This window comes from Ictidomys tridecemlineatus, chromosome 11, assembly GCF_052094955.1.
Source record: "Ictidomys tridecemlineatus isolate mIctTri1 chromosome 11, mIctTri1.hap1, whole genome shotgun sequence".
Lineage (NCBI taxonomy): Eukaryota > Metazoa > Chordata > Mammalia > Rodentia > Sciuridae > Ictidomys > Ictidomys tridecemlineatus.
Window position 1 is genome coordinate 131,466,687 of NC_135487.1, and position 66,746 is coordinate 131,533,432.

General features: G+C 43.9%; 5 protein-coding genes and 1 long non-coding RNA gene across 10 annotated transcripts; 2 read left to right on the top strand and 4 right to left on the bottom strand.

The window, feature by feature from the left end:
• Positions 1-4,611: 4,611 nt before the first annotated feature.
• Positions 4,612-21,655, bottom strand: Mrps21 (mitochondrial ribosomal protein S21). 2 transcript variants are annotated; one of them, XM_005331155.5, is made up of 3 exons: positions 21,511-21,655; positions 20,979-21,093; positions 4,612-5,443 (listed from the first exon to the last, which is right to left on the bottom strand). In XM_005331155.5, the coding sequence occupies exons 2-3, from the start codon at positions 21,059-21,061 to the stop codon at positions 5,263-5,265; spliced, it is 264 nt and encodes an 87-aa protein (XP_005331212.1). In that variant the 5' UTR covers positions 21,062-21,093; positions 21,511-21,655; the 3' UTR covers positions 4,612-5,262. The 2 variants fall into 2 exon arrangements, with proteins under 2 accessions (XP_005331212.1, XP_005331213.1); XM_005331156.5 differs by lacking the exon at positions 21,511-21,655 and adding an exon at positions 21,299-21,504.
• LOC144368533 (uncharacterized) lies at positions 12,589-16,145 on the top strand. 3 transcript variants are annotated; one of them, XR_013428295.1, is made up of 4 exons: positions 12,589-13,060; positions 13,149-13,243; positions 14,413-14,482; positions 15,804-16,145. It is a non-coding gene; the product is annotated as an uncharacterized LOC144368533 (long non-coding RNA). The 3 variants fall into 3 exon arrangements; XR_013428296.1 differs by lacking the exon at positions 14,413-14,482 and having other exon boundaries at positions 12,605-13,060; XR_013428294.1 differs by lacking the exon at positions 13,149-13,243 and having other exon boundaries at positions 12,609-13,060.
• Positions 21,656-26,106: 4,451 nt separating the features above from the next.
• On the bottom strand, positions 26,107-30,548 carry Ciart (circadian associated repressor of transcription). Its single transcript, XM_005331154.5, has 6 exons — positions 30,441-30,548; positions 29,454-29,879; positions 29,227-29,302; positions 28,922-29,000; positions 28,704-28,815; positions 26,107-26,761 (listed from the first exon to the last, which is right to left on the bottom strand). Exons 2-6 carry the CDS (start codon positions 29,817-29,819, stop codon positions 26,243-26,245), a joined length of 1,152 nt encoding a protein of 383 aa, XP_005331211.1. The 5' UTR covers positions 29,820-29,879; positions 30,441-30,548; the 3' UTR covers positions 26,107-26,242.
• Positions 30,549-33,254: 2,706 nt separating this feature from the next.
• C11H1orf54 (chromosome 11 C1orf54 homolog) lies at positions 33,255-41,302 on the bottom strand. Its single transcript, XM_078027650.1, has 7 exons — positions 40,980-41,302; positions 39,126-39,190; positions 37,641-37,721; positions 37,178-37,236; positions 36,469-36,582; positions 34,184-34,284; positions 33,255-33,329 (listed from the first exon to the last, which is right to left on the bottom strand). The coding sequence occupies exons 1-6, from the start codon at positions 41,003-41,005 to the stop codon at positions 34,186-34,188; spliced, it is 444 nt and encodes a 147-aa protein (XP_077883776.1). The 5' UTR covers positions 41,006-41,302; the 3' UTR covers positions 33,255-33,329; positions 34,184-34,185.
• A 27-nt stretch (positions 41,303-41,329) lies between these two features.
• On the top strand, positions 41,330-44,845 carry Aph1a (aph-1A gamma-secretase subunit). The gene is made up of 7 exons (XM_005331150.3): positions 41,330-41,637; positions 42,147-42,317; positions 42,482-42,555; positions 42,791-42,913; positions 43,065-43,192; positions 43,599-43,722; positions 44,054-44,845. Exons 1-7 carry the CDS (start codon positions 41,525-41,527, stop codon positions 44,116-44,118), a joined length of 798 nt encoding a protein of 265 aa, XP_005331207.1. The 5' UTR covers positions 41,330-41,524; the 3' UTR covers positions 44,119-44,845.
• Positions 44,846-45,140: 295 nt separating this feature from the next.
• Positions 45,141-52,002, bottom strand: Ca14 (carbonic anhydrase 14). Of its 2 annotated transcripts, none has more exons than XM_005331148.4 (12): positions 51,896-52,002; positions 51,105-51,218; positions 49,076-49,096; positions 47,970-48,149; positions 47,521-47,663; positions 47,199-47,294; positions 46,949-47,015; positions 46,390-46,547; positions 46,186-46,306; positions 45,932-45,952; positions 45,740-45,824; positions 45,141-45,620 (listed from the first exon to the last, which is right to left on the bottom strand). In XM_005331148.4, exons 2-12 carry the CDS (start codon positions 51,157-51,159, stop codon positions 45,554-45,556), a joined length of 1,014 nt encoding a protein of 337 aa, XP_005331205.2. In that variant the 5' UTR covers positions 51,160-51,218; positions 51,896-52,002; the 3' UTR covers positions 45,141-45,553. The 2 variants fall into 2 exon arrangements, with proteins under 2 accessions (XP_005331205.2, XP_021586088.2); XM_021730413.3 differs by lacking the exon at positions 51,896-52,002 and adding an exon at positions 51,323-51,875.
• Positions 52,003-66,746: the final 14,744 nt, after the last annotated feature.

A 66,746-nucleotide genomic window follows, 5' to 3' on the forward strand; every position in this document is an offset into this window, starting at 1 on the left:
ACCTTTATTTATTTTTATGTGGTGCTGAGGAGCAAACCCAGTGCCTCACACATGATAGGCAAGAGCTCTATGACCGAGCTTCAACCCCTGCCTTGGTCAGCTAATTTTTAACAAGGATGCCAAGACTATTCAATGGGAAGAGGACAACCTGTTCAACCCAAGTTTAAGAACTGCACTAAATCTGAAGAGCAAACATAAATTTTTAGAAGAAACTATAGGGGAAAATCTTTGTGGTATTAGATTTGGCAATAATTTCTTGGATGTAATACCAAAAACAAAGAAAAATACTGGCTTCATCAAAATTTAAAATGTGGAGTGGATGAGGGTATAGCTCAGTGGTAAAAGTACTTGCCTAGTACTTGCCACATAAAAATAAAGATACAGTGTATTCATCTACAACTAAATAAATATTAAAAAAAAAAGAGGGCTGGGGTTGTGGCTCAGCAGTAGAGCATGTGCCTAGCATGTGCAAGGCCCTGGGTTCAATCCTCAGCACCACATAAAAATAAATAAAATAAAGGCATTGTATTCATGTACAATTAAGGGGGAAAAAAGGGAGGGGGGATCAGGGAAGGCATAACAGAAAACATCCCAACAAAGGGTTGATATACAGGGCAGGAGAGGAGAAAAGAGCACATGCTGTGATCCAAAGTGTATTTGAGGGGACGAATGGAAGCAGGGTCAGTCATAAAGAGCCTTTTATACTATGCTAAGGGGTTTCAATTTTGTCATGAAGCTAATGGAAACCAGTTACCAGTTTGAGCAGGAAAGTTAAGACAAGGTTGCATTTTAGAAAATAATGGATTGGAGCCAGGACACACATCAAATGGCTATTGTAGCAATATGGAAGAGTTATGATGGTATCTGGGACTAGGATTTTGGCATTTAGTCACAGACATAGCCAAAAACGATTAAATTGGTTCCTGGTCATAGTTGAGTGAAGAGTAATCAAGGATCAGGTTTCAGGGCTGAGACAGGAGTTCCATGTGTCAGATACTGTGCTAAATACTTTTTTTTTTTTTTATAGTTCATGACCCTTTTTGAGTCTTGACCCTTTGTGGCTCACAAGGGCTTTGACCTCATCAGTGGATTTTTTTTTAGAGAGAGAGAATTTTATTAAAATATTTATTTATTTATTTTTTTAAGTTTTCGGCGGACACAACATCCTTTTTTGTATGTGGTGCTGAGGATCGAACCCGGGCCTCACGCATGCCAGGCGAGCATGCTACTGCTTGAGCCACATCCCCAGCCCCTGTGCTAAATACTTGACACACATTATCTCCTTTAATCTGTACCACAAACCTGTGGATAACATTACCCTTACTTTACAGGAGAAAACAAGGAAAGGTTAAGTCATTCATCAAAAGTATGACTAAATCCAATTTTTTTTTTGTATTTTATTTAGAGGTAGGGTCTCACTGAGTTGCTTAGCCCCTCACTTTTTGCTGAGGCTGGCTTTGAACTCAAGATCCTCCTGCCTCAGCCTCCTGAGCCACTGGGATTACACGTGTGCTAAATCCAAATTTTTGATAAATTATTTACATAAGGGCTGGGATTGTGGCTCAGTGGTAGAGCACTTGCCTAGTGCAAGTGCAACCTGGGTTCGATTCTCAGCAGCACATAAAAAAAAAAATAAAGGCATTGTATTGTGTCCATCTACAAAAATGATTCTCTCTTTTTAAAAAAGTTATATACATAAACTTGTATGGAAAAGAAACTAAAACATTTGTTTTCCTTTCAATTGCCTATATTAACACATCACTCTTATTCCTTTACCTTGTTAGTATAGTGTTATTCCTTAGAATAACACATGTGATGGCACAGGCCTTTAATCCCAACTCAGGAAGCTGAGACAGGAGGATTGCAAATTCAAGGCTAGCTTCAGCAATTTAGCAATGCTCTAAGCAACTCAATGATACCCTGTCTCAATATTAAAAATAAAAAGGGCTCTGGATGTGGCTCAGTGGTAGAGCACCCCTGGGTTCAATCCCCAGTACCCCCTCCCCCCAAAAAAGGGGGGGTTGTAAACACTGGTCAGTGCCTAGGAAGTCCTGTCCTGATAAGGACTCTCAAGAATTTGGGAATGTGGGTAAGGAAAAGGGAAACGGACCACTTCCCTTCTCTCCCAATCTTTTAAGTGGGGGTCAAAGCAGAGCAACCTTGGTTGTAAAGGAATGTACTCACAAAATATCTGAAGAAATTCATTTGTGCAGTAAGCACACAACATATTCTGTATTTTCCCCTCTACTTATAGGGTTAGTGCAGCCCACCATGTTGTCCTGGCCTGGTCAAAACTCTCTCTGTTGGTCCTCCAAGTTGTTATAAATATTTTTAGTTGTAGATGGACACAATACCTCTTTTTTTTTTTTTACTTTTATTTAATTTTTAGTTGTAAATGGACCATTATTATTTATTTATATGTTGTGCTGAGAATGGAACCCAGTGCCTCACACATTCTAGGCAAGTATTCCACCACTGAGCCACAACCCCAGCCCCCCCATCCAAGTAAGATCAATAAACAGTATGTTGGGGCTTTTGCAGCCCTGGGGTTAAACACAATATTTTCAGTGAACATATAGGCAAATTCTTATTTCAAACTTTGTTTTTTTTTTTTTTTTTTGGCACTGGGGTTTGAACCCAAGGCCACTTAACCACTAAGAAACATTCTTAGCCCTTATTTATATTTCATTTAGAGACAGGATTTCATTAAGTAGCCAAACTTTGAACTCATGATTTTCCTGACTTAGCCTCCAGAGCCACTGGGATTACCGGCATGTGCCACTGCACCCGGCCTTATTTCATACTTCTGAAAACTTGAAACTACCAAGTTATTCAGGAATCTAGATTTTAAAGAGACATGTGCTTCCAGAACAGTACACTGTAAGATCATTAAGTTAAAATAGGAGCCTGGCATGGTGAAGCATGCCTGTAATCCCAGTGGCTCAGGAGGCTGAGGCAGGAGGATCTCAAGTTCAAAGCCAGCCTTAGCAAAAAGTGAGGGGCTAAGCAACTCATTGAGACCCTATCTCTAAATAAAATACAAAATAGGGCTGGAGATATGTGGTCAAGTGGTCAAGTTCAATCCCTGGTATCCAAATATAAATATATAATAGGAGACCTGTCAGAGCCATTTCAGTGACTTGCTGGATTTCACAGGTGCCCAGGATAAGGGTAAGCAGTTTTTATCTATCATCTTGTAATTGAATAAGAACCAAAGCACTCCTCCTCTAAACCCAGTACAGGGATAAAAGGATTAAAACAACCCCTACTCATTAAACCACCATGCAGTCACCTGCTAGCTTCTCAGAGCAGGAAATGGACAGTTTTTCTCCAGGATATCACAGCACAAGTAGACTGAAACTTGTCAGTCCCACCCAATACCCATTTATGAAGCACCCTACCTATCTGCTAAGACCCACCACTGTTCACCAGTCTGGAGAGCATGGACAATTGTCAAGATTAAAGATTAGGACAAGCAGGAGACAGTTTCCAGGGGCTAAGTCAATTTCAGTTCTCAGTTACCCCTTTAATATTTTTGAAGGAGCTCAGAAACAACCTTAACCGGAGGGAACACTGCCATGTAATAGGTCTGGTTCTGCTAATGCAAACATGCTACTATGGCAAGAGGTCATTGCTTCAAAATAACTGAAAAGTGATTTGAGACCAAATTCACTGACTGAAAGATGATTTGAAGTATCTATGTCTAATTCGCTAATTTGTTAGTTAGTATAAATATAACAAATTTGAGGACCATATGTCTATAGATTCTCCTCCAAACATAATATTTCCCAAGGTCAAGATCTTATTTCTAAGCAATTTCTAAGGAGGTTTTACTGGGCCTGACTACTGACGAATGGAATTAAGATGATGAAGTCCTGAGAAGCAAGGACCACTGTGATTCCAGGATATCTTCTTGCAATCCCTGCTTAATCAATCAACAAGTATGCTAAATGTGAAAAGAAAAATTTAAAAGAATTAAGGCCAAAATCTGAAGTCACTGTATCATACCACAAGGGGGCAATGTTTGAACACTAGCAACACGAAGTATTTGGCAGATGCTTTGTTTATTTCCCTTTTTAACACCAAGCTGAGATGACTGCAGCTGCTGAGAGGTGGGCTGGTCTCTGCCTTCTCTCTAGGGAGTTGGCACTAACTCTTAATACTGGCAACACAGCTTTCAAGGGACCAAGAGAGGAAGCTGACAGCAGGAGGAAAAGTGGAGCAGCTGATCTCATCCAGGTCTGATAAACATACCCAGTAGCGCCTAGAGGTTGAGGTGGTAGTGGTATAACAGTGGTTCTCAAACTATAGCAGGTATCAGAATCATCTGCAGCCCTGTTAAACAGATTGCAGGACTTCAACCCCAATTTCCAATTCAAAAGACCTAAGACCTAAAGTAGGGTCCCATAATTTGCACTGCAAACAAGTTCTCCCAGGTGATGCTGATGATGCTAAGGACACATTGAGAATCACTGCTATAGAGTATTTCTGGCTCTGCGCCCTTCCTTCAACAGTTCCCTATTCTGTCTTCCGTATCATCTACTACTTTCTTTTCTACCATCCCTCTTTAGCCTCCTTTAGGAAAACTAAAGGACAGACAGAAAACAGGAATTAACACTGATGTTAAACTTGTCTTTTATTGCTCTGGGCAAGGATTCCATCACTCCAGCCTACTGTTAAGGTATTTTGGAAGCAGATTTATTCCAAATACATAAATAATTCCTCTCATCTTTGTTCAATGGTTGCACAGGGATGCGGGGAGTAGCTCAGTAAAAAGTAACTGATGCTTTTCCAATAAGATTTTACTTTAGGGTTCATAAAGGGGGTGGAATATGGTAGGTATATGTCCCACCAGAGTTTGTAAATTTTCTTTACATACCCTAGAATTAAACATATTGTAAATACTTTTACAAAAATTACCATTTTAAAACTATTAAAGTGTGTAATTCAGTGGCATTAAGTACATTCACATTTTTTTTGGCAATCATCACCATCTATCTTCAGAATGCTTTCAGATTTGCAAACTGACACTCGAAGCCCATTAAACAATTGCTGATAGCCCCCTTCCCTATCCTTTAACCACCACCATTCTACTCCTAGACTACTTTTGGACTGTTTCTCTTTCACTTAATAAGAAAGACAGTCTACTGCTGACCAGTGGGGTTGCTTCTCTACATGCAAGTTTTCTTGCATATAGTTGATTTGAGTTCATTATAGAGAAACAGGTGGAGACAAACTGGATGTGGGCCTTCTATCCGCGTCTCAGCAGCCCTGCCATGGATCTGCCCGATTCTTTCGCATCAAAAAGTTGATCTTTCGAGCCATTTCCATGTTGTAGATCCGCCTGCAGGTTTCATAGCTTTCCCGCTGTCGCTTTCGGCAAGGTTTCTCATAGTATCTTCGTCGTTTAATGTCCTCAATGAGCCCATCCATGCTGAGGATTCTGTATGAAGGCAGGTAATCAGATTAGAACTTGGGCTCATTGCTGCTTACAAACTCCAATTGGGAGGAATCACTTGTAATTTAAAGAAATATAAATCTTTTTTTAGTTGTGGATGGACACAATAATCTTTATTTTTATTTATTTATTTTTATGAGGTTCTGAGGATCGAATCCAGGGCCTCACATATGTGAGGCAAGGGGCTGGGGATGTGGCTCAAGCGGTAGCGCGCTCGCCTGACATGCGTGCGGCCCGGGTTCAATCCTCAGCACCACATACCAACAAAGATGTTGTGTCCGCCGAGAACTAAACAATAAAACATTAAAAATTCTCTCTCTCCTCTCTCACTCTCTTTAAAAAAAAAAAAAAAAAACATGTGTGAGGCAAGCACTCTACCACTGAGCCACACCCCCAGCCCAGAAATATAAATCTCTAGGGGTGATTCCTACTTGGTCCTTAGTGGAGAATACAGTTCCATTCTGTTTTTTTGGGGGGTGCTGGGGATTGCACTCAGGGGCATTCAACCACTGAGCCATATCCCCAGCCCTATTTTGTATTTTATTTAGAGACAGGGTCTCACTCACTGAGTTATTTAGCACCTCACTTTTGCTGATGCTGGCCTGGAACTTGGGATTCTCCTGCTTCAGCCTCCCAAACCACTGAGATTACAGTTGTGTGCCACAGCGCCTGGCTTGGTTGCATTTTTATTAAGAATTGATGGTTAGGGCTGGGTTGAGGCTCATTGGTATAGCACTTGCCTAACATGCATGAGGCAATGGGTTTATCCTAAGCACCACATAAAAATAAACAAATAAAATAAGGGCATCTGTCCATCTATAACGACAAAAAAAAAAAAAAGAATTGATGGTTAGCCCAGCAGTAATTCCAGCTACTCCAGAGATTGAGGCAAGAGGACTGAAAAAAGTTCAAGGTGAACCTGCACAACTTAGTGAGGCCTTAAGAAACTTAGCAAGACCCAGTCTCAAAAGTTAAAAAAAAAAAAAAAAAAGGAGCTGGGAATATAATTCAGTGGTAGAGTGCTTGCATAGCATGTGAAAGGCCCTGGGTTCAATCCCTAGTATTGGCCTAGTATTGGGGATGGAGGAGGGCGAATTGATTCAGCTGAAGTCTGAGAAATATTGGGGCCTACATAAATGCAGGAAATAGGCAGCCCATACCACACCAGTGAAACTTCAATCCCACTCCATTTTCTTAAAGAAAATAAATTTTATTGTACATCAGTTTAGTGATTATTTCATTCTGCCATTTATACAAAAGTCTCCCTCATTAAATTGAAAATCCCTGAAGGCAGAAACCATATTTTATTAATATTAATCTCATATAAATGTCAGTTAAATTGATACTTTATTTCTTGGTCACCTGCCCAATTCCTTACAATGCAATTTTTTCCCACTGGACTAATAACTCCCTGAACAAATTCACTTCTTAGTTCCAAGCCAAGAAGACACTAGGGCTTTATTTATTTAACCAACCTAATCCTTAGGCTCCCAATGTATAATTTGTCTTTCCCTTTCAACTCCTTATTGATTGGTCATGAAAGAGTCAGTGGCACCTTCCTACTGCTGCCCTCTATTCCTGCTTATCTTGTCCTTTCATTATATGTAAAAAGTCACAAACAACTGGAAATTAGAGGTTGACACATGGCTATTATAATTTGAAGAAGGGACAAAGAAAATAAAAACAAGAAAACTACTAGCTAGTTTTCTGCCCAGTGGAAAGCTCCATTTATTGTTGCTACATTGGACTACAAAGTCTGAGATAAATAGCTCAGCTTGAAAATAGCTTTAGGTAAATTACAAATGTGAACAGAGGTGGGAACCACTGTCCTATAAGCTCTTTTCCCAGGATCCTGCTGTTTATGAGGGGCTGGGGTGCAGTACAGTGGTAGAGAACTTACCAAGCATGTATGAGGTCCTGTGTTCAGTATGGTGGGGGTCCCCTTCCCTGCTGGCTTTTGGGTCCCTCATACAAAGGTTCCTGACAGGCCTCTCCACTGACCCTCTACAGAAGACCATATATTCTAATCCCCAGGTACAGAATAATTTGTAGGCTACTAGAGTGTCTTATCTGTGTGGATCAGCTGGTTCACATTTTAGTGGCCAGGAGATGGGAACCAAGAGAATAGCTGCACACTCCCAAAAAGAGATGATCTAGGCAGGTTCTGTTGGAAACAGTCATGCTTGGAAGTCATGCAAATATAACACTAAAGTCCTACAACAGAGAAATGAGGTACTAGAGATCAAAAGACTCCATACCCTGGCCCAAAAAGGATAGGCTTTTTTTCTCAATTTACCCATAAATGTTATTCCTTCAAATTCTGACTATAAACCTCCTTGATTCTGATTATATACGATTCTCCTAACCTTTGCCAGAGGGCCTCAACCTTGATACACTCTTCATTTCCTGAAGAATTTTTTAGGAGGTACTGATGCCTAGCTCTCACTCTTCTAAGACTGACTTAATTGGTTTAGAGTAAGGCCATGCACTGGGAATCTTTCCCAGGTGACTCTAATGCCATATTATGATTGAGAAAAAAAAAAAAAATGACCCAGACACTGTTGACTCCTAAATTTTTATCTCTAGGAGAAATCTTATGTTAGAGGTAGACGAATATTTCCAACTGCCTCAAACCCTACAAAACTGTATTTGTCTCCTTTCCAAATTTATTCCACAAGAATTACATTAGAGCTGGGCAAGGTGGCACATACCTGTAATCTCAGTGACCTAGGAGGCTGGAACAGGAGGATTAAGAGTTCAACACCAGCCTCAGCAATTTAGGAAGGCCCTAACTAAATCAAGTGAACCCCTGTCTCAACACATAAATCAGATCATCTAGTAAAGTGAGTCCCAGACTTACACTTAGTCCCAGCCACATCCCCAGCCCCATTTTGTATTTTATTTAGAGACAGGGTCTCATTGAGTTGCTTAGTGCTTTGCCATTGCTGAGGCTAGTTTTGAACTCACAATTCTCCTGTCTCAGGCTCCCAAGCTGCTGGGATTACAGGCAGTTGCCACCATACCCAACTTCATTCTTTTTCTTTTTCTACCTAATAAAATCCTATTTGTAACTGTGGTGTGTGTGTGTGTGTTTGTATACACACACAACGGAATATTACTCAGCAATAAAAGAGAATAAAATTATGGCATTTTTCAGGTAAATAGATGGAGCTGGAGAATATCATGCTAAGCAAAATAAGACAATCACTAAAACCAAAGGCCCAATGTTTTCTCTGATAAATGGATGCTAATCTAAAATGGGAGGGGGGGCATGAGAATGAGTGGAAGAACTACTTTGGATTAGGCAAAGCGGGAGGGAGAGGGGGCATGAGGATAGGAAAGACGATGGAATGAGATGGACATCATTACCCTAGGTACATGTAGACTACATGAATGGTGTGTCCTTACTTTGTGTACAACCAAAGAAGTGAAAAATCATGCTCTAATTGTGTACAATGACTCGAAGAGCATTCTGCTGAAGTATATAACTGATTAGAATAAATAAATTTTTAAAAATATCCTATTTGTTCCTCAAAGGCCCAAATCAATTATTATATCTGGATGCTGAAGCAGGAGGATCTCAAGTTCAAGGCCAGCCTCATCTGAGAGATAAGTAGGTTGCCCTATTTCCATTCTTTTTGAGACCCCCATCAAAAAGGGGGGGGGGGAGCTAGAAATATAGCTCAGTGGTAAAGTGCCCCAACTCATCCAGGTGAAACCAATTACTCGCACCCTCCCTTCCTAAAGCACTATTTGTTAGGTCGGTGGTGGCGACTTGGTGGCAACAAAGCAGCCCAAGCCGAAAAAGAACATCAATCAGATGTCAATCAGCAGGACCCCCTGGCCAATCCTGGAGTTCAGCCAACTCCCCTGACCAACTCCAAGGGGGCAAGGGACCCTAGAAACACCTTTTCCTGTCCCAAGACCTTCCCTTCCTGCTGTAAGCCCCATAAAAGTCCAGTCCAGTGTAGCTTCCATGCGGTTTCTCCTCAGACCCTTCCCCTGTCCCCTCTGGGTCTGATGGAGTTCCGCCCGGGAGTGATACCTCAATAAAGCCTGTTCAACGGTCCTTTTAAATCTGCCTCCTTTGGCTATTGCCTGCCCCGACACTATTCTCAAACTTTAGCATGCGGTATTCAACTAAAAAACCTATTAAAACATGACTATTGGGCTGGGGATGTGGCTCAAGCGGTGACAAGCTCGCCTGGCATGCTTGCGGCCCAGGTTCGATCCTCAGCACCACATACAAAGATGTTGTGTCCACCAAAAACTAAAAAATAAATATTAAAAAAAAATTAAACAAAACAAGACTATTGTGCCACCTCCAGTCTCTTCTTCTGTAGGAAGTCTAGAGTGAAACTCAAGAATTTACATTTCTTTCTTTCTTTTTTTAATATTTTTTAGTTGTCAATGGACCTTTATTTTATTTATTTATATGTGGTGCTGGGAATTGAACCCAGGGCCTCACACTTGTTGAGCAAGCACTCTACCATTGAGCCACAACCCCAGCCCAAGAATTTACATTTCTTTTCACAGTGCTGGGGATTGAACCCGGGGTATCAAATATGCTACTACCCAGCCACACCCTACCCCCACGTGCATTTCTAATAAGTTCCTAAGATATGCAGCTGCTCATGGTCCAGGAAGAACCAAGGCACACTGTCCATGCCTCTTTCAGCACAGATCAGGTAGTATTATATTTAACTATATTAAAAAAAAAAATTCCCTTATTGGTTGTGTTCTTTCTAAGATTAAAGACCAATTCTTTTTTTTTTTTTAGTATTTCATTAGTTGTTGATGGACCTTTATTTATTTACATGTGGTGCTGAGAATCGAACTCAGTGCCTCCCACATGCTAGGCAAGCACTCTACCACTGAGCCACAACCTCAGCCCCAAAGACCAATTCTTTATTCATTTTTGCATATGTCATAATGCTTGGCAACGAGAAAATTATCAGCAAATGGTTTATATATGAGATGCCCCTCAAAAGCTCATGTGTGAGACAATGCAAGAATTTTCAGAGGTGGAATGGCTAACTATATGATTAGGTTATATGAGGTATAACCTAATCAGTGGATTGATCCATTGATAAGAATTAGCAGGGCAGTAACAATAGGCAGGCAAGGTGTGGATGGAGAAGTAGGCCACTCAGGGTGAGACTCTGGGGTTTATATTTTGCCTTGGTAAGCAGAACTCTACTTCCTGGTTGTCATATCTTGTGCTTCCTGATGCCACACCCTTCCACTGCAATGTTCTGCCTCACCTTAGGCCCAGAGCTATGGAGTTGGCCTACCCTGGAATAAAGCTCTTAAGCTCTGAAACCATGAGCCTAAAAACTAAAAATTTTCCTCCTCGGGGGCTGGGGATGTGGCTCAAGCGGTAGCGCGCTCGCCTGGCATGCGTGCGGCCCAGGTTCGATCCTCAGCACCACATACCAACAAAGATGTTGTGTCTGCCGAGAACTAAAAAATAAATATTAAAAAAAAAAAAATTCTCTCTCTCTCTCTCTTTAAAAAAAAAAAAAATTTTCCTCCTCTAACTTATTCTTGTTAAGTATTTTAGCAACAGCAATGAAAAGCTGATTAAAACATGTATGGTAAAAGTGAACCTTCTCAATGATGGAGAAACATCTATTGCACTAGAATTAAGAACAGTTAATCCTTGTGCAGTGGACATTTTTTTGCAGTACAGTACAGTTCTGGCAGTTATTAGCTCAGAAACCCTCTATATTACCTTTACTAAAATAAAACATTAGCATTTAAATAGTAATTTTTAAAACCATGATCCTGGGGCTGGGGATGTGGCTCAAGCGGTAGCGCGCTCGCCTGGCATGCGTGCGGCCCGGGTTCAATCCTCAGAACCACATACCAACAAAGATGTTGTGTCCGCTGAGAACTAAAAAATAAATATTAAAATTTCTTTCTCTCTCTCTCCCTCTCCTCTCTCACTGTTTAAAAAAATAAAAATAAAAAAATAAAACCATGATCCTAATTACAATCCTATGAAACTGATTAGGAAGATAATGTCAAATTTTTACAAATTAAGAAACTAAAATTCAGAGGCCGACTTGCCAAAGATCACAAAATGGAGCTATAGGAATCCAGGTTTGTAGTGCAGTGCTCTGCAATAATATCATTTCTCAAATGGAAATCTCTTCAAATACAGAAGACAAATTATTATGAAGCCTACAGGCAAAGAAGACAATGAGAGAGAGGAAGAACTGGGCGAGAGAGGAAGAACTAGAGCAAAGAGGAAAATGGGAGCCAAGATATGGCAACACTGAAGAAAAGAAATGATCTAAACACCTAAGTATTGATTTCTGTCCAGACCTGTGTTTACTACTGTTTAGTCAAGGTCTCTTTTTGAACTAGAGACTAGTATATTGGGGAAATACAGAAAAAGCTTCTGAAAGAAAGATTGGATATATAATGTAAAAAGGAAAAAGTCTGGATTTGAGGGAGTATAAAAAGGACAGAGAATCTGAACATAGCATCACCTAGGAAGAGGACTCTATTGGAATAACAAAGACAGTTTAAAAGTAGGGTGAAAGGAACTGCAAGAAGAGAGAATTCAAACACATTCTGGGGTACTCTTGGTATTTCAAAAGAGTTTTGAAACAGAGATGATCATCTTACTAAGTAAATGCCTGAAACAAAAAGGTAAAACAAGAAAAATAATTTAAAAAAACCATAGGGTGGAGGTGGGGAAAGGATAGAAAGAACATATGGTTGAGAAATGGTATTCCCTGGGCAGTTCTAATTAACTTCCAAAACACTAAGCAAATAAAAATTATGAGATGCCAGCTGAGGATTCCCTCTTACCCGGTACCTTCTAGTCATCCTGAAAAAGCAGATTAACTTCAAATGCTCCAGTCCCTACAGCAGAGGCATCTATTTAACTATCTCTCATAGATAGATAAAGAGAGAGTGAGAGAGAGAGAGAGAATTTTTTTAATATTTATTTTTTAGTCTTTGGCGGACACAACATCTTTGTTTGTACGTGGTACTGAGGATCGAACCCGGGCCGCACGCATGCCAGGCGAGTGCACTACCGATTGAGCCACATCCCCAGCCCGGGAGGAAGAGCTTTGAACTAAATAGGAAGGGTGTTACTAATAATGCTTCTGCTTCCAAAGGTAGTTCAAGGACTAGGAGACCAAGAGCTTTAGTGTAAACATATCAGCCTGCAGTTTGGGTGCCTGGCAACCTAATATGAAGGAGAAACCAGCTGCCAGTTTTAGTGAAATTCAGCTGATTATGTAAAAGGAGCAGAGCTGCCTAGAGGGAGGAGCTGGGGGTGGCAAACTCACATGTCAGTGTAGCTAGCTTACGTCAAGACCAACGTGTAGGCAGTAGGACTCAATGGACCCAGAAGCTGGCCCACTAGGAGTAAAAGGGGTCAACTGAGCATACTTCCGGTATGTTTCCCTCTCCTTGTCTGGGGGCCAGCCAATCACACAGAGCTTCCTAGCAACCCCCACTCTCCATCTCCTCATCCTAGGATGAGGGCCTCTGCTTATGTAACAGGCATTTTGTGGCGGTCTCACTGGGCAGACACATAGGTTGTTTCCTTTGCAAGACTTCCTCTGTACTCCAAACATGGTAAGTTTTTACCACCTCCTCTCCTCTCATTTGCTCTCCTATCTATAATAATCAGAGAACAGATCAAGCAATCTTGTTTTTTTTGCAGGAGGTGGGGGGGTGGGAAGGATTGAACCCAAGAGCACTTTATCACTGCAACTTGTGATCCTTTTTCCTCTGCCTCCTGCGTTGCTGGGATTACAGGTATGCATCACCATCCCTGACAGCCAACTTATTTTTAAACTATCAGAAAGCTGAAAGAGGTTAATGAGAAACCTGGAATAAGAAACGTGTACAGAAAAGGTGGTCAGAGGGGACATTAGAGAAAAGCAGAGAAAAAGAAGTAAAATGCAATAGTCAGAAAATACTGTATTTAGTAGGCAGGAAGACAGAAGACTAGGCCACTCCAGAATTGACCCACTTAACATTTGCAAGCTTGAAAAAGTCCTTGCCTAGAAAATTATTCTAAAAGCAAAATATTTGTTCACTTTTCCCCCTGAAACTGAAGTAATAATTTATGGAACACATTTTTAATAATCCAAGATAAAAAAGAAACAGAAATACACCTTTCTAAAGAGAGAAAATAAAATGACAAGTATCCTTCCTAAGGATTATAAAAATCATAGCTGGGCTCTGTGGTACACACCTGTAATCCCAGTAATTCTGGAAGCAAGATGATCAAAAGTTCAAGGTCAGTCTCAGCAATTTAGCAAGGCCCTCAGCAGCTTAGAACCCTGTCTCAAACTAAAAAATAAAAAAGGCTACGGATATAACTTAAGTAAAGCACCCCCGGGGTCAATCCCCTATATCAGAAAAAAAAAATTATATATCTGTATATCTATACCTATATGTCATTTCCATAATACTTTCCCAAACTATTTCTTTGTAACCAATGCCCCCCAACCCTTGGATTGAACCCAGGAGTGCTTAATCACTGAGCCACATCCCCAGACAGGGCCTCATTAAGTTGTTGAGGCTGGCTTTCAACTTGCAATCCTCCTGCCTCAGCCTCCCAAACTACTGGGATTATAGGTGTTAGCCACCTTGATTGGTGCCAATGCACTTCTTGTACTGGCTTTCCAGACAATCCTAGCCACAATGTTTTAATTTTCCAAACTCATAAAGAAGCCTAAAGATTAAACTTTAGATTCTGAGTCTTTGGGGCCCAAATTTCTTTTCTTTTTTCCTCCTGTGGCAATGGGGATCATACCCATGGCATCATGCATACTATACAAGTACACGGACCTATAGCCCTCAAACCTTTTTTTTTTTTCATGCCAGAGATTGAACCCAGAGTGCTTAACCACTGAAGCACCTCCCCACCCCTTTTTATTTTTATTTATTTATTTAATATTATAATATTTATTTTTTAGTTATCAGCGGACACAACATCTTTGTTTGTATGTGGTGCTGAGGATCGAACCTGGGCCGTTTGCATGCCAGGTGAGCGCGCTACTGCTTGAGCCACATCCCCAGCACCCCCTTTTTATTTTTTAGACAGGATCTTGTTAAATTGCTTAGGGCCTTGCTAAATTAGTTGCTGAGGCTGGCTTTGAACTTGCAATCCTTCTGTCTCAGCCTCCCAAGCCCCTGGGAGAGCATTTTTTAAATTTTGAGATGCCTCGGCCTCCGGAATTGCTGGTATTACAGGCATGCTCCCCCTAGACCTGGCTAAATACTGTTTTCCAATTAAGGTACTTAACAAGGGTTTTTGGATGAATTTGATATATCTTACTTGAGTACCTACTTTCTCTCCCTTTTGATCTGTTTTAATATCATTTATTTATTTTTATGTGGTGCTAAGGTTCGAAACCAAGACCTCACACATGCTAGGCAAGCGCTCTACCACTGAGCCACAACCCCAGCCCTTGATTTTTTTATTAAATATTTTTTTAGTTATCAATGGACCTTTATTTTATTTATTCATACACAGTACTGAGAATCGAACCCAGGGCCTCAACATGCTGGGGAAGGAATGCAGGACCTTGTACATGCTAGGCAAATACTCTACCACTGAGCTATATCCCCATTTCTGGAACACCAATTTTAACTGTAGTGAGCTGGGGATATGGCTCAGTAGCAAAGCTTTTGCTTGGCATGTGTGAGGTTCTGAGTTCAATCCCTAACACTGTAAAAAGAAAAATTAAGTGAAGTGAGGGCAAGTAAGGGCAGGAGTGCTGGCCCTAAAACAGATACAATGGCAATGAATACAAAGTTTAGCTAAAATTTTAATTAAAAACAAAAGAGAAACTTCAGAAAAATTCTGTGTTTGCTTATAATGACAGAACCTCTGTAGTTCCTTCGCTTTTCTCTGCTGTTAAGGATACTTCAGTGGAAAAGTTTGACAAACACTTAAAGGGGCTGACAAAAGACAAAGAACATTTATGTTCATTAGACATTTAACAAGCACTTCCTATGTGCAAGACCCTTCAGTAAATGTGAGGCATATACAAATAAAAAAGTACACATAAGTCTCTGCCTTAAGGAGTCTAAAGTCTATTAAAATGATTTTCAATTCTTATGAAATATTAAAATCTCATGGGGCATTTTGAAAATGCTGCTCGTCAGGCATCATGCCACAGATATTCTCATTTAGCCTCAGGTTGGGCCCTGGCACTAAGAGGTTTTTTGTTTAGTTTTTTCAGTGCTGGGGATCAAACCCAGGGCCTCACACATTAGGTAGGCAATCTACCAGAGCTATACTTCTGCCCCCAAATGTTTGTTGTTTTTTTTTTTTTAATTTTTTTTAATATTTATTTTTTAGTTCTCAGCGGACACAACATCTTTGTTGGTATGTGGTGCTAAGGATCGAACCCGGGCCACACGCATGCCAGGCGAGCACGCTACCACTTGAGCCACATCCCCAGCCCCCAAATGATTGTTTAAGCTGGATGTGGTAGCACCTTCAGGACGCTGAGATGGGAGGATTGCTTGAGCCTAGCAGTTAAGAGGTGAGCCTGGGCTCCCCAGATAGTTGTAAAAAAGTGGCCAGGATTGAAAACTATAGGATGTCACACTAATTGCTTCTGATTAAAATTAACACTTCCACTCAGGAAAAATGTATGTGTAAACTGCCAATCACTAATAAAAAGGGAATCTTAACAGAGTTATGAGACTGCTATTTCTAAAAAGATAGAAATTTAGAGAGAGTTGAAAACCAATTCCCTAGAATATGTGAAACAGTACCAGGCCGGGGGGGAAGAAGGTATCCACACATACATCTACTTTCTACCATTCATTTATTTTCCCCTTACCTACCACCAGCTTATACCTAGGAGAATGAAGGGTTTAGGTCAAAATGAAAAACAGTAAAAGCAAAAACAGTAGTGATTAAATAAAAAAGATCCTGGCTGAATAAGGATTTTGGAGAAGGACACAAAGAAGTATGATTGTAGGTTATTAACTAGAACAAGAGGCTCCTCTCAGAAGAGATGATCAACCCAATCACAGATAGGAGATTATAATTATATATATAATTTTTTGTTTTTGGGTACTGGGGATTGAACCTAGGGGCACTTTACCACTGAACCCCAACCCTTTTAATTAATTTTTTTTTTTGGTTTTAGAGATTTAACCCAGAGGCGCTTTACTACTGAGCTATATCCCTATCCCTTTGTTTTTTATTTTGAGATTAAGATCTCACTTAGTTGCTTAGGACCTTGCTAAATTGCTGAGGCTGGCTTTTTTTTTTTAATCTTACTTATTTATTTTTTTTGTCTTTTTTGGAACTGGGGGGTCGAACCCAGGGCTTTGCGATTGCACCCAGGGCTTTGCCACTGAGCTACATCCCAGCCCTGAGGCTGGCTTTTAATGTTTTGTTTGTTGTTGTTGTTTTCCTGGCACCTGCGATTGAACCCAGGAGTGCTTAACCACTGAGCCACATTCCCAACCCTTTTTATATTTTATTTAGAAACAGATCTTGCTAAATTGCTTAGGGCCTTGCCAAGTTGCTAAGACTGGCTTTCAACTTGTGATCCTCCTGCCTTAACCTCCCAAGCCACTGAGATTACAGGCATGCACCACCATGCCTGGCATAAAGATATTTTTATTTCTCAGATTTTTTGTTTAAAATTTTTGAAAGTGGAAACGCAGGATACATTTTATATATACAAGAATGAATACAAACAGAATAAATACTGTTATTTAAATAGAGATTAGCAATAGGCTAAACAGAAGAGGACTTGGTGGGAAAGCATTACAGTCTTTAAGAAAATTCATTTACTACTGATAAACTAATCCTCATGTCAAAATAAAGTTAAATAATTATTTTCACTTTTTTCTCATCTCTGGGCCACCTTAAGCATAACCTTATTCAAGGAAGACAGAAGACAACTAAAAGTAAATTCTCAGTCTCTCAAGAAAAAACAAATCACCCACAGAGCAGAGCCAACTTACAATGAGTTCCACTGTAGAAGCAAGGTTTCATTAAGGAAGCAAAACTTCCTTACAATGAGTTCCAAATTGGGATAATACCTAACACATAATGCCTACTATTATAGTTTGGATCTGGAATGTTCCCCAAAGGCTCATGTGTTGGAGGCTTAGTGCCCAGTGTAGCTATGTTCAGAGGTGGGGCTTTCAGGAAATGACTGCATCTTGAGGGATCTAACCTCATTAGTGGGTTAATCCATTGATGTGACTCTGGGAGGTGGTGGATATATAAGAGGTGGGACACAGTTGAAGAGAGTAGGGAAGGGAAGGGGATTGTATCCCTGGCTCCCTGTACCATGCCCTCTCCACCATGATATTCTGCCTCACCACAGTCCCATCATAAGGAAACAAGTTGACCACAGATTAAAACCTCTGAAATTGAAAACCAAAATAACCCTTTCCTCCTTTAGGATGATTTTCTCAAGTATTGTGCCACAGCAAAGGAAAGCTGACTAACACTCTTCTGAGCACTTTACACGTATCAACTAACAAGCCTCAGGTCAACGCTATGAGACGGATATCATTAATAAGCTCCACTTGACATATAAGGAAACTAAGGCAGAGACATTAAGTAACTTATCAGACATCATGAAGTTATTAAGTGGCAGAGCTTGGATCTGAACCAGGCAGTTTGCATTTTGTATGTGTGTGGGGGGCACTCAGGGCACTCAACCACTGAGCCACAACCCCAGCCCTATTTTTTATTTTATTCAGAGACAGGGTCTCACTGAGTTGCATAGTGCCTTGCTCTTGTTGAGGCTGGCTTTGAACTCGAGATCCTCCTGCTTCAGCCTCCTGGCTCGCTAGGATTATAGGCATGCACCACCATGCCCAGCATTCTGCACCTTGAATCACTGAGTTATAGTGCCTTATTAACATGAACAGACTATTTTCAAGCTGTAGCTTGGTCAAAAGCATTAAAATGGTAGTAAGGCACAGTGGTGCACACCTGTAACCATAGAAACCTGGGAGGCTGAGGCAAGAGGATAGCAAATTTGAGATCAGTCCGGGAAACTTATTAGATTCTGTCTCAAAATAATTAAAATTTTCAAAAAAGGCTGGGGAGGTAGCTCAGTGATAGACTGTTCCCCTAGCAAGTGCCAGGCTCTGGGATTAATCCTAGTCCCACACACTCACACAAAAATACTGCCATGTTTTTGGTTCTTTGTTAAAGTAGCTAATTATCTAAACACAAAATCCTTCCTTTTGTGCTACCTGTGCTTTAGAAACAGGGGTTAAGTTAAGGGGACCAAAAACTGAGCCTTTTGGAATTTGTTTTATCATCAAGTAATTGCTGCTCTTCAATATCCCTCAATAATATGAACACCTCAAGGTGGAGATATAAGTGGTGATAGAGTGCTTGCCTAGAATGTAAAAACAAAACAAAAACATCTCTCAACCACTCTGACCCATTTAAATCCACTAAAATAAATCATAAATAAAATAAAACACACAGAAAAAGATTTATAGGAAAAGGTCAGGAGAAGAAAGGGGTAGTTATATGTGAGATATTCCTTTGCCCAAATTCAGTATTTCACTTCACTAGTTAATTCACTATTGAGTCTATATGTCACCTGTGAAAACATTTTGTGCTTCCAATATAAGGACAGAGAAAGGTCATCAGACACTTCATCCCTCTCAGACATGACACCAGATGGTCTGAAATAAGAGAGAGGGGAGGGGGGAGGGAAAGGGAGGGAAGGGGAGAGGGGGAGAGGGAGAGAGGGAGAGAGGGAGAGGGGGAGAGGGGGAGAGGGAGGGGAAAGGAGGGGGGAGGGAGGGGAAAGGAGGGGGGAGGGAGGGGAGAGGAGGGGGAGGGAGGGGGAGGAGGGGGGAGGGAGGGGGAGGAGGGGGGAGGGAGGGGGAGGAGGGGGGAGGGAGGGGGAGGTGGGGGGAGGGAGGGGGAGGAAGGAAGGGAGGAAAGAGAGGGAAGAGAAGGACTGAGTAGCAGGCAACAGAGGAAAAAAAGAAATAGGGTATGCTAATGGATCTTAATGACAATGCACAGGGAATACCTTCTGCCTGAGGTTTGCATAAACACAGAATGAGGTGATGGGGCTGACCCAAGACCAAATCTTGAGTTTATTTATTTGCAGGTGCTGGGGATTAAACCCAGGGCCCCACACATGCTAGGCAACCTCCTGGCTACATTGCCAGCCTCCAAAACCAGATGCTTTTAAAAGAATAAAAAAATCCTGATTCTGAAACTGCTCATTTAGTTTCTGACAGCATCCCACTTATTGCATTCTTCTGCCATGTGGCCCTGCTCACCCAGAACTTGGCTTTCCTAAAAATTAAGATTCTCTTTTACTTGCACTCTCAGTCCCCCAAATCCAACCAATATTTAAACCTAATCAAATAAGGTTTCTTAACTGGAAAATGACTACCACAAGTCCTCTCCATTTCAAGAAAAGCTACTAACCTTTTAATATAGACAAAGAACACTAAAAAAGTGTGCTTTATGCTTCTCTACACCATTCAATAATTGCATGACCCAAGAAATATAATCTTTATGAACTTTCCTTACTTGTGAAAAGAAACCATATCAAAGGACTTAAGACAGAGGGATAGCTCATGTAATCTCTTAAAATCTCCTTCCTGCCAGGTATGGTGGTGCCTATAATCCCAGCTACTCAGGAGGTTGAGGCAGGAGAAATACAAGTTCAAGGGCAGCCTGGGAAACTTTAGTGAGACATAGTCTCAAAATAAAAAAATAAAAAAGGGCTGTAGGTATAGCTTAGTAGTAGAACATCCCTGTATTCAATCTCCAGTATCGTGCAAAAAAAAAAAAAAAACACCCCAAAACAAAAATACTCCTACAATTCCTTGGTAATTCAACTCAACACATATTTGTTTCTCCAAACCATGGTTCTCACTGAAGAGAGAAAACAATGAATTAGGAATTCCAGAAAGTCAAAAATCTTACAAGTGGTGACAAGGGAACTTTCTGACCGAGAAATTTGAGTGGTAAGGCATTATTAGGGTTATCCTTTATCTCACAGCCTAGCATTCAAAAACCTTTCGGTACAGCTCCTCCACTTCTAATTTATTCACATCTATGTATTTTTGTTTATCTGTAACCCTCTTGTAAACCTTTAATGACATCCCATCTCTTGCTTGTTTCTCCAAGATCCCAATCTAAATTAATCTCTTCCATTGGCCTTGTCCTACACCAAACCCTCCTTTAGCTATTTACCAATGTTACTGCTTCCTAGTAACTTCACATCTCGATTTTCCCTTTGGTTTCTTTTGTAAGTCGTGGATAAAACTCAGGTTCATTATCAAAGGGATGAGTATTGCTTGATGAATAAGCTTCACAGTTAGGTTTTAGGAAGAATTTCATTTTTAAGAAAATAAACTGTGGGGCTGAGAAGTTTCCAAAGACTAGACCCCCACCTGGGTTGGCACTGGTTTGAGAACAATCCGTGATGGGTGTGTATGGGTGGGTAACGACCTCACTTCCCAGAGAGTCCATCCAGTCCTGTTTCTGATCCCTTTACGGAGTTACCTGTTCAGGGTTCTGTATGCACCTTCCACGTTCCCTTCGTGTACCATCACAGTCCTGGCAATGAACTTCAGGTGCTTTGCCATGACTTTGGATTTAGGTCTTCACTCTTCAGGACCTACAGGAGGGCGGAGAAAAGGCAAGGAAAGCACAGAGACCTAGTAAGGGAAAGAACCACAAAATGCACGTCACCGCGCGCTTTATTCAATGTCTGAAAAGGAAACGTGCTCAGGGTCACGCGAGACGGGGCACGCGGAGGGTATCTGTATCGTAGAGCATGAGAATCGGTAGAAGACTCCCTTGTTCTCTTTGCTAGTACAAACCCGAGAAAACGGGGAAAACCAAGGGTAGCCAGGCTTCGCCACCGAGGCCGCGTCGCCGGGCGCGGGGGGACGGCCGGGGCAGGGGCGCGCCGCAGGTCCAACGACCGCTCAGGGGACAAGGAGTCTGCCGGGCGTGGGGGAGGGGGCCGCCGTGCAGACCCGGCCCTCCCCAGGCCCTCGGAGGCTTCCCGACCGCGGAGGGAGTCCCTCACCCGGCAACCTCAGAAGGCGCCCGACCCCCGGCGCTCGCGACCGGAAGCGGAAACTACGGAATCCCCAGCGCCGCGCGCGAAGCCGGGGGCGTAGGGAGGAATCGAGCACCGGAAACCATGGCAGCGCGCTTTCAGGCTGAGGTGGACGTCCTCTCCTTGCCCCGAGCCTGGACTCCACACCTGACCGAGCGAAAGGCTGGACTCAGATTTCGCCGGAACACGTTCCCAGCCCTCTACCGAGTCCGTTCCCCTTGATCCTACTGAACCCATAATATTCAAGCCATTCACATTCCTGGATGGAGAATGAGAAATAGGCAACGCTTCCTGAGCATGCTTCCCGGTTGTTGTTGTGGGTTTTTTTATTTGTTTGTTTGTTTTTTTGGGGGCAAGAACATAGATCTGCCCTCCGTCCCCGAAGAAAAACAACCTCATACCCTTCGTCTGCCTCGAAACTAAGGGAAAGTGGGCGAGAAAAAGTGAACATACTCTGAATCTACTATAACATCATCTTTCTAACCATTTCACTAAATTAAGAGAAATCACTAAATAAAGACATGGGAAATGCCTGCAGGATTTAGAATAAAAAATGTTGTATGTCGGTTTTGCCATTTGACTCCTAGTAAGACCTGCTAGAAATATTTTCTTCCACATTGTGGAATTATTTATTTGTATATTATTTCTACATATCTGTTTATGGTTATTCATGTAAGTTCAGATCTAAAGATTACAGGGAAAACATAACTCATCTAGAATTCATAGAGAGAGACACCTCATCAACTATACTAACAGGAACTCATACAAAAACATAAGCCTATTCAGGTGTGGGGAAACACACCTGAATTCCAGTGGGTCCCAAGACTGAGGCAAGAGAATGGCAAGTTCAAGGCCTCAGCAACTTGTGAAACTCTGTGTCAAAATAAAGGGCTGAGAATGTAGCTCAGTGGTGGAGGACCTCTGGACTCAAGTCTCCAGTACTACCAAAAAAAAAAAAAAATCCCTTAAACCTACTTCAGAGTAATCCAGGTCCAAAGTACCAAAATATAGCTAGACTGGGTTATCATTATGATTATCACAAACTTTTTATTGAATGCTTACTCTGTTCCCAGTACTGTTGGTATCATTCCAGTGCTTCTTGCATCACTAAAAGACAGTATGTGGACATAAAAGATAAATAGTGAAACAAGGTAACATAACATATGCAAAATAAATTACATAGACAACAGCATAATATGATGGAAAGATACTGGATTAGAAGATACTCATCAGGGCTGGGGATGTGGCTCAAGCGGTAGTGCGCTCTCCTGGCATGCGTGCGGCCAGGGTTCGATCCTCAGCACCACATACCAATAAAGATGTTATGTCTGCCGAGAACTAAAAAATAAATATTAAAAAAAAAAAAAAAAGAAGATACTCATCATACATTAGGCTTTGAACAAGTCACTTAAATCAGGGGTTTGGCTGGGTATGGTATCACACTTCTGTAATTCCAGCAATTTAGAACGCATGCGCAGGAGGGTCGAAAGTTTGAGACCAACCTGGGTAAGTTAGCAAGAGCTTAGCAACTTAGTAAGACCCTGTCTCAAAAATAAAAATGGTCTGGGTTGAAGCTCAGTTGTAAAGCATCCCTGGATTCAGTCCTCAGCGCAGGCGAGCACACACAAGACAAATCAACCAACCAATCAATCAAGTCTGTAAACTACTGCAGGCCAAACCAGCCCGTCTCTTTTTGTAAATAAAAGTATTGGAAGTATATGCTCATTGCGTATTTATTAAGTATAGTTACTTTGGGTTACAATGACAGACTTGGGTAGGGGAACCAGGTATATATGGCCTAAACCTAAAATATTTACTATTTGGCTTCTGCCAGATTTGAACTCAGTCTAGGGCTTAGGATGTGGCTAAGTGGTAGTGCACTTATCTAGCAAGCACAAGGCCCTGGGTTTGATTCTCACCATCACACACACAAAAAAGTGAACTCAGTCTATTTTCTCATCTATAAAACAGCATTAGAATCTGCACTATCAATCTATCAAAATTTCTCATAGGAGTCAAAAGGGTCAAATGTAAAAAGATACAGTGTATTTACTGTGTATAGCATATTTAACAGGAAGAATGATGCTGGAGGCTGTGGCCCACACTTGCAATTCCAGCTACTAGAGAGCCTAAGGCAAAAGAATTACAAGTTCAAGGCCAGCATCAGCAGTTTAGCAAGACCTCATCTCAGGGTGGCTCAATGACAAAGTGCCTTGAGTTCAATTCCCAGTATAAATAAATAAATAAGTAAACAAGCAAGTGAATATAAATAATGGGAGAGGGACTTGAATTAGTCACTGAATGAAGAGTAGGGCTTGGATAACAGAAACAGAAAAGGTGGGCAAAGTGAACCACATGAACAAGCGTTTAGAAGCAAGAAGGGTGTACAATATAGATTCTGGAGCAGAAGGATTGTGCAGGGGAGCAGAGGAAAAAAATACAGATTTTGACTAAATATTTTGTACATTCTTCTCATGACATTGGGAGAAATTGAAGGACTTGATGATAAAGGAAGGACAGGCAAAGCATGGTTCTAGGAAAATTAATCTGTTTATCACTGAAAAGGTATTAGAGGTAAGAGAGACTTTTGCTATAGGGAAAATAGAGTGATGGCAATGGAATGGATAGGAAGAAATGGAAGAAATATTTCAAATAAAGAACAAAAAGGACCTGGTGACCAAATGGTACCAAGTTTTAAGCCTAGTTAACTAGAAAAATGTTACTACCCTAGATAGCACTAACTGGAGAGGAGATTATAAAAATGGGAAGTAATTTTATTGGCCATCACTGGAAAAAGCATGAGACTGGAAACTAAGAATTCTGTACCACACATTGTTGGCTTAGACACATCTGTTTTCTTATCTATAAAATAAGGGCATTAAGTTGAATTAGATACAAAAATTGCATCTTATATCTAGAATGCTGATGTGTTCAATAATTTTGTGCCAGCAATATATAAAACTGTCCAACAGAAATTTATATATTCAAATGCCTTCTTATGGGAAAGGTTGGGAATGAAAATGGAGATTTAGCACTCATTAAAATTGAGGCAATAATTAAACCCATGAAAGAAAATGAAACTTTTATGTGAAAGAATATAGTCAGAGAAAAAGGCTATGGTCTGAACCTAGGAGAAACCACACACTTTGTATTAGGTGCAAGTGGAGCCATTAAGAAACTCAGAACTTGCTGCCAGTTAGGTAAGAGGAGAATTAGGATAGTGTGCTGTCATGGGATCCAAGGGAGGAGAGTTTCAGTAGGCAGAATCGAGTGTCAAATGATACAGAGAACATGAAGTACATACCCTTGGTAAAGGACCCTGGACTAAGCTGTTGATTAGGTGGAAGCTGCATTATAATACTGGTTCTGTGAGATCATTGGTGACTCTGGAAGGTGCAACAAACTAAATGTAGTGGAGCCAGGAATGATGGGACACACCTGTAATCCCAACAAGCCAGAAGGCTGAGGCAGGAGGATCATTAGTTGGAGGCCAGCCTTGGAAACTTTGCAAGACTCTGTCTCAAAATAAAATAAAAAGGGTTGGGGATGGAGCTCAATGATGGAGTACTTGCTAGCACATGTAAGGACCTGGGTTCAATCCCCAGTACCAGGAAGGGGGAAGGATTATGGACTTGGGAAAATTATGGAGAAAGGAAGAGAAAGAAGACAATCAGACTGAAGATGTCTTCCTTCCTTCCTTCCTTCTTTTTGAAGGAATTAAACCCAGGGGCACTCTACCACTGAGCCATATACCCAGGCCTTTTTTGGGGAGCGGGGCAGAGTCTTGCTAAATCACCAGCTGGTTTCGTGATCTTCCTGCCTTGGCCTCCCAAGTTGCTAGGAGTTGTTGGAGTACACTACCATGCAGGGCTCAACAAATGTTTTCAAAGTGGAGAGACCTGATTTTACTTATTGGGAAATAATCATGGAAAGGAAATAGTTTTCGTGGAAATTGGGAAAGATCAGAAATAGAGTAATATTGAGAAAAGGGTAGAAACATATATATTCATGGACTTAATTTTTGCCTCCTGAAGATAATGGGTAGCCTTCCTTAGTCTAGTTACACCTAGCAGGTGCAGTGTTTTGAATAAAGATGAGGCCCAGTGGTTTTTTGTTTGTTTGTTCTTTGAGGCCCAGTGTTTGAAGGGACTTTGAGCTACTCCAGCAATAGTTGTTTTGGCTCTTGGGCCCCCCTCTGGCAGCACAAGGTTATGCATTTATCCATAAGCACCAACATCTCCCATCAAAGCAAAGAGATATCCCAGAGCAGAAGAACCTGCTAAAAGATTACACAGGGGAGAGACACAAAGGGAAAGGTAGTAATCTCTGAACCTGAAAAAAAAATAAAAGGAAACCCAACTTTGAATCCTGTAACTGTCCTAAGGCTGTTCCCTCAGAAAACAGCAGCAGGAGTCTCTTTACTTCTCCCCCAGATTTCTATCATCCCATCCAGACTCTAACTTGGTGGAGCTCATACTCACAAACATTCCCATCTCGTCTTTTCTGCAACTCGGAGGATAAAGATCGGTATGTGAGGCAGAAAGTTTTCAATGTACCCCAAAGTGTTTAGGTAAATAATTTATTTAATCAGAAAGGATTTATCTCCTCTAAACACAAACACACACATTAAAAGTAAAAAATCTATATGTACATATATTTACACAAATTGGGGATCACAGAGGACAACTGCATGGGTGGGTTAGGGGCTGAGGAGACAGGCATCAGAAACAACTGGAGGGCAGCTTTTCAGCTGCTCCTCTAGGTGTCCTTTGTGCATCTCACTGGCCATAGTGGGTAGACCAGCAGAGGACACAGTGCAGTCCCAGTCTGTCGGCAGGGTTACTGGCAAACTGTGACAACGAGGTCCCTCTCCAGACAGTCTCTTCGGATCACCAGTAGATGCTGTAGTGGATGGAACTGGAGTGGCAGGAGCAGAGTGGGTGAAGGACTGCACTCCATGCTGGACGAAAAGGATGACACCAATGCTGGTCCCAGTGCCTACAGGATCATGGCTAAAAGATACGGTACCCGGGGAACTTAGAGGGGGGTTGCAAATAGGGGTGGTGTGGATCCAGGTGAGGTTCATAGCTGGCCATTCTGTGAGGTGCCAAGGCTGCTTTGGTTTAAAAACTAAATGTCCCAGCTGTGTCGGGCCCATCTTTTCCAGAGGAGGAGCAGAAGAGGAAGTAGTTTCATTACTGTGGTGGTTTGGAAAATGCTAGGGAAGGAGTGAAATAAGAAAAAAACTGTGAAGAAAGTTTTCAGACTGATTCCAACATTATTGTTTAAAACTTTGCTTTCTTTGGTAACTCGGTTTGCAGTGCAAACATACCTTGTTTGTGCAACAGATAATGTGTTCTTACCTGGCAAGAACATACTAAGCAAAATTTTTAGTAATCAAGTTATACTTTCATTTATTCAGCAAATAGTTGAGAGCCTACTATGTGCCACATACTATATAAGACACTGGATATTCAACAAATAGTCCTACAGATTCTCACTATTTATAAAACAATTCCTTTCAGATGTATGTATGTATGTATGTGTGTGTGTCTATGTGTATGTATATATATATATATATATATATATATATATATATGTGTGTATGTATATATATATATATGATTTTTTTTATATAGGGTCTCATTAAGTTGCTGAGAGCCTTGCTAAATTGCTAAGGCTAGCCTTAAACTTGAGATCTTCCTGCCTCAGCCTCCCCAGTAGCTGGGATTATAGACATGTTCCACCACACCCAATGTAGAATTTATTTAAAGAAAAGTTGTTTTGTTTTTGCTAAGGCTGGCCTCAAACTTGTGATCCTCCTGCCCCTGCTTTCTGAGTAGCTAGGATTACAGGCATGTAGTATTGTGCCTAACTATTTTTAAAAAAAGTGGATTTTTAATTGAAAACATCATTCCACAATTTCTATATTTTATTTTTATTGTTAATTTTTTTTTTAGTTATAGGTGGACACAATATATTTTATTTTCTATGTGGTGCTAGGATCAAATCCAGTATCTCATGTCTACTAGGTGAGTGCTCTACCTCTGAGCCACAGCCCCAGCCCTCTATTTTAAATTCTAATTTTTTATGTTGAATGTTTTATGAAGTATAAATTAATATTCAGGCAAGATCCCTCTACTTATTTATTTCTGTTCAGTACCAGGGATTAAACCCACTTAACTGCGCCACATCACCAGTCCTTTTTAATGTTTTATTTAGAGACAGGGTCTCACTAAGTTGCCTAGGGCATCAATAAGTTGCTGAGGTTGGCTTTAAACTTGAAATCCTCCTGCCTCAGCCTCCTGAGCTGCTGAGATTACAGGCCTTAGCCACTGCAGCCAGCTTGTTTTTTAAATTTTTTTTTTGTAGTTGTAGATGGGACAGAATGCCTTTATTTCATTTGTTTTATTTTTATGTAGTGCTGAGGATTGAACCCAGTGCCTCACGCATGCTAGGCTAGTGCTCTGCCACTAAGCTATAACCCCAAATAATTCTACTCATTTTTTAATCAAGTTATTTTCACAGCATTAGTAACTGCTATTGATTGAACACAAGGATAGGTCATTATCAAGGACACCCCCCCCCCATTACTTGAATGCCCTCTAAATATCCTGTTATTTGAATGCACAAAAAAAAGGTCACTTCCACACCAGGTCCAAGAATCTATTCAACACTCTTCTCATGGATGCCCCATAGGTGCCCTTTCCCGGATTCCCAGTGATATACCTCTTATGACCAGTCCGTGAAACCCAGTGTAGACTTACAGGCCTCCAGAGGATTTGATACAAGGATACTTGTACTGGAGTCAAAAGAGGGAGAGGGCGAGAGTTTTAGGGGCAGCAAGGAAGAAAGAGTTTACAGAAAGAAGCTGAGGCATCTTCCTGCATGAATAATTTGTCCAGGTAAAAAAAAACGCCTTCTGTATCTGTACAGAAAGCAGATTCACTGCCACATGAGGGACAGGATTAAACTTTGTGGAGTTCTGCCTAGTGATCCAAACAAAATAGAACAAAAATCATCTAGGAATTAAGACAATGCAGGAAGTTTAGGCATTCCTTTCCTAAGAGAAACTTGAGGAAAAGATCCAGAAGAAAATGCATGAATATTCCCTTTCCTCCATTATTCTCCTGCTTCTTTGTTAGGGTTTAAGTTCTTACCTTGGCCATCTGGTGCCTGCTACCACTCAGTGATGACTTCTGGGCAGCTATATGAGGAAACCAAGTCTTCAACATCCCTTCTACTTGTAGCAGGGTTCCTAGATAACGCTCCCTATGAAAAGGACATTAAAACAAAACAAGTATTAAAAAAGAAACAAGAAAGGATTGGAGAGATCTCCTTTTTATATGGTACTGGGGAAAGAATCAGGTGGACTTACCCCATCTGAGGCTTCTGCAAAACACCTACAATGCGCTGGATCCTGTCCATTGCCACACTCTGTTGGAAACTGCTCAATCCTGGAGTCAGACAGAAAGATTAAGGACCAAGATTCAATACTGTAGTAAGATAAAGGAAGGCAGAAGGGGTTAAAATGATTTGCCTAAAGGAATTAAATAAATCACAAATGCAAAAAAAGGAACAATTCAGGCTCTGAATAAAGACTTTAGAGATATACACATTCAAGAGAGACAGATACTAAGGTGGGAACCTAGTCCAAAATAATGCAAATAATCAGGCAATTACCTCTCTCAAAACGACCCATCTTCAGCCCATTCAGTAGATCCGTGAGGGGGCGAATGAATCCTTGGAGCTCTTTACACTGTAGGAAAATAGGACAGAGGCTATGAGAAGACCAAGAATTGTCCATGTGAGTAGCCATATTTCCTCTACTTCCAAATTTGGGAGTCAGTACTATCCTCTTAAGGTCCTAACCAGTTGAGTGTTTAGCATTATCATTTCCTTTCTCCTACCTTCTGAGCAAAGAGCAGGTCTCCCTCCGTGGTACAACCCTGGATGTTTACAACGGTTTCCAATTCACCATCTCTTGATCTTTTGATCCCAGATTCTGCCATAGGAGAAGTCAAGCCTCGCTGTTCCAGATGAGATGCTGTATGTTGGTTACTGGAAACCTTGCAACGATGCCTACAGCGGATAGGACCCGGGCTAGGTCGGAAACATCCCCTCTGCCCAACAGTGTCTGGCCTGGGCCCTTGGGACCCCTTGTTCTCCCTCTCACTATCGGAGGGGAAGCCAAAATCACCGTTCACTGGGGAGGTGGAAAAAGAGGGAGAAAGAGAGGAGGAGGAATAAGAAGAAACACTAGATGGAGAATCCATAGGTCCAGAAGCAGGGGCTGGAGAGCAGGTCCTGGAGTACCCAAAGATCCGAACCTGCAACTGAAGAGCAAAGCGAGGGAGTTGGAAACCAGAGTCTAAGGATCAGGAAACGGACGGGGAGACGGAGGTGTACTGCACGGGATAACACCTCTATTTCCCCTGCCCAATAGAGACAATAGAAAAAGTCACCTCCCCTACCCCCACCCATGAAAAAACTGGGGCTGCCTCTCTGGCCTCTGCCGATCAGCTCTGGGCCTGAAACATCCTCTGTTCTTTTCCCTCGGTTCGGACACCTTCCCCTCCTCTGCTGTTCTCCTGGTTTGTTCCCCAGCTCGACCTCGCCGTTGGCGTCTGAGGCCAGCCACCGGCGAGTGTAAATCTGCACACCTGAACCTACCTAACCTACCTAGCGTCCCTGTGGAAATCGCCCCCACAGGGACCGACCTCCTAACCTTCCCCAATCTGTCTTGATCAATATCCCTGATCAAGGGATCTACAGTCGCGCCGGCCAGGTGATGCAATCCCTACCAATACCCACATCTGCGCGCATTCACCCAAACCCACTCCCCCCCGGCCCCAGCCTTCTCCACGGCTCCCTCACAGCCCTCTGAGTCTCCTTACCTGGGTCGATCGGCTCGTTCTCGGCTCCGGCTCCGGCTCCGGCTGCTTCTCAGTCTCTCTGGGTCTGGGCTACCCACCTCCGCCCCACTCTCTGTGGGTCCCGCCCCTTCCCCCCTCCCGGACACGTGCGGCTCGGCACGTGCCTCCCCCTGCGTACACCGATTTCGCATCCTCATTGGTTGGCTAGCCGGTAACACGTGACTCCCGTTAGTGAAGTTCACAGCCCATTGGCTACAGCTCACAGGGGCTCGGCCAATAAAGAAGCAGTCAGGTGCCGATTGGCTGGAAGGGAAGCATTCCGTGCTCCGCCCCTACATGCGGCTCCCGGAGAGGACCCGGTGAGGAGAAAAGGAGGAGGATGGAAAAAAGAGTGAAAAAGTAGGAAGGGGAGAAAAAGGGCGGAGCCCTGGGCCTTAAATAGGATAATGATGCGCAGGAGACTCGCAGCTGGATGTTCGGCGGATGGATGTCAGACGGGAAGCGCGTGCCTCGGGGCGTGGGACCCAGGGTTCTGCCTCCCCGGCTGACACGTATGCCCCCTCGGTGAGCGCCTCCGCTCACGAGCACAGCACGTGGAACCCGTCAGTTACTTGTGCAGCAACGTGTGTGAGCGAACGGCTGTGTGACACCGTGTAACCGCTCCCAGTCTCCGCGTCTCAGCCCTCGTGACTCCCTGCTCTGTTTCACCTCCCCGTTCTCACTCCTCCGAGTTGGGTGCCTCCTGCCCTGCTGGGTGAGGAGGGTGGGGACGGCGGCCGAGAACACGGCGTGCTCTCCCGGGCTCCCGCTGGGGCGGCTCCTGCAGCCCTTTCCTTACATAACCTGCCACGCACGTTACCAGCTCTGATGCCAGCCCGCCAAGACTGCAGAGGTCAAAGCCGAACTCGGTGCTGCCTGACTTTTCTGCCTCGGTTCTTCAGGCCTGTGCCCTGAATTATCGGATTTTGAGCAAAGGGAACTGAGTGTGAAAACCCCTGAGCTCCAAGGCCGTGCTTCTTCGGCTTCAGTTTATTTGTCCATTGGAGAGGATTCGAAAGACTTTGAAGGAGGGAGGGAGACAGGTCCAGAATTTAAAGAGTCTCAAAAGTAACAGACATCACTATTTGTTGCCCCCTGCAATATTTAAAGAGAACAATGGAAAGGGAGTAAGAGGAAGTAAGACCCGGGGACTGTGGGCTGCTTGAAGCTCTGACACCGGAGAGACCGCAAGAGGGCAGCCCAGTTCTTCTTCTTCTTCTTCTTTTTTTTTTTTTAAATACTGTGAACTTATTCATATATTTTTTTAAGTTATACATAACAATAGAATTCATTTTCACATAATTAGAAAAGCACAGAATATAATTTGTTCTAATTCAGGCCCCAGTATTTCCCATTTTCCTCCCATCCTCCCACTCTGTTCCCTTTCCTCTACTGATTTAATATATGTGTGTGTGTGTGTGTGTGTGTGTGTGTGTGTGTGTGTGTGTGTATATATATATATATATTGGACACAATAGTTTTATTTTGTTTATTTTTATGTGGTGCAGAGGATTGAACCCAGAGCCTCAAACGTGCTAAGAGCTCTACCGCTGAGCCACAACCCCAGCCCTAAAAGTATTTTTTTTTTATTCCCATCCTTCCTCTCCTTTTACTGATCTTTGTACTATTTACTTATAGCTTTTCTTTCTTTTTTTAATTGTGTCTGTGGATGTCCATGATGATGACATTCACTGTGATATATTCATATATATATATATATATATAGGAATGTTAGATTCACTGTTTCCTATCTAGCTCATCCCTCCTCCCTTCCCTTCATTCTCTTTTGTCTACTCCACTGATCTTTATTCCCTCTTATTTTTGATTAGCTTCTGATTATCAGAGAAAGCATTTAACCTTTGATTTTTTGGGGATTGACTTACTTCACTTAGCAGGATGGTCTGCAGTTCCAACTATCAGCACATGCCATAAAGTCACTCTTCATTATGACTGAGTAATACTCCACTGTGTACATAGGCCACATTTTATTTATCCATTCATGTTGAAGGGTGCCCCAGTTGGCTCCATACCTTGGCTATTGTGAATTATGCTGCTGTAAACATTGATGTGTTTAGGGTTCTGATTAGGGTCCTAGGATAGCCACTTAAGGTGTGACTATTTCAAATCTGTTCTTTGTGTGTGTGTTTGTGTGTGGGGGGGTGCTAGAGATTGAACCCATGGTCTTGTGCATGTGAGGCAAGCACTCTACCAACTGAGCTATATCCCCAGCCCCTCAAATCTGATCTAATAATTAATATTTTACTTATTTTTAATAATATGCTTATTTTATTATTTTTTTTAAAGAGAGAGTGAGAGAGGGGAGAGAGAGAGAGAGAGAGAGAGAGAGAGAGAGAGAGAGAGAGAGAGTTTTTAATATTTTTTAGTTCTCGGCAGACACAACATCTTTGTTGGTATGTGGTGCTGAGGATCGAACCCGGGCTGCACGCATGCCAGGCGAGCGCGCTACCGCTTGAGCCACATCCCCAGCCCAATATGCTTATTTTATAAAAAGAAAAAAAGTTTTCTAAATAAACCATAACCCTATTTCCCAAGTATAGTGTCTCAATACCACATAAAACAATAGAATCACAGGGAATTATGGACTCTGGATAAACCTGTCATCTGTGGGTGTTCATTTTAGCCCAAATTCCAGGTATATTTACAATTCCTAATTCCTTCAAATCTATTGTCACCTAATTCTTTTTCTAATCTACTCTTCCTGTCCCCCAATTCTGATACTCTCTTTAGTGTGTGACTTTAGAATAGATTCCCATGAAGTAGACAGTGACCAGATGATTTCATTTATTTTTTTATTTTCCAATTTCTTCGAGTCAAACTCCCATCCAAGGAGTCACAGCAGCCTTCTCTCACCTAAAAAAGCAAAGAGAAGAAAACAGGGTCAGGGAACCCAACTCCTCCAATTTATATTCTGAGCTGGGATTCCCCTGTTGTATCTCTTGGGGGAAATATGTTCCTTCCCCTCGTCACTCCTTCCTCCTCCTCTGAATCTCTTTATGCTCCATAGTTATTTAGAACCCCAACTTAACATTCCTTCTTATAACAGCTGTCTCTTCCCTGCTCCTTTGCCCATGATCACCCCAGTCCATTAGGGAACCACCACCCTTCTGACTTGGAACTTTGCCTCTGAACTCCACCAGGTTGTAGGACCCACCCATTTTGCCCTTTGAACCAGGGCCAGAATGAAACCAGCTCTGATTCCTCAAGACATATTGGAAGCCTAGAGAGGTTTCTTCTCTATTCCACCTGCCTCTGCTCTAGGGGGTCATGAAGTCCTCCCAGTTTAGAAAATTTAATGACTCATAATCTTTGCCTCAACATCTCACAAACTTCTTTAAAATTAGATAATGAGGATTTTTTTTTTTCCTAAATGTGATCCTTCTGTCTTTTGTTTTGGTACTGGGGACTGAAACCACAGCACTTAATCACTGAGCCACATCCCCAGCCCTTTTAAAAACTTTTTTATTATGAGACAGGGTCTTGCCAAGTTGCGTAGGGCCTCACTAAATTGCAGAGGCTGGCTTTGAACTTGAAATCCTCCTGCCTCAGCCTCTGGAGTCACTGGGATTAAAGGCATGTGCCATCATGCCCAGCTCCTTCTTTTATATTTAAGCAGCTGAGAATTGATGAGGCTGGCAACACTAGACAAGGAAAACTAGTAAGAATTACTTCATAGACTCCCCCAAGGCCAGTGGCTGCACTCTCACCTTTACATGAAATACATCCCCCCTTGAAGGAGGACCCATGACAGGAGAAGAGAAACAGGACTCTGCAGACTGGACACAGCATCATTCAGATCTGGACTCTGCTAAAATACAGATGCCCCCACATCAGGCCAGTGTCATCCTATTACTTCCCACTTCTCAGGAGGATAGGCATATCTTTACACCAACCTCTTTCTTACCGTTGGCCTCAAGGGAAGTTCTGACTCTCCTCTCCACTACTATAAGACGTTCTTTCTTCCATCCCTGACCATACCGAGGAGACCCCACTCAATTCAGTGACACTATTTTTATCTATTATGTGCATGACACTGCTCTTGGTGCTATGGGGGGATATAAATACAAATAAAATGTGGTTCCTGTTCTCAAGAGAGTTACAATCCAAAGTGAACAAACTGTATACTTTAAAAACATGTGTTTGTGCCTATTGTCAATCTTTTGTTTTCCATTCCTACCAGCGCCTCCCACTTATGGTCAGCTCTATCTAGGTTGCTCTTTTGACCCTGTTGCCCTTTCCAGCTGTCGCCATTTTTTTTTCCATTACCAGGATTTTTCAGGTGGTTAGTCTATATCTGCTTCTATTTCCTCATAATTTACCTTCTCTTAACTTAATTAAAACTACTTTCTTAGGGATTACCAAAGTTCTCCTTCTCCTTGGCCTCTTGGTAGCATTTGGTTGATTATAGTAAGCTTTCTCTTCTAGACTCTATAACACAGACTTGGCCAGCTGCCTGCCTCTCCAGTCAGTCATTCTCTATTTGATTGGTTCCTCTTCCTCTTTCTACTAATTGTAGCCACGTTCATTGGTCTTTTGAGCTTCTGTGCATACTGGCTCTGTTGAGCTCATTCACTTTCATAACTGTGACTTTGCACTTAGAACTCTAGCTCTGACGTAGTTCAGCTGCCTAAAGGACACCCTCTTGGGGCCGGCAGAATCCCTTTAACTTAGCCAATACCAAATTTATAACTTCCCTCCTAAACCACACTGGCTTCCCATAGTTTCCATTTTCTCAAACATGTTTAAAACCTATGTGATATTTTTAATCTCTCTTCATTTATTCCGGAGATGAAATTATTAATGAAGCAAGGCATTTTCTTCGAAGTATTTCTTATCTTTCTCCTCTGGATTTAAAATACCACTTCCTTAGTCCAGGCTTTTAATAGATTGTTGTTGGAACAATGCAAATCTGATGAATCTTTCTACACTAAATGGCATCTTGCACAATCCAGATGAATAGTTTTATTTTTCCCCTAAAATGCTACTTTCATCATTTTTTTTAAAGATGAGAGAGAGATAGAGAGAGAATTTTTTAATATTTATTTTTTAGTTTTCAGCAGACACAACATCTTTGTTTGTATGTGGTGCTAAGGATCGAACCTGGGCAGCACACATGTCAGGGGAGAGGGCTACCGCTTGAGCCACATCCCCAGCCCTACTTTCATCATTTCTTTATCATATGAAGGACTTACTAGGCTCCCTATTGATTATAAGGCCAAACTTCAGTCCAACATTTCAGACTATCCATAATTTAGTCCTATCTTGCCTTATGCAAAGTTATCAAGCAAATATTAGGAGTTTGTACTTTTTTAAAACTTGATTCCTACTCTTTCCATCTCTAGACTCTCTTCTTCAATCACACCCCATTCACTAAACATATCATACTTGTATTATTTCCTTCACCTATGAAGCTTGTTTACTCTTATAGTAACTGTTCCTCCCCCTAATTGCACTTGTTCTTTCACAATTTCCCATCAAGTTTAGTTCATCTAAAGCATCATCACCTCCTAAACCTTCCTGACAATTCTACCTTGTACAAGCTCTCTTCCTACAATGTCTAAAACACTTACCTATGTCATATGTTCTCAAACTTATAGGTAATCTAATATTGTATTAAATTCATTTTATTCTAAATATTTCATAAATGTAATCATGCATCTTGTAAATGCCTCAGGGCAATAGCAACATCTTAGGTTTCTTTCCATCAGTACCCTCAGCAGCCTTAGACACAGACCACATACATATTAAGTACAACTGAACTGAAATTTAACTGGAATGGATCTTCCCTGTGTTTGTATGGATGTTAGATCTCAGTGAGATATTTGATGGCCAAGTTGAGATGAACACCTGCGTTGCAGCAGTAGCTATCTGGTTTCCACCTCCACCAAAGCCTAGTATTGCAGCCCTCTCTCTACTCCATGTCACCAGCCCTGGGATCTATCTGGGTAAGGGATGAATTCTCTCCCTCCTCTCTAATTCCCATTCAACTTACTGTTTCCATTGTTACTGCTTTCATGGTGACAGGCTTCTGATGATCTGCATGTTCTGTTTTAAGAATAATGGTAGTCTCCACTGCTTGTGTTGTTTCTTCCTTATCCAAACTGTTCTTCTCTCAGTAGGATTGGGAAATAGAGTTATCGTCACTTCCATCCAACATCCTCATAGATTCTCTATTTTCCCCTGCACCAGTACTCAACCAGGTCACCCTTCCCACTAGCAAAGACTTAAGCTCTGGAATTCTCCCTACTCTGTACTTTCCTGGATAATGTATTACCTATCCCGTTCAACAAGTCCTTTTTGGTTTTTTTGTTTTGAAGTACTTGATGGGAACTGAAAACCAGGTATGCTTTGCCACTAAGCTACATCCCCAATTCTTTTTATTTTATTTTGAGGCGAGGTCTTCCTAAATTGCTGAGGCTGGCCTTGAATTGAGATCCTCCTGCCTCAGCCTTCCGAGTTGCTGAGATTACAGCTCAACAAATCTTTTGACTGCCCCTCTTTCTTAGTTCTTAGTAAATCTACTGGGCTTGGCTTCCTTCTCCTCCCCAGTTATTATTGACAAGTCTGTTTGGGACCCACTTTCTAGTTTCTCTCAGTCGACCAAATTTTCTTTCTTGCTAATCAAGGTTACATTTCAACATTGCCCAGTTTCTTTTTAACTTTGATTTATCCTGCCACTCTAAAATGTAGAGGTCACTCACCAACCTGTCCTCTGACTCAAACATGGAGTAATCAATGGTGAAATTTGCACTAAAGTCATCTGGGGAGGAGAAAAAAAAATTAGTAGTAACAATGGAAAAAGGGAATTCTAGATCCAGTAATGAAAGGGGAAGAAATTGCACAGAACGCTTTAACTTGCTCAAGTTGTAAAATATATTGGTAAATTCCACTTCTAATTAACTTTAGTGTCAAAATGTTTATAAATAATGTGTTTATATTTTCATTCAAATTTATAAATTTGAAACTGTCCAAAGTGTTTCAGCCATTTTCCAAAGAATTAAAAATCACTAGCTTGAAAAAATAAAAGCATGAATTTTGATAATTTTTGTTCCTAGCCAAACTTCCCTCTCATTCAGTTTTTCTGTTGCAAAGGGAAGGGCATAGTCTTAGAACTAAGTATTCACAAAGTCTTTCTCCACCCCACTTAGGATCAGGGGCACTCACCATAATTAGGAGTGACTGTGTAATAATAGGCCACCTGATAATAATCTTCTGTCAATCCTTCTTCATCCTCATATTCTTGTCCTATGGAGATAAGGACTATAGGTCAAAATCTGAAGTTGATCCTAAATCTACCAGTTTTTCTTCTTTTGGCCTCCCCTCCAAGGGTCTTGTTATCTCCCTGACTCTGCACTTCTAAACTGTTCTGTCTTCTGGATTCCATATCTGAACTGAGGCCTGGTACTCCATGCCCTTCCAAATCAGGAACTCTTGAGAAAGAAACAGGTCCCTTCACATACTAGAAACCCAAAGAGAGAACTAAACCTAAAAAAGGAAGAAGATGTGGAGATCAGAAACTGAAAACACCAAATCTTCTATTCTATTCAATATGTTACAGAATTTACTGTACTTGTGATTTTTTTTTTTTTAAACAGTGCTGGGGATTGACCCCTAGGCCTTGCACTTGCTAGGCAAGTGTTCTATCTCTGAGCTACGCCTGCAACCTAAGAAATCAACTTTTATCAGTGTCTCTCACAAATAACTAATAGACATTCCACCTTCACTGCTAACTAGCAGAATAACCTTGAGAAACTATTTAACTATCCGCTTTCTTAAAATGAGTCAGCTGGGCTGGAGCTGGGGTTCAGTGATAGAATACTAGCCTAGCATGCCTGAGACACTGGGTTCAATCCTCAGCAGCACATAAGAATAAAGATATTGTGTCCACCTAAAACTAAAAATAAATATAAAAAAAAAATGAGTCAGCTGGACTAAATGACCCTTCTCCATTAGTTTGTCTTTCTTTTCCATGAAAATATGTGGCATCGATGATGGAATCAAGAACTCTAGGTCTCCTCCTAAACACTTCCCTGAGCTCCTTGAACATTTTCCCTCCAATCCTAAACTAATGACACAAGAATCTAGGGGAAAGGGAAACAATGAGACACACACCTGGCAGACTGGGGAACAAAAGAGGGAAGGAGCCATGCTACTCTTGGGACCCTGTTCTTGAGAGCAGCCAGTTTTCCACTACCTAAAGGTCAACTCACAGCCACGTCTTCACTAATAGGTTGTGTGGGTGTGTGCGGGCCTCCTACTCTCTGGGAAAGGAGATACCCTGCTTCTTTTACAAAGTTTCAGGCTGCTCCAGCTTCTAAGAGTCCACCTCTCTCGGTTGGTCTCCTGTTAGTTCCTCTTGTTTTGTTCAACTTTATGGTGAAAAAGTGAGTTGAATCTTGCTAACGGACCTCCCTGCCCTTCATCATCTGAAAATCTTCTTTTCTTTGACTGGACTCTGTTTATCTCCCTGTTTCCTGGCTCTGCCAACCAGATCTCTGTTCTGCCCCATCATTGGACTCTGGCACAGATAAGAAAGTGCAATCACTCCCCATTGAAATATACTACTCATCTTCTCCCCAGGTTTTTTTCTCCCACCCCATTTATGGTAGAAGACCAAGTGCAAAAGCTCAGAAAGAGAAGGGGACTTACCCAGGATAAGTGGCATAGCAAGGATGGCTACAAAGAGGACATCCATTCTGGATTTTGCACTATAGCTTTGAAAGTAAAAAGAGGAAATTACTCTGTTTCCCACCAAACTTACCCCGCCTCCCCTGCTGCTCCAAAGCTGGGAGGGAATTACATGACTCTTCTCCCTGGGGGCAGAATTCTCCGCCTACTTACTGACTAGATCTTCAGTTACTACCCGTCCTTAGCCAGAGCTGAGAGAGGCAAAAGATGCGGACTTGTTCATGAAACTCCTCAGCCCTAGATTGGGTTCATGCAATACTCCCACTGCTGCTACCAAAGAAGTCTACCTATTCTTTTTTCCTCCTAGTCCTTGCAAAAAGCTCACCTTCTTGCTGTTCCTCATTTACCACTCACCATCCAGAGTTGCTTTTCTCTCTGAGGATTAATCATAGTCTCTTTCACCAATTTCTTTGGAAATGCTCAAAGGAGGGGGGGTGTTTTTTTTTTTTTTTTTTTCCTAGACTGAAAATAGTCCCTCTTCTCTGCCTGTCTTGGCTATGGAGGATGGGAGCAATATTTACCTATTGTAGTTTGACTCTCAAAACACCTGCTGAGTTGCTTCTGATAAAAATCTCTCAGCCAAGGCTAGTTATATCCTCTCTGGTCAGTGATGACCTCATCTCACCTTTTCCCTAACTTCCTCTGTATATGGAGTGGAAAAAGTAGTGCACAGAATGTCTTTCCCTGTAATTGATGCCATACTCCACCTTCCCTTTTCAGTCATTTGGTATAGTTCCCTTAATTAAGGACTACAGGGGTAGAGTCCTTATCATTGTTTCTTGATTTCCCATTTTCATTCAATTCAGATCAGAAACAGTAACATGTATTAGATGCAGTTTGCTAGGCAATTCAGAGCTCACAGGCAATGGAATAAGAAAAGAATACAGTGTTTTGTTTTGACACAGTTAATAAATATCTGCTTAGCATCTACCATGAGCCAGTCACTACGCAAGTCTCTCTGAGATCACCCATACTCAAGAGATCACCCATATACAGGACAGGTTAGAGCCTGCTTTTATGTGTCAGGAGACACTATGCTAACAGCTCAAAAAGTTGTCTAACCCCCATGTCTTCCCCTGACTGAGTCCTTAGCACTGGCCAAGATGCTCCCGTCCTCTCAAGCTTATTAGGGAAAGATTTCTCAGTGACTTTCTGTGCAAATATATTGTTCAGCTTCTTTCCAGAATTTTTTGGAAAAAGCATGAGACATCTATGTGAGTGTATACATTTGAAATGATAAATCCCTTCCAGGAATCCTAGTTCTCTTCAAGTAATTTCTATAGGGCTTTTTTCCTTTTTCTTTCAGAAACAAGATTTCAGATTCTCTCATTTTCCCATCCTAGGAGTCCTTTGCCTTGCCTAAGGATCCTTGCCTAAGGATCAACCTCTCACCTTTCAAATAGAATGACCATACCCTCCTCTCCTACTTTAACTTTCCTTCATTCTAATAGGGAAACCTCTCTCTCTCTCTGCAGTCTGAGGAAAAGATGCCACTGAAGTTTATTTTTCAGAAAATAAATAGAGGAAGTATGACATAAAAGGAATTGAATAACTGGGGGGTGGGGTGGGGGATGTGTGCTTTTTTCTCTCAACCCCATTGTTCTGATTGCTTTTTAACTTCTCAATTCCTTCTAAAAATTCCTTTGCAATATTTCTCTCCAGGCCCTTTTGCTTCTCTCTGATTGTCATCACAGATGAAGACTTCATTAGCCATACGATGTATTCCTGTCCAAAGAGCTCCTGCTTTTAAGTCCAACCTCCATCCTTTAGGCAGCAATTGTAGCCAACTTCCTCTGATTCAAGTAAGAACAATACCCGTCTCTATCTCCTTGCCACCCCATCCTGTGTTCTTTGTATTTGTCTCTTGGATTCAAACAGGATCTTCCCCTTCTGAAGCCCTTCAAGAAGCAGCAGAATTGCTACCACCCTTCCCTGCAAAGTGATGAAAGGAAATCGCGGCCAAGGCGCAGCCGGACTCCGGGGTCCGAGCCGGCGCCAGGCCCAGCCCCGCCCAGGCCGCTCCGGCTCGGGCCGGGGACTACGACTCCCGGCAGGCCGTGCGGTCACGCCCACGGCCCGCAGCCCCGCCCACGCGCGTCTCCGCGGCCTTCCGGGGGTGGGGACTGGAGGGGAGGTGGCCATGGGGCTGCGGCCGGGGTTTTTCCCCTCCTCGGCTTCCGTAGACCGAGTCGGGCGGACCCTCTGGGGCTTCGGTACCCCCCTTCCCCTTCCCCGGGGTCCGGGGGTGACATTGCACCGCGCCCCTGGTGGGGTCGCGTCCCCGCCCCCACGCGGACTCCCCGGTGGCGCGCCGCTGCGTCCTGCGCCTGCGGCCGGGGCTCCTCCCCCGCTGCCCAGCCATGGGGGCTGCGGTGTTTTTCGGATGCACTTTCGTCGCCTTCGGCCCAGCCTTCGCGCTTTTCCTGATCACTGTGGCTGGGGACCCTCTCCGCGTTATCATCCTGGTCGCGGGGTGAGTAGCGGGTGGTCGAAGAGGCGTGAGAGCGTCGAAGAGAGAAGCGGAAGGGGCTGGAGGAGCTGGGCGAGCCCTGGCCCCAGGCTGGACGGTCGGACGCGGTCCGGGCGGTCCGCCCCTCCCGGCGGTCGGTCTCCGCCGAGCAGCGGCCGCAGATTTCCTCCTGTGCGCTCCCGGCGGGACCGGGAGGCCCAAGGCCGAGACTCCTGAGGGGCTGTGCTGACCTCGGCTGGCCGAGCCCGGTCCCTGCGGGAGGAGCCAGGCGTGGACACCTCACCCTTCAGGGCTCTGATTCTCATCTCTCTGAAGACTGTGTGACCAGATTTGTACCCCTTCCCTACTTCCAGTTCCTACAGACGAGTTCCTTGGTGCAGACACCCACCCTATTTAGTCCCTGCTCTCTGACCATCCAGAAGTCTAACTTCCATTTTTCATGCTGCAGCCTTGGCTGGTTCCCTTCCTTGATTTCTCTGGCTGCCCTTACCCTTGTCCTTGTCTTTTCTCAGGGCATTTTTCTGGCTGGTCTCCCTGCTCCTGGCCTCTGTGGTCTGGTTCATCTTGGTCCATGTGACAGACCGGTCAGATGCCCGTCTCCAGTATGGCCTCCTGATTTTTGGTGCTGCTGTCTCTGTCCTTCTTCAGGAGGCCTTCCGCTTTGCCTACTACAAGCTGCTTAAGTAAGAAGATGGGGTGGTCTGGAGGGAAGAGGGGCAGAGGATTGCACTGTGGGAAATGGGGCAGCCCTTGGGTGGTGGTTTGTAAGAGGCACCGGGGGAAGACATTAGAGGGAAAGGAGCACTCCTGCCCTCCCTCATGCTTCCCCTACTCCACCTCATCCCAGGAAGGCAGATGAGGGGTTAGCATCGCTGAGTGAGGACGGAAGATCTCCCATCTCCATTCGCCAGATGGCCTATGGTGAGCCGAGGGAGAGGGACCTGCGGAGGGAGTTGGACAGCCCCCTCCCCTAGGGAAATCTCCAAACATCCACATATTCTGAGTGACTTCTTTTTTCCCTTCATACCTGATTCCAAGGAGAGGTGGTCTGGAGGGAGAGTAGGTGTGGGAGAAATGTAACTGGGAATGGGGAGGAGGTCATTGGTAATGAGGCTGTAGTGATTTCTGACATTGATGGCACCCTCCCTCCCCACAGTTTCTGGTCTCTCCTTCGGTATCATCAGTGGTGTCTTCTCTGTTATCAATATTTTGGCTGATGCACTTGGGCCAGGTGTGGTTGGGATCCATGGAGACTCACCCTATTACTTCCTAACTTCAGGTAAGGCTCACTTCATATCTTACCTTCATGTCCCATTTATCCCTGGCCCTGATCTGATTTATTGGCCTTCCCTGGGAGACTTCTTTGGCTTCACATCTCAGGAGGCTGGGAGAAGATCAGGGATGTCTCATCCCCATCTTCCTCCCTGCAGCCTTTCTGACAGCAGCCATTATCCTGCTCCATACCTTTTGGGGAGTTGTGTTCTTTGATGCCTGTGAGAGGAGACGGTACTGGGCTTTGGGCCTGGTGGTTGGGAGTCACCTACTGACATCAGGACTGGTGAGTTGGAGATAGGGGCCAAGTTAGGGAGAAAAGCATTTAATGGCAAGTGGGATGGGGGTATGTGTCCTCTCTGAAAATTTCCGATTTACATTGAGCAGAGGCAGAAAGGTGAGTCTCTACAGCATTAGTTATGTCACCTGCTCTGAGGATGCTCTGGGGAAGAGTTTGAACGGATTAGGCAAACTATAATGCAGAGGGCCTGAGATGAGCGGCAGCCGTCGTAATCTTTGAGGGAGTGGAAAATCGAATCCCTTTAACTACAAGATGTTGGTGTCCTGAAGGGAAAGACTGGGGAATCTGAGTAAGATGTCTGGGGGAGGCTTGGGTTAGAGGTACAAAAAGAATGTAGGGATTAGTCAGGGAAAGAATCTAACTTCTTTTATACTCTTACCCTCATTCTCAGACTTTCCTGAACCCCTGGTATGAGGCCAGCTTGCTGCCCATCTATGCAGTGACTGTTTCCATGGGGCTCTGGGCCTTCATCACAGCTGGAGGGTCCCTCCGAAGTATCCAGCGCAGCCTCTCGTGTAAGGACTGACTACCTGGAATGATCGCCTGACAGATCCCACCTGCCTGTCCACTGCCCATGACTGAACCCAGCCCCAGCCCGGGTCCATTGCCCACTTTCTCTCTCTTCGTTGGTCTACCCCAACAACCTTCAGGGTTTTGCTTTGTCCATTTGTGACCTTTAGTTTCTGAGCTTTACCAGGAGTAGCCTGGGTTCAGCCAGTCAGTGACTGGTGGGTTTGAATCTGCACTTACCCCACCACCTGGGGACCCCCGTGTTGTCCAGGAATCTCTATGTGTCAGTGCTCTGCTCTCACCCTGCCCATGACTCACCCCCCTTCCCCTCTGCAGGCCGACGGCAGGAGGACAGTCGGGTGATGGTGTATTCTGCCCTGCGCATCCCACCCGAGGACTGAGGGAACCTGGGGGGGACCCCTGGGCCTGGGGTGCCCTCCTGATCTCCTCGCCCTGTATTTCTCCATCTCCAGTTCTGAACAGTGCAGGTTGCCAAGAAAAGGGACCTAGTTTAGCCTTTGCCCTGGAGATGAAATGGATGGAAGCTCAAGGGTAGATGATCTCTGAGTTTTCCAGTACCCCCTCCCCAGACTGGACATCTTGGTCTTTTTCTCAGGTCTGAAGGGAACCATTTTTTGGTGTGATAAAGACCCCAAACTGCCTTTTTTTTTTTTTTTAAGTGGAGGGAGGGAGGAGGTATGTTGGAACTCTCCTCACCTCCTTGGGCTATTATTTTCCCTCCTCAAATTGTTCCTGTGGCTGGGCTCATTTCTGTCCCCTTTCCCTTGGTCCCAGGCCCTGGGGGAAAGGCAGGAAGTGCATGTTTGGGAACTGGTATTACTGGAACTAATGGTCTTAACCTCCTTGGCCACCAGCATCCCTCCTCTCCCCAAGGTGAAGTGGAGGGTGCTGTCGTGAGCCGGCCACTCCAGAGCTGCAGTGCCACTGGAGCAGTCGGACTCCAGGACATCCCAGGGAAGGAGGGTGGGGTTTTTCTAGTTTTTAATTGGGGTATGGGAGGGTTGGGGAGGTTTTCTATAAACTGTATCATTTTCTGCTGAGGGTGGAGTGTCCCATCCTTTTAATCAAGGTGATTGTGATTTTTGACTAATAAAAAGTACTTTATAATTGTGGGGGAAGTTGACTTCTAAGGGAGGGAATGATATGTTAATTGAGATTTCTGCCCTCCTGTGCCTCTTGTCCAGTCTTCTTCCTGACTTGGCAATCCCTGATCTCCAAGCATCACTTTGGTGCAAGGGCAGAAATCTGAGCTGGTGGTTTAACATGTGGGACATCCCCTTTGGGGGTGGGATAAAAGGAGTTAGTCACCCAGGATTCTTTTTCTATGTCCTTTGCCTGTCTCTACCACCTGAGGGGTTAAGGACCTCTCCCACTCCCAGGAACCCTAAAGGATAGGCCAGACTTAAGGTCAGAAACTTTAATTTCCAATTATACTGAACAAAAATATGTAACCCCAGCAGCAGCCCTTTTTCCGTGGGGGAGATCCTGCAGTGTATCTAGGGGAAGGGACAAAAAGGCGAGGGGTGGAGACTTGGGGCACATCTTCAACTTCACCTACAACTGAACATAGTTTGCCCGCTGTGTTAATACACGGGGGTCTCCTGGTGTCCTCCTACATGTTTTGAGGCCAAAGGCTAAAGGCTCTGCTGTTCTTCCTTGAATGAGAATCTCGTCCTTACCTCTGTGTGAGAGATGTCCAGAAAAGGAGGGGTGTCTGCCTACAACTCCTAGTAGTATTTTCTGTCCAGCCCCTGCACCCCAATTTAGAGGCTCCCCGACAGGCACAAAGGAAAGGCATCCGTGATGTCTCGGAACTTATGCTTCCGTGGTGGCTTGTGCTGAGGTGAAGACCACACTCTTCCGGTTTCCCAGCCTCTTCTTTCTGGAAGGGGGAATAATTGTTCATGGGAGTGACTCGTGTCCTCAGTGAAGCAATTAGAGGTGGAATATGAGAATACTTTTTAAAAGAAAGGACTGCAAGAATGGAAAGTAGGACCTCACCGAATCTTTCTAACGATGAAATAAACGGCCAGCAGAAGGCAGAGACAGCCGATCAAGATTCCCACACCTAAGCTCAGCATTTCACCTGCGGGAGACAACGATGGAAGGTGTCAGCCCAGGACTAACATTGAACTTTCCCCCGACTTGCTGAGGTCCCTCCTGTCTCTTAGGTCCTGGGTAGGGCTGTCTTACCTGTGGTATACGAGGATCCCACTGTAGAGGAAGAAAACTTGGGTCAGTGGGGCTTCAGAGTCCATCCCAACTGTAAGCAGCCCGCTGCTTTTATGCCTGGGAAAATCACCTGGGCACCCCGGGCTGGGGGTGGTTCCCAGTCCAAGTAAGTACTGGAAACCCCTTCCCCTTTCAGCTTTTTCTGTCTCAGGTGTTCCCTAGTTCCTGTCATTGAGTCCCTGGTTTCCCTTCTCTTCTGAGCCTTGGAGAGTCACCTTGGGTGAATGAAGCAAAGACAGTCCGCTGATTGAGAGGCTGGGGAGCTCTATAGTTCTGAATGAGGGGCTCAGAGGGCTCCTCTTCTGTGGAGAACAATGTCTCCTGAAGCTTTTCCAGCTGAGAAGAGTGGGAGAAGTCACTTTTGGGATGGGAAAGGGTCTGGAGTTAAAATTTTCTTCCTTTACCTCTTCATTACTCACCTGTCCCATTGAAATCTGGACCCTTCGATTGAAGACTGTCCAGAGCACACTTTGGTAGCAGGGAGGCGTTGTGAGTGAGCCATTGTAACGAAAGAACTGCTCCAGCTGTGGGGGGAGCAGCTCTCCCACATTGAAGGGAGGCACTGAAGTCTTCTGATCTGGGGAGAACAGAGTAGGATTCATCTTGCTGTACTCTGACTTACCTAGACAGGGTTTCCAAAGCAAAACCCACAGGCCCTGAAATTGCTGCCTCCCAAAACCTCTTAGGACATTTTTTTTTTTTTTTTTGGTTGGGGGGAGGCTACCGGGAAATGAACTCAGGGGCACCTAACCACTGAGCTTCATCCCCATCCTATTTTGTATTTTATTTATAGAGAGGGTCTCACTGAGTTGCTTAGCACCTTGCAGGTGCTGAGTGAGGCTGACTTTGAACTTGTAATCCTCCTGCCTCATCCTCCAGAGATGCTGGGATTACAGGTGTGTGCCAGCAGGCCCAGCCTAGGTCATTTTTTTAAAGTATTCCTAAAGTCTAATCTCACTATAGATTTTTAGTTCTCACCTTTATGTCTTATTTCATGCAAATGACTCAGAATGTGTTCATAAGCTGGATTCTCAGTCTCACCCACCTGGAAGGGGAGGAAAAGGAGAGAGTGTGGAAAGAGTCCGTGTTGGGAGTGAGACATTTATGTACAGAATAGGTGGTCAGGAGGTATTGTTGCCTGTGGTTAGGAAGGAGGCCGGCAATGAAATAGGCCTAAGGGACGCAGAGGAAGTGGAAAGAGAGCTGGGAGGGACTGGGGGCCACTGACCTCAATTAGGATGCCTAGTACAGCTAGCCCCTGAGGCCTCTGGGCAGCCTCACTCAAGCTGCCATAGGAATCGGAGTCATAATGCACCATGTGGAGCTGAGGGAAGGGAGAGGGATGGAATCATTTAATGCTTTTCTACCCCATTCCCTCCAAGGCCTTGAACTATCCACCACTGCAACCCCCATCATGCTCCAAATCTGTCCCCAACACTTGTCCTTGTTCCCCCCGTAGGGCTTTTCCTAGTGTCCAGATTCCTTCCCCAGAACCAGTCATCCCTGAGTCATCCTTTGGGTCCTAGTCCGAGCTCTTTGTTCTCTGATACCTCTGCAACCGTGGCTTCACTGTTGATCTGGTGCTCTGACCCCCCTGGGGATCCTTTCTGACCCCAGTGCAGGTGGAGCTGGGCAGCTGCATATTTTCGGGGCAGTCCGCCCAGATACAGGGTTGGGGGCAGAGAGAGTTGCACTGTGAGGAAAAGAGCAAGTTAGAGTTGGTGGAGGAACATGGGTCATTCTCACCCGTGGTTGCCACTTCTCGGGAGATCATTCCTCCCATAGACCAGTGCTTTTCTAGCACAGCTTGCCTGTTCTCAATGAGGTCGACCCCTCAGGCTTGATCAGAGACATTTAGCTCCCACCTTGATTACAGGAGCCCAATCCTCATTCTTATATCTCCAAATTCATGGACGGAGCTTTCTGAAAACTTGTGTTATGAAAATACTTCTTTTTCTTGGCCCCTAAGATTTGAACTACTGGGAGCCTAGGTTTTTACCTGTGTGGCCATTGTTGTGCAAGTCCAAAGGCTCAGTTCCAGGCTGATCATATCCGTGGGGCTGCAGAGCAGGCAACTCGGGGTCAAATGTCACACTGTCTATCTGGATATCGATGGGGGACTGGGCATTGCTTCCACACTCAGGGTAAGAGGCTGGCCAATGGTCCTGACCATGTGGGCCTGGTGGGGGTAACCATGGATATTTGTCCTGCCCTCCAGTCCCAGCCACCCTTCAACACACCCCTACTAAGTTATCCATCTGTGTGCAGGTAGAAATGCACTTGCCCCACCCGGGAGAGACAAGTAGCAGTCCCACCCTACGACTCTACGCTGCAGTTCCCTTGCCTACCCAGAGGCAGAGATGACTCCCCAGTTACCCTGGTACATGTGAAGTGGTAGCTCTTACCTGTAGTTTGAGGACAAGAAAGCTGAATGAGGGGAAGAGGAGATGGATAGATAGCCTGAATGCCCAGAGAGGTAGAATTAGAGTAGGAATGATAAAATGAGGGGAAATAAATGATCCTAGAGAGAAGGTCTCCTTGGAGTGCCCTATTAAGTAGTCTTGGAATTCAGCTACCTATCTTGATTTTTTGTCATTTCTTGCTCTCACACTGAAATTTGTACTGAGACTGGAGTTTTGTTAAAGTCCTTCATCGGAAGTTCAGAGGGATAGAGTTCCACCTCCCCTAAGGTCACAAACTAACCTGCTACTCTTCCTCACTCCTCATCTCAAGCTCTGTCCCAGTTCCAAAAGCAGGTTGGGAACAGGACTGAGAGGAATTCAGAGAGCCAAGAGAATAGCAGCTAAGCTCCGAGGAGATCCTCTCCCCACCCAGTTTTCTTTCCACACCAACTCCCTCACTCCCACACTGATTTATTGAGGACTCAACTGACTTTTATGCTGAATCAGGAGGTGTGGGATTTAATGATTACAACAGGGTCTACAAATCATACATGCACAGCCCAGGCCAAGGGGAGATGGGGAAGGGAGGCGTTAGTGTGCAAAGCTAAAGGAAACTGCTCCCCACCCCAGGATAAGTCTTCCTGCAGGTGAAGGTCCCAGGGTTAGAAGGGTGTTGACAGGCCGCCTGGAGTTCTGTTCTCACCTTCGTATGTCCAATGGTGACCTGCAAGACAGAGTAATTTGGGTTACAACCAATGCAGACTGGGGCAGGGCCCTGGCTTCCACCCTCCCCTCCCAGGGGCCCTTGGTACCACTTCCCCTCCCCCTCTGCCTTCCACTCCACTTCCCAAAGGAAGCCCTGAAACCCGACACCTCAGCCGAAAAGGTCGGGGGGCCTATTTAAAATCATAGCCAGGCTCAGCTGGTGCTTGCTGAGTAAAGGAGGAAGGGGAATGGAGAAATAAAGCCTGGAGACTAAAATTAACTTGGGTCTAAATGTGCCGTCAGCCCAACCCTCACTCCAGCCTGGGCCAAGACCATCTAACAGAAGATTGGGGTGGGGTGAGGTGAGAATATGGGCAGAGGGTTTGGAGGAAAGGGACCAGAAAAAGAAGAAGGGAAAGAATTTTGCTGCTCTGTATGTGTGTTGGGTGGGGGGCTGCTACTGAGAGCAGAAGGGAGAATCATTCTTTTGCCTTGAAGCATTGCATAAAGGAAGGCACTGATCTGTAAATTAACACTGAAATTCTTCCCTTCTGATCCCACTAGTTCTAGAGGAAACTCCCCATTACCTGGAACCCCTGCTTCCCAAGATCCCTGCTGTCTCTGGAGAGGTGGGAGTCAAGGCAGGGTCTACTCTAGGTTGAGGGTGGTGGGTGGGCATAGGCTGCCAGGCTGGCAGGGACAGGATGAAAATGCAGCATTGTGTGTAAAAAGGAGAGCTGCCAGCGGGTCACATGCCAGGCTCTCTGCAGGCTCTCTTGCAGTCCTGTCTCTGGCTGACAGGCGGGGGGTCTGCTGGCCCAGCCCCACACAGGGCCAAACTGCTTCAAGGGGAAGAGGGAGGCCTGCGGATTTTTGCTGCAATATTAAAATGGCCAGAAACTCTGGAGAAAACCCTAAACTCTTTCCCCCTCTCTCAGACTTGTAAGAAGTCTTGGATCTCTTGGGTCTATTCCACTGGCCCATCCCTCAGCTCCGACAACTTTGAAAAGCAGCCCAAGAAACGGCTGGAGGCAACCCTTATTTACCAGTCTGTGGGCCACCCCAACAGAGGGAATCCCCTGGGGCCCTTTTCCCCCCACCAAATCCTCAACACAGTCATTCTACGCCCCCTTTCTTTCCCTATTTTTTTCCTTTCTCCTCAGATGAAATTTTGGCTCGCCTGTTCTGTTACCTCTTGCATTCTTCTGCTCCCTAGGCAGCTCTTTACCTTGTTCTAAGAAACCTTCATTGCACGCCTACTGTGTGCTAGGCATGAGAGTGACACAAAAAAGAGGTGTAGGTGTCCTGGGGACACTTCTGGAGCTCCTCAGTCAGTTCTCCCAAGAACACCTCATCTCCTGGGAGTTCCTGAAAATCCACCTTAAACTGTAAAGGGTCAAACCAATATTGACTATTATTACTAGTATTCTCAGGGGAAAACTAGGAAGTTAGTCTCTCCATAGAACCAAGAGGAGGGGGGCCGGATTTGTGGCTCGGTGGTAGTGCGCTGCCTAGCACGTGTGGGGCCCTGGGTTCTATCCTCAGCATCACATAAAAATAAAATAAAGGTATTGTGTCCAACTACAACTAAAACAAAGTTTTTTTTTTTTTTTTTTAAAGAGGACTTCAGCTGTGAGGTGATCCAGCGATCAGCTGGAGTTCAGGGTCTGAGCTGGGCTGGCCTTGTTAGATTTGTCCCCCGCCTCAGTTCTCCCGCAGAGTTTGTAAAGAAGCTACCAGGGCGGCCTGCGACTAGGACAGTGGGGAAAGCCTCTGGAAAACTGCAAGGAGATGCCTGCTCTGGTCTGTATTAGGCTGCCCCTGGCACCTTCTCCCTGTCCCCAACAGCTGGGCTGGAAAGGTAAAGGGAAAAGAAGGGAACGGTTTCCTCCATGTTCTTTTCCCTTCCCCTGCGCCTATTGTTCCAGCCCCTGGGCGTCCTTTTACCTCTCCTCCCCCCACTGAGCACACATGGTGACATGTGGATATCAGCCCAGACCAACACACAGACAGCCAGTTGTACCTACCCCCGTCTGCAGCCAGGATCCAAATCACCTCTAGCAGGAGGGCGAAGAACAACATGGTATCCCCAGGAGGGGGCACAGGGAACCAGGAATTTGGGGACTAAAGGACTGGAGAGACTGAGGAAGAGAGAGGAAAGAAGAGTTCCTGGCGTTGAGTATATTTATCTCTCTTTCTCTTGCTGTATCTGGATTTCCAGGGAATTTGATTTTCATTGGGATACCGTGAATTTCTGGGTCCCAGGAAAAATCTCTTGCTGCCTCTCTCTGCTCTCTTTATCTCTTTCTGAAGTCTCCAGTCCACTGCTGGCCAGTGACTTCACAATTGCCTCTCGCTTTTAAGGTGGCTCTGGACTGGTGTACGTGGGGAGGGGGGGTGCCTGGACTGCAGGCGGGCAGCTCCTTAAATAGCCAATTAGGCATGCAGGATGGCCCCGCTCAGAGCCAGAGCGCGAGTTTCACCGGAGCCCTGGCCCTGGCTCAGGAGCCCAGCTGGGTGAGCTCTTCTCTGCTGTTCACGCAGATACTGCTCAGATGGGTGTCCCCTGGAGCAGGCAGGGACAAGAAAGGGGGCCTTTGGGGCTCAATGCAGCCACCTCAAGAAGACACTATGTTCTCATTTGCCTGCCTGGCTTCTCCCCTGAGGAGTGGCACCCTGGGCGGTGGGGGGCCTATTCCCAACGCCTTGCAGTGTCTGAGCTGCCTGGAATAGAAGTCAGAGTTAGGGGAGAAGTTAAGAAGGAGCTGGGGACTCAGGGTGCAGGTGGGGTAGGGCTGGGAAGTCAAGGTCTGGAAACCTGGGTTGTGGAGAATCAGAGAAGTAATACGAGGAGAACTTGTCGGGAGCGCTGTCTTCCTCCTGTTCCTGTCACTACCCCCTTCCCACGGTGAGGCCTGGGTCCACGTGCTTGTGTGGCTTGGGGGGGGTGTTTTTGTTTGCTGTATAAAGCCCATTTGTGTGCCCAGTGGGGGAGGGGCTGCCACAGCACCATGGAGAGACAGCGGCTCTAACTGCCAGACACAGCCACCTCCCTCCCCAGGGAGCCCAGATCTAGGGCGGCTTTTGTCACTTAAGAGGACACTGACCCCTAGCAGAGAGGCCTGGGCTGGAGGGAGATGGGGGGACCATGGAAACAATCACTATCACAGAAAAGGCGGACTCCAGAGAACAAGCATGGAGAGAGCAGAGAGAGTCTGTGTGGCCCAGGGTCTTCCTTCCTGTCCCAGGGGGGCCGAGGCAGGACAGTGGGACTGAGTGAAACCTGCCACTGTGGAGCCGGGCCAGCGGAGCCTTACAGAGGCGGCGCGTCTCAGGAATGTGGGCTGGTGTGTGCTCCCCCACAGGACTGGAAATCCCGATCGGAATGTACATCCTAAATCCCTCATTAGGGAATGTGAAAGCCCACAGATAATTTCAGATATTTCTCCTCCACACCCTTCACCAGGGTCACTAGCCTGAAGGATGCACCCATTTGAGCTCCCTCTGTCCTCTTTGCTCCTTCTGAGTGGCAATAAACAGCCCAAACAAAGGGAGCCAAGCTAAATAAGGGAGCAGGATAAAAGCCAAAGGAAGGGAATAATGCATGTGCTGGACCCTCAGCTCCTGCAGCAGGCGCTAGCTGCGCCCTCCTGTCTCCTGGGATGGCTCTGCCAAACAGAGCCGTTTGTTTTCAGATGTCCTTTCCTTTTTTATTTTCTCATCTCCCTCTGAAATTATTTTTCCCTTACAGAAAAGTTTTCTGTTTTTGAAGTTTCCCCAAAGACTCATCTATCCATCCCATCTATGAAGAATACAAAAGTTTAAATCCGATTTCTTCAGAATCAGAGTGGTTAATACAGAGGAACCGCCACCACAAAAAAAGCAGAAATGTCTTTCACACAGTAGGAAAGAAGTCTGCATTGAATGACCTCTGCCAGGACAGTCCCCTGGAGCCTGCGGGGATCGGGAGTCAGTGTCCCAAGGCAGGTGGCATGTCTCGACAGGCGCCACCTCCTGGCTAATCTGTGAATTTCTTAAATTTAAAATGTTTCCAGTGTGATTCCTTCTGGGAAGAATTTCACTGTGGCGGGCTATTTTTTATTTATTTTTTTCTGTACAGTTGAACATTATTTCACAAAGATCTCTTAGCCCCAAATCAGCACTTTCCATTCCTGAGTGAGCAGCCCCTCTGGGTGCTCATGCTCCCAAACAGACGGCTGCTTTTGTTTCTAGGAGAGAGGCAGAAAGGCGGTGAGCATCCTCATCTGGGGATTTGATGTTATTCTGATCTTTGGCTTTATTGTGAATACATCCATTGTTGCGTTCTAGTCTTGCTGACATGGAGTACGTGTCAAGATAACCCTAATTATTATGATTTTTAAAATATTTCTTTTTCAGTTGTAGCTGGACACAATACATTTATTTTATTTATTTATTTTTATGTGGTGCTGAGGATCGAACCCGGGGCCTGGCATGTGCTAGGCGAGCAGTCTACTGCTGAGCCACAACCCCAGCCCCCTGATTATTTTGTTTTAAGTGATAGTTTCTATTCAAACCCTGGCATCTTTGTTTCAGTGCTGACTTCTCCCATTCCAGTCTTTTTCTCTTCCTGGGGTTGGCCAAACTACTAAAACCAAGCCATTCCACTGCCTTCTGGCGCCATCTCCTGTCCTAGCAAATGCAGTGAAATGTGAACGTCAGAATCAAAAGTGTTCAGGTTCTTGTTGGTCTTGTCTTAAAGGGTCTCAACTTAGATATTTAAACTCGCTACTCTAAAACATTATAGGAACCTGTTAATTGCTCTGAGTTTGTGTGGTGGAGTTAAATAAAGGAGGGAGTTGGATTTTTAAAAACCCCCAAACCAAGAATGGTTACCACAGAACTGCAAGCAGTACAAGTGGTAACTAATGGCTAAGAAAGAATCAGTGAGGAGACAGAAATAGATGGAATCAGATTTTCTAGAAAAGCAAATAACATTGCACCCTGAGGTAATGTAGACCTGAGATTCTAATTTGATAGGAAATCACATTTAGTATTACATGTTTATTGTTTAACACTTTAGTACTACAGCTGCTTAAGAAAACACAAAAGTGCTCAAGAATTAATGTCAAAGTAATTAGGGAGAGGAGGGTGGTCAGAATTCCTTTGAATATTTTTTTTCAGTTTTCCAGATCACATTGCTGTTAGTTATAGTATGAGAATTTGGGGGGGGGCAGGTAGGGATACCAGGGATTGAACTCAGGGGTACTTGGCCACTAAGCCATATCCCCAGCCCTATTTTAGTATTTAATTTAGAGACAGGGTCTCACTGAGTTGCTAAGTGCCTCACTTTTGCTGAGACTGGCTTTGAACTTGGGATCCTCCTGCCTCAGCCTCCGAGCCACTGAGGTTATAGGTGTGCACCACTGCGCCCAGCATGAGAATGCTTTACCACAGAACTACAGTCCCTGTCTTATGAAATAACATTCTTTTCCTTATTTCCTCCTGCTCCCTGCCCTGCCTCTGTTTCTTCGGAGTTCTTTTTTGAATTTGTTTATTTTGGGTTTCTGATTTTCTGTCAGACCCCTTCTAAAATATTTGGTGATTCTTGCCTTTTCATTCCTACCTCAGACTGCAGCCCTCAGGTGTTTATGATCAGCTCTGGAAGGTGTCGGTTGGCAGAATGCAAGGTGAAGGGATGACCATATCTGGCCATTTCCTACCATTCTCTTCAGAGAAGAAGCTTCTAACTTTTGACCTCAAGTCACACTTCAATTATAAGATGAATGAAAGAGAGAAAAGCGTTGGTCGGGGTGGAGAGGGAGGCTTCTCACGTTCTCACAGAAACTTTCACTTCTTCTGCTCCCTCTATCCAATGGGCTAGGTTGAGTGTAGAGTAACTCTTTGATCTCTGTAGACCAGAGCTGGGAACTGAAATTCCCTCTTTCAATAAACCTTTGACCGTATTCTGTTTTAGCTCTACCTTCACCCTCACCTCAAGAGTTCTTAGTGCCTTGGAAGTTTTGTGGGTTATGGGATGCAAATCAATTTGACCCTGAACCTCTCTCGAGGGGAGGTTTTCTCCTCTCTGCTAAGATAATTACCTCTGGACTAGGGAGGGATGAAGGGGATCCTGACAAGGGCATTCCCTTTTCTTTCAAGTCCCAAATAGGTTGAGAAATAAAGCAAAAAATAAATCTGGATGTCCACATGTCTACTTTTTTACTGTAGGGGCCAGATTGGAGAATGAATTTCAGTGTGACGGCAACTGCCCCTGAGAATCAGGCGGCCTGGGTGAGGGGCACGTCAGGGTGAAGGCACAGAGCAGAGTGGTGGCGGGCAGGCTTCCCCTCTCAGGAGCAAGGGGTGGAACTGATGGAACAGTCCATTCAGAGTCGATGAACAAAGCGCTGAGAAAGGCCCTGCTACACTGACTGAGCTCTCCTTCACAATAAGGAAGACGCCAGAATCAAGAAACAACAGTTCCGAGTCACACTGCTACTTTGTTTTACAGATTCCAAGGTTCTGCTGGGTTCTCTCATTATTTGTCCTTTTCCCTTCTATTTTTGCTGATGCAGTGTGATGACACATGATGGCGGGATCACGGTTACACATCTGCATGTGCACACGATCTAACAATGTAATTGGGCCAATATCACTCTTTTCCCTGTCCTTCTCCCACCCCGGGTCCCTTTCCTCTCTAGTGTCCCTTTGATTTTCATGAGACTCCTTGGCTTTCTTCTTTTTACTTTCTTGCTTCCATGTATGAAGGAAAAATGTGACCCTTAACCTTCTGGTTCAGCTTATTTCACTTCACATGATGTTTTCAAACTCCATCCATTTTCCTGCAAATGACTCATTTCATTCTTCTTTATGTTTGACTAGAACTCCTTTGTGTATATATCCCTATATTTTCTTTTCTTTTTATTTTATTTTATTTATTTTTTTTTTTAAAGAGAGAGTGAGAGAGGGGGACAGAGAGAGAGAGAGAGAGAGAGAGAGAGAGAATTTTAACATTTATTTATTTTTTCTTAGTTCTCGGCGGACACAACATCTTTGTTGGTATGTGGTGCTGCTGAGGATCGAACCCGGGCCGCACGCATGCTAGGCGATCGCGCTACCGCTTGAGCCACATCCCAGCCCCTCTTTTCTTTTTAAAAAAATTTTTTTGTAGTAATGGGTGGACAGAATGCCTTTATTTTATTTGTTTGTTTTTATGTGGTGCTGAGGATGGAACCCAGGGCCTCACACATGCTTGGCAAGTGCTCTGCCACCGAACCCCAGCCCCAGCCCTATCCTACATTTTCTTTATCCATTCATCTGTCTATGAATATCTAGCCTGCTTCCATAGTTTGGCTGTGCTCAGTCTTTGTTCTTTTATATTTTTAATTTTTATTAATTTTTTAGTTGTAGATGGACACAATACCTTTATTTTACTCATTTATTTATTTTTATGTAGTGCTGTGGATCGAACCAGTTCTAGGCAAGTGCTCTACCACTGAGCTCTATTCCCAGTCCTCTTTTGTTCTTTTATATTTAGATCTTATTGTTTCAAAGTCATGTTAGTAAGATTTGGAAGAAATGGAGGAAAATATGTACTAAAATTTCCAGGGCACAGTGGCTCAGACCTGTAATCCCAGCAGTTCAGGAGGCTGAGGCAGAAGGATCTCAAGTTGAAAGCCAGCCTCAGCAAAAGTGCTAACCAACTCAGTGAGACCTTGTCTCTAAATAAAATCCAAAATAGGGCTGGGGGTGGGGCTCAGTGGTTAAGTGCCCCTGAGTTCAATCCCCAGCCCCCCCCCCCCCCCCCCCCCCGCAAATATCCATGTTTAACCAGAAGTTTCTAGTTTGTTGTTGTTGTTGTTTTGTAGTTGTAGATGCACAGCATGCCTTTATTGTATTTGTTTATTTTTTTGTGGTGCTAAAGATCAAATCCAGTGCCTCACAGGTGCTGGGCAAGCACGCTGCCACTGACAATTGTTTTTGGAAGTAACCTTATGACCAGAGTTATACTTTTTTTTTTTTTTTTCAGTATTAGGGATTGAACCCAGGGGCATTCTACCACTGAGTCACATCCCTAATTCTTTATTTTTTATTTTGAGACAGGGTCTCTGCTGCCCAGGATAGCCTTAAACTTGTAATCCCCCTGCCTCGGCCTCCTGAGTAGCTGGGATTACAAGTGTGTGCTACCATGCCTAGCCACTAATTTCATTTAAGGCAATATTTATCATCTGTATTACTGGGATATACACAGCAGTGACTTAATTTATATTTGAGACTCAATATGGCTTTAATTTTAGAAGACTCACTCTTCAAATTTGTCTTTGGTTAATGTTAAAAAAAGTTTGCACTCCCATAGCACAGGGAGGTGAGTCAGCCTAGAGTTTACAAATTTTGCAGCTAATCCACAGAATTTGGAATTTACATGACAATAATCAAGTTACTGCAACAATATGTAGATTTCTTTCTTTACCACGTACTGGCAGTCTGTACAGAGGATTCCAAATTATAAAAAAATGTAGGGTAGTTCAATTGTTTTACTCCTTCCTCCCTCCCTCCTCCCCTTCCTTCTTTCTTTCTTTTCTTTTTTTTTTTTTTTTTGTGTGTATACTAAGGATTGAACCCAGGGACACTTTACCACATTACCACAATTAATTTCTTTTTTTTTAATATTTATTTTTTAGTTGTAGTTGGACACAATACCTTTATTTTATTTATTTTTACGTGGTGCGGAAGATCGAACCCAGGCCTTGGATGTGCTAGGTGAGGGCTCTATCCCTGAGCCACAATCCCAGCCCACCGCAATTCATTTCTTTTTATTTTTCTGCATGGTCTAAGTTCCTGAGAGTCTTGCAAAATTGCTAAGACTGGCCTTGAACTTGCCAATTCTTCTGCTTTAGCTCTTTGAGTTACTGGGACTGCTGGCAAGTGCTACAGTGCCTGGCTTTATCGTTTTCCTGATGCCAATGAAAACTTTTCAAAAATATCTGAAAAATATCTTTCTTTTTTTTTTTTTTTTTTTAGTATTTATTTGTTTTAGTTTTCAGCAGACACAACATCTTTGTTGGTATGTGGTGCCGAGGATCGAACTCAGGTCGCATGCATGCTAGGCGAGCGCGCTACCGCTTGAGCCACATCCCCAGCCCTGAAAAATACCTTTAAATAAGGCTTAGTAAAATAATCACGTTTTCTTATCCTGCAGTTTTTGCATCTCAACAAGGATTATATGATTGAATATCTAGCTGTGGCATTTTGAACATAAGCAGGGAGTAAGAATAATATTTTAGCTGGGCAGGATGGCACATACTTATAATCCCAGCAGCTCAGGAGGCTGAGGCAGGAGGATCATGAGTTCAAAACCAGCCTCAGTAACTTAGTGAGGTCTTAAGCAACTTACCAAGAGCTTGTCTCAAAATAAAAAAATAAAAAGAGCTGGGGATATGGCTTAGTGGTTAAACACCCTTAGGTTCAATCTTTGGTACTACTACTATTATTATTATTATTATTATTATTATTATTATTATTATTATTATCATTATTATTATTATTATTTTGGGGAGCATTCACAGATTAAGCAGTCTTGTAATGGTCACTTTTAGAAAAAGATATGAACTTTGCTCAGAGAAACTAGATTTATTAAGATTCATCTTCAGGGGTTGGGGTTGTGGCTCAGAGCACTTGCCTGAGGCTCAGAGTTCGCAGCACCTTATATAAATAAAATAAAGGTTTATTTACAACTAAAATAAATATATATTTTTAAAACATTCATCTTTTTATTTTAAAATTATAAGACCTTGGGTCTTATAATAGCTTTGCTTTAGCTATCTATTACTGCTGTTGTTTAATTACCTACTGCTACCTATTATCTCAGAATTTAGTAGTTTTACACAACAACCATGCTACATTTACTCAAGATTCTGAATGTGGGCTGGGCATGGTACAATAGCCATCTCTGCTCCACGTAGCACTGGCTGGGGCCGCCTGACAGGGATGAAGGATCCAAGAGGACTTCATTCACTTGGCCCACGCCTGCCCAGTGGTGGCTGGGACAGTAGAGGATGTCTGGATTCTCCCTCGCTTCACAGTCTCTCATTGTCCAGGGCTTTTATCTTTATAATGAGGGATTCAGTGGCCTCTCTTTCCAGTAGGATAGTTGGACTTTATGTGAGAACTGGCTCCTAAAACAGCAAGAAAGAAACTTCCAGCCTCTTAAGTGATAGGCTCGGATCTGACATGGTGTTATTTCCACTATATTTTATTGGTGAAAGCAAGTCAGAAGGTGAGCCCAGATTTAAGGGGAGGAGAAATGGATTCTACTCTTGATATGAAGAGGATCACGGGTGCATAGAAATGGGAGAAATTGTTGCTGGCCATCTATGCAGATAATTTACCTCACCATTTAACTTCAATAAGGTTCAGGTTTTTTTTTTTTTTCCTTTGCAACTCACTTTAGATAGATAGATATAAATATATAGGTCTATATTTCCTAATTCTAAGGCCCTAAACAAATATAAAAACCTACCTTGCCTCAGAGGATGTTGATCTAGAAAGTTCCCAAAGGATATTAGTACCGGGAACAACTAGAGCTGTTGTTTGCTGAGTATTGATCACTGTTCTGGAACTAAGGGGAGCAGTTATGATCTTGGATTTTGGGGGATGGAATATCTCAGAAGTTTGGGTGAGAAACATTTCTGGGGGTTCCAAATCAGTCTGAACTCCAGAAAAAATACATCAGTTACACTGACTTAGCTCTATTTTTATTTAGGTATTGGTACTAGGGATTGAACCCAGGGGTGCTTTACCACTGAGGCACATTCCCAGCCCTTTTAATATTTTATTTAAAGACAGGGTCTCTCTGAGTTGCTTAGTGCCTCACTAATTTGCTGAAGCTGGCTTTGAACTCATGATCCTCCTGACTCAGCCTCCCCGGTTGCTGGGATTACAGGCATGCGCCCCTGCACCTGGCTACTTAGCTTTATCTTGAGACCACAAATTATCTGGTTTGGAAAATGTAAAGTTAAAAAGGTAAAAAGCAGAGCAGTCTGCAGTTATCCTCAACTCCTACTTCATCACCTGTTCTCTAAGAAAGCACCAACCAAATTCTTAATTTCCTATCGTAAGCGTGAATTTAGACTACTACCTGAGGGGTATTTGAGATATGTCAATTACTGAACATGCCTGGAGTACCTATGCGCAGTGCTGTGCCAAGTCCTGAGAGTGATGCCAGCAAACAGCCAAGTTGACGACTGGCTCTTTCTCTAGGACATTCCAGGCTGGTTGGGAGAAAACAGAATTAAATAACATACATGGGATACTTGAAGGGAGCATGAGATAAATACTGAATGAATAGATGATTAATAAGCTCTGAGAATTTAGAGGAGGGAAGACTATTTGGTTAAGGTAGAAGAAAAGCAAAACTAAGAAGAGTGCGATACTTGTCACCCCTCATGTCACAGAGCAAAAAGGGTACTAGAGAGTCTCCATCAGAAAAAGTGTGTTTTAGGAAGTTGTTCCAATTATTGACAATAACAACTAACAATCGTTATCTTTGCACAACCCCGAATTTAGAGGTTGAAAGCTATAAAGATCAGTTTTTGGTTTCTCGCGGTTTCTGTGGTGGAGGAGTTTGGAGGGGGCTCAGGGGGCAGTTCTCACTCAGGCCCTCTCACGTGGTTGTGGTCAGACAGGGGCTGGAGCTGGAGAAGCGGGGGGTGGCTGGGACCCTCTCACCCTCATCACATAGTCTCAAGCCTTCTCCATGTGACCTCTTTTTAAAATTTTTTTATCTGTAGATGAACATAATATCTTTATTTATTTATTTTTTGTATGGTGCCGAGGATCAAAAGCAGCCTCTCACAGGGCGAGGCAAGCCCTCTACCACTGTTGTAGCCACAGCCCAGCCCCTCCATGTGATCTATAATATAGGTTGCTTTGAGTTTCTCAGAGGGAAGGCGCTTGGAGAGAACCACTGTCCCACGGTGGGTTCTTCAGAGAGCAGAGTCTGAGGTGGAAATACAATCGGGAACATTTATTGTTGAGTGCTACTGGCACCAATGCCAGAGGGAGAGTGATCAGGCAGCCTTAATAAAGGCCTCCGCCAACCCAGGGGAGGCTTGGAGCTGGGAGGACCATTCAGAACTTGTGCAAATCTGGACAAAATGGCAGGCTGCGTCTTTATATGACTATGTTGAGCTGGATGTTGGTTTCCCTCTCTACAAGGGCTAGTATCTGGTAGCATCATCTTTTTTTTTTTTTTTTTTTTTTTAATTAAAAAAATTTTTTTTAGGTGTTGATGGACCTTCATTCATTTATTTCTCTGCAGTGCTTAGAACTGAACCCAGTGCCTCACATGCTAAGCAAGTGCTGTAGCACTGAGCCAGCCCTAGGATTATCTTTTAGCTGTACTCCTAGCAGTTAGGGAAAGGAATTCATTCCTGAAAAAAAACAATCTGGGTGGTTTGAGATAAAAAGTTTTAGGGTAAGGAAGGGCTGGGGTTTGGCTCAGAGATAAAGTACTTGCCTAGCATGTGTGAGGCACGGGGTTCAATCCTCAGCACCACATAAAAGTCAATAAATAACATAAAGGTATTGTGTCCATCTACAACTAAAAATAAATAAATAAATAAACAGGCAAATAAATAAAAGGTATTGTGTCCATCTACAACTAAAAATATTTTAAAAAATCTAAGATAAAGGGAGAGATGTCCTGAGTCCTAAAGGAAATGCCTCTGAGCCATTGAGATGCAGAAAGTGCAGTTGTAAATCTAGAGTGACATGCCCTTGTGAAATGAGGGAAACCCACAGACAAGCGCAGGAAAACCTGGCACCAACAAGTGTGGCTCCATCCTGCTTTCCCCAATAGCCCTTCAATCAATATTTGACCCCCAACCCAAGGAGGGGCTTCTCATTCTGGAGACAGCCAACATCCCCCTTGAGTGTGCATTTACTCCTGAATTAACCTCTGTCCATGCCTCTGTCTGGCTTGCGCTGACTTCTTTTCTGTTATGTACACCACAAACCCTGCTGGTCCCCCTCCCCTGAGGGGACTCCTTGGATCTTTCTCCATAGATGTCTCTTCTCCTGTGATACTATGTCCCAATGTGCCACCAATAGGATCTGTAGCTTTCAATAGAGGGACTCAGCTATTTTGTAAGGACCTGGCAGAGGAAGCTGGGGAAATACCCAACCTCACTGTCCTCCTGGCTTCTGATTTCCTACCAAGATCAAACCCAGGTAACTGGAGGGTTTGATGCAACCCTGTGGGCTTTGTCACAGAACAGGTGGAGAAGAGTGAAGAGAGGATCTAGAGGGGCAAACAAAATATTCGTCACCTGATAATAAGTCTAAATTTAGTTGTTTTTTTTTTTTTTGTACCAGGAATTGAACTCAGGGGCATTCAACCCTGAGGCCCATCCCCAGCAGTATTTTGTATTTTATTTAGAGACCGAGTCCCACTGAGTTGCTTAGTGCCTTGTTGTTGTGGAGGCTGGCTTTGAACTAGTGGTCCTCCTGTCTCAGCCTCATGACCCGCTAGTTTAGGTTTTGAATGTTAAAGACATGCTGAGGGGGCTGGGGTTGTGGTTCAGTGGTAGAGCGCTTGCCTAGCATGTGCAAGGCCCAGGGTTCAATCCTGAGCACCACATAAAAATAAAATAAAGATTCTGTGTCCAACTACAACTAAAAAAATATATTTTAAAAAAAGACATGTTGAGTTTAATAATATCCTGATGCGTATTTCTTTTTTTGTGTGTGTGCCAGACATGGAACCCAGGGGGTGCTTAACCACTGAGTCATATCCCCAGCCCTTTTTATTTTGAGAAAGGTGTTAGATAGAATTTGATATAGGCAATGCCATTTTGAAACATATCCTCCATCATTTTATTTTTGGTGGGGGGCACCAGGGATTGAACCCAGGGGCACTCAATCACTGAGCCACACCCCTAGCCCTACTTTGTATTTTATTTAGAGACAGGGTCTCACTAAGTTGCTTAGCACCTCACTTTTGCTGAGGCTGGCTTTGAACTTGCCTCAGCCTCCCAAACCGCTGAGATTACAGGTGTGCGTCACCATACCTGGCTATATTAAAACCAGGTCCACTCTGACTCAGCCAGACCTAAACCCCAGACAATACTCCATCATCATGCAAAGAAACCCCAAAACACTCCATCATCATAAGAAAGGAAATTGTTGGGATGGTGTTGTAGCTCAGTGGTAGAGCTCTTGCCTAGCATATGTGAAGCACTGGGTTCTATCCGCAGCAACACATTAAAAATAAGTTGGGGGCTGGGGATGTGGCTCAAGCGGTAGCGCGCTCCCCTGGCGTGCGCGGGGTGCTGGGTTCGATCCTCAGCACCACATAAAAATAAAATAAAATAAAGATGTTGTGTCCACCGAAAACTAAAAAATAAATATTAAAAAAAATTCTAAAATTCTCTCTCTCTCTTTAAAATAAATAAATAAATAAAAATAAAATTTAAAAAAAAAAAAGGAAATTGTTATGTGGGACTGAAATCCTAAAAACACCTAGGGCTTTATGAAGGAGACACCACAAGGACCCTTCCCTGAAAATCCCTAAGTAATGGCCTAATCCCCCCTTCCTCATTCCCCTATATCTACCCCAGGCTGTAAGCAGAAGACAGGTTTCAGTCTCCACCGGGCCCCCCTCTGTAGGTTCGTCCTGGATAGACTTGTGTTACGATTGAGCCACCTCTCCTCTGTTTATTTCCTTCACTCACATCTTTCTTCACAAGGATCGGGCTAAGTTGATCAGGTCCTAGCTAAATCGCTGAGCCTGGCCTTGAACTTGATGTCTTTCTGGCTCAGCCTCCCAAACCACTGTGATTACAGGTGTGCACCCCTATGCCAAACTACTACTACTACTACTACTGCTACAGCTACTTCTTCTTCTTTTTCAATATTTTTTGCAGTTGTAGATGGACACAATATCTTTATTTTTATTTATTTTTATGTGGTGCTGAGGATCAAATCCAGAGCCTCATGCGTGTGAGGCAAGTGCTTTGCCACTGAGCTACAGCCCCAGCCCACTATGCCAAACTTCTGATGCCTGTTTCTTTTTGGTGAATGAAAGGAATCTTCTGAACCCTTTCACTCATTCTAAGTCTTTTTCATCCTCTTTCTCATGACTTAATCTTACTTTTCAGTCGACCAATTAACCTTGCCTAACAACTTCGTCTTAAGACATGTTCCAGTTCATGAGTTTGGTTTTTCTCCTGGCTGTATTTCACTTCCCATTTTAACACCATTATACCCATCTTATATCCTGGTAAAGTTCTTCATCTAACTCCTCTCCAGGTACCTTCCTTTCTGTGTATCAGCCATACAGGTGAGATCAGGGCAAAGGACAGGCAGCTGATTGTCAAAGAAAAGGGAAGGGGTAGATAGTACCCTCCCTCACCTCTACCACGCGGCCTGCGCAATGGTTTCATTAATGAGGTTCTAGGCATAAAGTTAGTTAGAAGAGATCGAAATAAAAACACAGACTCAGTTACCTTATTTCTATTGCCAGGTCCGAGATGGCTCCCCTCTCTGGTTCGCTCCTCTAACCGCCCAGCAGGGCAGCAGGGATTACTCAGGGCTAGCAGGAGAGAGAGAGAGTGAACACGCCGGGGACCAGCCTTTTATTGGGGAACAAGAGATTCAGGGGAGAATTCCATCCAATGAAGGTTGAGGGGGGCTGCACTCCAAGGTCAGGGTCAGTGATGGGGTCCCCGGGGTCAGGCACACCCCCACACGGATGGGCTCTCTCATCAGGAAAGGGTCGGGAAAGCTTCGACACAGCCAAAGCGCCTCAGGCCCTTAACGGGAGTCACCCAATCACGCGTTAGAATGGCTTCCCACAGTCACCCCGTAGCTAAAAGTGCAGCGGGAGGGGAAGGATCACACTTTCCAACCCAAGAAATCGCCCTTGGATGGTTCTCTTCCTGCTCTTTTGGTCTCTTTTGGTCAGCTAGGCAGGATGGGAGGAAACCTGAAATCTATAAAAGGGGAAAGTCACCCCCATTCCCTCAGGCACCAGCTCTGGACCCCCTCCTCTGGAGGAATCTCTCCTTCTTCCTCTCTCTGTTCTGTTTCTTAAATAAAATTTACTTTTTGTCGTGCCTCAATGTTTTTAGGCTGTTTAATCTTCAACACCAGGGGAACAAGAACGAGATCCTGATTTTCAAGATGGGTTTCACAGGGACTCTCTCCTTCCCCTGTATCTTATTTATCACCACCGACCCCCCACGCAAGGGATCAAAGCCAGGGTCTCACCCATGCTAGGCCAGTGCTCCACCATTAAACCACCCTCCCAGGCTTAACCTGGCTTGTTGGTTGAAAATATAAAGAGGTAAGTTTCAAAATGTCACGGTAATAGAGATGAAAGAAGTCATGATAGTGGGGGCGAAGGGTGGGGGGGGAGGCTCACTTTGGTGGGTCTCTGCGCTGTCAGGGTGTATTTTCTGCTGCAACTACTCCCTCACATTCTGTCTCCTGTGCTCCAAGACAAAGACCACGCTATTTAACCCCATGATTATCTTCTATCTGTCCTTTGGCTTCCACAGTTTTTCTTTCTTCCCGACCTACTCCTCAGTTTCCTTGAGTACTTTGCTGGACAATTTCTCCCTCCTCTCTCTTTTCCTCCTCAACCATGTTTTACTCTCCTGGGCCTGATAATCTTATTAAATACACCTCTATGGACATCTTATTTTTTCTCATGGCCTCAAATATCCCTGCAAGCCGATGATTTCTCAGGATCTTCCTCCTTGAGCTCCTCTGAATTTCATTCTAGACTCTGCATTTCTCAGGTGGGATTAGAATTCAGGATTTATTAGCAAGCTAGAACCAAAATGTTGCTCTTTCTTTTTATTTATTTTGGTACCAGGATTGGATTTAGGGGCATGTAACCACTGAGTCACATCTGCAGTCTTTTATATTTTTTTTGTTTTGAGACAGGGTCTCACTAAATTGCTGAGGCTGGCCTTGAACTTGCAATCCTCCTGCCTTGACCTCCCAGGTAGCCAGGATTACAGGCATGATTTAAGATCCCCCCTGCCACAATACTTTTATTCTATTTATTTATTTTTAAGTGGTGCTGAGGATCAAATCCAGGGCCTCACGTGTGCTAGGCAAGTGCTCTACCACTGAGCTATAGCCCCAGCCTCCAACTGTGTCTTTTGAACTATTCTGTTTTCTTCCCTTGTTTTTGACTCTTCCTTGAACTGTCGCTCAGTACATTTTGGCTCAGTTTTCATGTCATCTTGGCTTCCTTTAGCATTGGTTGCATTATAATAAACAAAACTAGCCAGGCGGTGGTTCATACCTGTGATGCCAGGGGCTTGGGAGGCTGAGGCAGAAGGATCTTGAGCTCAAAGCTAGCCCCAGCAATTTAGTAAAGTCCTAAGCAATTCAGAAAGATCCTGTCTTTTTTTTTTTTTAATTTACTTTTATATTTTATTTTTAGGTGGACACAATATCTTTATTTTTTATTTTTATGTGGTGCTGAGGATCAAACCCAGTGCCTCATGCATTCTAGATGCGTTCTCTACCACCGAGCCCCAGCTCCAGCCCAAGACCTGTCTTTAAATAAAATTTGAAAAAGGGTTGAGCATGTGCCTCAGTGGTTAAGTCCCTGGGTTCAATCCCTGGTATAAATAAGTAATCAAATATTAAAAACAAACAAATTCTTATAC

Excerpts from the sequence above, each read along its gene's own strand:
- Aph1a (XM_005331150.3), top strand. The coding sequence starts at position 41,525 with ATGGGGGCTGCGGTGTTTTTCGGATGCACTTTCGTCGCCTTCGGCCCA. Across the intron at positions 42,318-42,481 it reads GCCTACTACAAGCTGCTTAA|GAAGGCAGATGAGGGGTTAG; the intron begins GTAAGAAGATGG and ends ACCTCATCCCAG. Across the intron at positions 42,914-43,064 it reads CTATTACTTCCTAACTTCAG|CCTTTCTGACAGCAGCCATT; the intron begins GTAAGGCTCACT and ends TCCTCCCTGCAG.
- Ciart (XM_005331154.5), bottom strand. The coding sequence starts at position 29,819 with ATGGATTCTCCATCTAGTGTTTCTTCTTATTCCTCCTCCTCTCTTTCT. Across the intron at positions 29,303-29,453 it reads ACCTGCTCTTTGCTCAGAAG|TGTAAAGAGCTCCAAGGATT; the intron begins GTAGGAGAAAGG and ends ATTTTCCTACAG. Across the intron at positions 29,001-29,226 it reads GATGGGTCGTTTTGAGAGAG|GATTGAGCAGTTTCCAACAG; the intron begins GTAATTGCCTGA and ends GTCTGACTCCAG.
- Mrps21 (XM_005331155.5), bottom strand. The coding sequence starts at position 21,061 with ATGGCAAAGCACCTGAAGTTCATTGCCAGGACTGTGATGGTACACGAA. Across the intron at positions 5,444-20,978 it reads GCATACAGAACCCTGAACAG|AATCCTCAGCATGGATGGGC; the intron begins GTAACTCCGTAA and ends GCCTTCATACAG.
- Ca14 (XM_005331148.4), bottom strand. The coding sequence starts at position 51,159 with ATGTTGTTCTTCGCCCTCCTGCTAGAGGTGATTTGGATCCTGGCTGCA. Across the intron at positions 47,295-47,520 it reads GTGAAGCCACGGTTGCAGAG|CTCCACATGGTGCATTATGA; the intron begins GTATCAGAGAAC and ends CCCTTCCCTCAG. Across the intron at positions 45,953-46,185 it reads CTTTGCTTCATTCACCCAAG|TGGGATCCTCGTATACCACA; the intron begins GTGACTCTCCAA and ends CTTCCTCTACAG.
- C11H1orf54 (XM_078027650.1), bottom strand. The coding sequence starts at position 41,005 with ATGGGGTGGCAAGGAGATAGAGACGG. Across the intron at positions 39,191-40,979 it reads TGGCAAGGAGATAGAGACGG|CTATAGTGCAAAATCCAGAA; the intron begins GTATTGTTCTTA and ends TTACTTTCAAAG. Across the intron at positions 36,583-37,177 it reads TTGAGTCAGAGGACAGGTTG|AACAGTTTGGATAAGGAAGA; the intron begins GTGAGTGACCTC and ends TACTGAGAGAAG.